The sequence below is a fragment of the Puma concolor genome, chromosome D1 (assembly GCF_028749965.1).
Source record: "Puma concolor isolate L17-30 chromosome D1, mPumCon1.1.hap2, whole genome shotgun sequence".
NCBI lineage: Eukaryota > Metazoa > Chordata > Mammalia > Carnivora > Felidae > Puma > Puma concolor.
This window is the reverse complement of record NC_141676.1, coordinates 99197786-99267225: the sequence shown is the minus strand read 5'-3', so window position 1 is coordinate 99267225 and position 69440 is coordinate 99197786. Positions and strand designations below refer to the sequence as shown.

At 54.2% G+C, this 69440-nt stretch overlaps 2 protein-coding genes and 1 long non-coding RNA gene across 4 annotated transcripts in view; 2 read left to right on the top strand and 1 right to left on the bottom strand.

The window, feature by feature from the left end:
* Positions 1-15096: 15096 nt before the first annotated feature.
* Positions 15097-32936, top strand: OAF (out at first homolog). The gene is made up of 4 exons (XM_086678859.1): positions 15097-15853; positions 29125-29259; positions 30156-30336; positions 31868-32936. The coding sequence occupies exons 1-4, from the start codon at positions 15584-15586 to the stop codon at positions 32131-32133; spliced, it is 852 nt and encodes a 283-aa protein (XP_086534985.1). The 5' UTR covers positions 15097-15583; the 3' UTR covers positions 32134-32936.
* On the bottom strand, positions 32914-37280 carry LOC147576917 (uncharacterized). Its single transcript, XR_015241291.1, has 2 exons — positions 37006-37280; positions 32914-36134 (listed from the first exon to the last, which is right to left on the bottom strand). It is a non-coding gene; the product is annotated as an uncharacterized LOC147576917 (long non-coding RNA).
* Positions 37281-43025: 5745 nt separating this feature from the next.
* POU2F3 (POU class 2 homeobox 3) overlaps positions 43026-69440 on the top strand; it is a 79350-nt gene continuing 52935 nt past the window's right edge. The window contains exons 1-2 of one of the 2 annotated variants that reach the window (XM_086678857.1): positions 43026-43166; positions 49465-49533. In XM_086678857.1, the coding sequence (XP_086534983.1) occupies positions 43139-43166; positions 49465-49533 (97 nt within the window). In that variant the 5' untranslated portion in view covers positions 43026-43138. Of the gene's footprint in view, positions 43167-49464; positions 49534-62867; positions 63031-69440 lie in introns of those variants that run through there. The other variant, XM_086678858.1, reaches the window with a different exon arrangement.

The window sequence follows — 69440 nt, the reverse complement described above, 5'->3', positions numbered from 1 at the left end:
CTGCGCCCCACCATCCACTATTACGGCCTCTCGTTTCTCTCCTCCTACCCCAAGCCTGATGCCAGTGACAAGAGGGAGTTAAATTCCCTGTAGCAGAGAGGCTGACTGGGAACGAGAGGCCTGCCCTTCCTGTTTGGGCCCAAACTCTTACTTAGATATGCTGCTTTGGACAAGTTCTTTCATTTCTTTCACCCTCATTTTTCTCATTTTTTAAAAAGTTTATTTATTGGAGTGCCTGGGTGGCTCAGTCAGTTAAGCATCCTACTCTTGATCTAGGCTCAGGTCATGATCTCACAGTTGGGATTCTGTCTCTCATTCTCTCTGCCTCTCTCTCTCTCTCTCTCTCTGAGAGGGGTGGTAGGGAGGGAGGGGCAGCGAGAGAGGGCCGGGTGGGGAGGGAGAGAGAGAATCCCAAGCAGGCTATGTGCTGTCATCACAGAGCCCAACGTGGGGCTCGATCCCACAAACCGTGAGATCCTGACTTGAGCCAAAACCGAGAGCTGGACCCTTAACCGACTGAGTCACCCAGGCGCCCCATTTTTCTCGTTTTTAAATAGGATCCAGTAACCTCTCTGCCCTCCTTTTGGAGTTGTGGGAGCACACGATGCCCTAAGTCCCCCCCACCCCCTGCTGGAGGCACAAAACGTGTCACTTGGTGAGGTGAGGAAACTCCATCGCCATTGCCGTGGCGCCCCCCCAGAGGGCCTGGAAGGCTCTGCTCCAAAGCCTGGTGGGAAAGCAGCTGCTTACAGGATCCGAAGTGGGTTTGGTGTGCAGACAGCGAGTCCCGAGCCCCTGGGCGCTGTCCTCGGAGGGGGGGTTCGGAAGCGGGCCTGGCTTTGTCAAGAGGTTGAAGGACAGGTGTGGGGGCGCCCGGGCAGCAAATGGCAGACGTGGTGCACTGGGGTGCTTCCTGTGAGTGCATTGTGTCCTGCTGGCGAAGCAGGCGGCCCCCCGGCCCACTCCCCCACCCCACCCCCACTCCTGACACTTCGGAAGCCTCAGCTGCCACATCCCTCCATCATCAGCCTCTCTCCCTGGAGGGAGATGCGCCCCAGAAGCGTCCTTTAAATCGGCAGGACTGCCTGTGCCCCTCCGTGTCTGTCTGGCCCTCCACAGACGTGAATCATCCTTCCTTCCCCAAGCCCCGCGTCATTTCTGGGCATTTCGGAAGGCTGCTGTCCAGACCACCGTGCCCAATGTAATCCCTGCTTTTTTCTCTCCTCACCCCCTTTCCCACTAACCCTTTTTGGTGGGAGGGAATGAGGGAGGCCCTCCAAGGAAACTGAACGTCCACACCGGTGCCCTCGATGGCCCGGGGAGCTCGTCGAAGGCACAGCACTGGTGTTCCACTATGGCCTCAGCCCAGCTCTCCGTGCACCTTGTGAACGCTGGTCCCCGAGGCTCCCGGGTGACTTGGAGGCGTGCGCACTGGCATCTGGGGGTTGACCTGAGCCTCCCGTTTGCCTGGGCTGCAATAACAGAGGAAAGGAAGCCTGAATTCTAGCAAGACCCCTCATATACCAGTAGTATCAGCCTCCTGAGAACTGCTTAGAAATGCACTTGTTGGGACCCACCTCAGACCTGCTGGAACAGAATTCTGGTGGTAGAATTCTCCCACCCCCTCTGCCATTTAATGGGCCCTCCAGGTGATTCTGATGCACAGGAAAGAAGAACATGCCCACTTTTCTCCAGCTCGCTCTTTCTCCTGCATTCAACCTTCAAGAGAGCATGGCGGCCTTGACCCTTCCTCAGAATAGAGCGGCCGCCAGCACCACTGCCCGCTGGTCTACGGAGCAAAGGCGAGTGTGGCCTCCCAGCAGAGGATCTTAGTGGAGGTGGTGAGGAGGGAATCCAGAGGAAGGTTCTGGAATGAAGCCCATTATTCATCGGGCCCTTGAGACCTGGGCTGTTCCACAGACCCCGACAAAGGGGTCATGCTTCTACTGTTTACACTACCACCCACCCCAGGGTCAACCTCCTGATCTCGAAGTGGCTTCATATGCTAGGGGGAAACACCCAAAGCCCTCGGGGGGGGGAAAAAAAAACAACCCAAAGTTAGCAACTCGCCCGAGGGGTCTCAACAAATCACCGGCTGAACCAGACTCAGGCAGAAGGGAATCGATCCGAAAGAAATCCCAGCCTCCGTGGTTACAGGGATTTGTCTATTCATTGAGTCATTGGCCAAACAGCGCCTTCAGACTGCCAGACCCTGCCATGCGCTCGCCTCCACCAAGCCTGTGTGGTACGGTGGCCGTTTGCATTTTCCATTCTTTCTCTCTTTTTTGTTAATGTTTAGTTTTGAGAGAGAGAGTGCAAGCAGGGGAGGGGCGGAGAGAGGGGGACAGAGGATCCAAAGCGGGCTCTGCAGTGACAGCAGTGAGCCCTATGTGGGGCTCGAACTCACGGACCTCGAGATCATGACCTGAGCTGGAGGTGGACGCTCAACCGACTGAGCCACCCAGGTGCCCCCCACCCCCCGTTTCCGTCCTTCTGATGAAAAGCATAGGCTTCCAAAGATGCCCTCACTCTCCCAAGATCTACACCAAGCAGCCGAGTCAGGATTTGAAACCCGGTGCCCAGCTCGAAGCCCAGAGGTTGACCCACAGCTTATTTCCCCCGTAAAATAATTCTAATGGCCTATGCCAGCTGCTCCTCTTACCCTTGAGAAGGCCCGTGAACAGTGAGATCTGTCCCCCGCGGTTCCCGCAGGGACGTAAGCCAACTCTGCTCCCAGCCCCAGGCCCAGCCCGAGACCGGGCAGAAAGGGCAGAGGAGAATCAACCAGAGGGAGGGCTTTGGCTGTGCCCTTACACTTCACTAGGCTCAGGGCCTGCCTCGAGACCTCCACCCCACTCCTTGAGCCTGGGGTACCTCCCCGCCCCCAGTTCGGAGGCCTTGGGCAGGGCCCTGTCATTAGTTGCAGACACCACGTCTCCTCTATTTGTGGGTTTTTTTTTTCTTTGCTTCTGTGGTTCTCCCTGGATGAATGCCCCCTTTCCCTGGATTTACAGCATCCTCCTGCGGTGGGGTTGATGTCACTTTAATGAGAGTTACAGCTGCCTTCAACTGTGACTGCTGCATTCCAATTTACTGCCTGGCCTCCAGGAGCCCAGCGGGACTTCTCTGGCTGGGAGGGGTGGCCGTGCTCCCTGGCCTGGGATTGAGGTGGAGGCTGGGGGACTGAAGTCCCTTTCTTGTGCCTGCAGACTGCCAGCTCCGGCTTTGAGCTAGCGCCCCAGGCGCCTCGGTGAACCCCGACCAACCGACCAACCGGGAATGGTAAGCGTCAGGACAACGGGGAGGGGCGGAGGCCTTGTACGGGTTTCACCCCAACACTAGAGGTTTGGGAAGAGAGATCTCTGGGCTTTCCCCGACCCCTTCTCCCCACATCCACCACCCCCCCCCCGCCCCACCCCCGCCCCGTGAGAACCAAAGTTCTGAACTAGAGGACGGCAGGGCAGGGGAAGGTGGAGGCATTCACAGAAAGCCTGTTGTTCCTAGTTGAATCCAGATGTGGACAGCACGGAGGAGGAGGGAGGGGGTGCTGGAAGCCGGCCTGAGGGAGGAGGGGAGAGGAGGAGGGGAGCTGGGAGAGCTGAAGTGCAAGCAGGAGTGCCAGAGATGCCCTGGGGTTCTTTCTGGATTTCGGTGCCTCTGACTGGGGTCTACAAGTGTCACCCCAAATTGCCCTCCGCTGTCCCTAATGAATACATACGAGGCGAGGTTGCCAACGGCTGACGCACCTACAGCAAGACTGCCACCCCTTGCATGGCTCTTATCCGACATCTCTGTGCAGCCAGGACCTCCCACTCTGTGGACTTTCCCCTCTGCCCAGGACCTCGGCTGCCAGCCCGACTGTGGAGGTGAACGCCCGGCCCTGACCAAGAGGCAGAGGTGTGCGTGGAAGTCAGGGGCATTGCACACGGAACTTCATTTAATCCTCACCTCAACCTGATGACATAGGAGTTATTAGGCCCCTTTTACTGACGAAGAACTGAGGCTCTAAGTCTTAGAGGTTGGTGCCTTATCCGAGGCCACACAGCTAGAAAGCGGTCGAGCCAGTGTAGACCACAGCCCACGCAGAACTACCCATTCCGGGGCTACAGCATTTGCCCACCTTTACATGAGCCAGAAATCTGGGGGGAGGCAGAGTGATACCACCAACGATCCAGAGACACTCCCTCTAGTTCCTAGAAATCTGAAGTCAGCTCAAAGTTGCCCCATAGTCATGCCGGAGACAGGCTCCCGAGGGCAAGACTTTGGCCATGTGGATAATGCCCCAGCCAGTTTAACCCGCCCCCCTCCTCCCCCGTGCTCTTCTGGGAGGTGGGAGTCATCTCCCTAATAGAGAGGCCAGTGCTGTCCAGGAGGGCACAGGGTGTTGATTCTCCTCTAGGCTCTTGACCCCGAAGAGGGGAAGGGCTTGTCCCTGCCCTACCTCACCCCCCTGTGGCCCGCCCTTTGCGGGAACAGGGAGCCCAAGATCAGGTCCAAAGTCACAGCTGGGAGAGAGGGATCTAAGCGCTGAGGCAGCATGGACATCTCCCTCTGCCCGCCCCTCTGTGGGACCCGGTAGAGAGTGAACGCCTGGCCCTGAGCAAGAGGCCGTGGCTGGGGTGGGGGCCCAGGCCTGTAAGTGCAGACGGCCCTGGAGAGCAGGAGCAGGTGCCTAGACTTTGGAGTCAGATGGCCCGGCTGCAGTCCTGCATCCTGCCACACTAGAGGTGGACCTTGGACAGAACCCCGGACCGATCTCAGGGTGCCCCTCTGTAAAGTTCCTGTCTCCTGGGGTGCAAGTGGGTATTAAGTGGGACGCCATATTTAAAGCATCTGGGCCAGTGTCTGCCGTGTAGTGAGTGTAGTAAATGTTAGCTGTTATTGTTCTAGATCCCACTTCCCATGCCACCGCCGATGCCAGCCCCAGTCTCCGTATTCATGCTGGGGAAGAAAGATCCTTCTGGATGAAACCAGTCGGTTTCTCCAGGACTCCCAAACCTCTCATTCCAGGGACCCAGGGGACCATAGAGGTATTAATTAGCAAAGCCTCAGGACAGGCCCAGGCGGCGAGGAAGCCTTGCTGACGTTAATTGGTACTATCAGATCTTTGCCCAGTGAGGACGGAGCCGTGCAGGCTGAGACAAGGTCTCTGCCCTTGGGGTTCACAATCTGCCCGAGACTACACCCCTGGTTCTGCGGCTGTGGTGGGCGGATAGGGCTGGCCGCTCTTCCCTCTCTCTCCCCTGCAGCAGGGGAAGAAGGGCAAGGGGAATGAAGGAAGAGGGAGGGTTGGGACCATGTTCTCAGGCCAACCAACACTCTTCGAGTGACTTTGTGGGGACCAATGCCAAGGGCTATGAAAGATGCCAGGTTCTAGCAATGGCTCTCAACTTGTTTAATGAGCCCAGGAAGCCTGTTTAAAATGCATAATCCCAGGCAATGCCCTCAGTGGTTGAGGTGCAAGGATCTGTATTTTTAACAAGCACCATGGGATTCTAATGAGGCGGGTCTGTAGGACCACACTTTAAATAACAGTGGTCTGATGTCTATGTGTCCAATATTAGGGCAAAGCCAAGCATATAATTGGTAACGGTAAATGCTAAGTGGTGGAATGAATGAATGAATCAATGAGTCAAATAGGAAGAGACTGTGAATGGTTCTGTAGGGTCAAAGCCAAAGGTCTGCCTTCCCCTAGGAATTCCCTCCCTCAAAGAGGTGGGCCCTTCATCCCTGGTTCACTCCCTTGCCCAGTGAGGACGGGGCCAGACTCTTACTACACAAGTTGCAAGTTGCTAAGAAAAGTTCTAGAACACGCAGAAGAAGCCCCAGAGTCCCTCTCCCACCCCAAATCGATCCAGAGAGTTCAGGGATCCCTGAGGATTCTAATTCCAGAAAAATACAAATACACACACACATTTGCTTCTAATTTCCAGAGTTCTGGACCCTGAAGCTACCTGTGGTTTAGGATCCCTACTGGGGTATCCTTTGATCTGTGAGCCATTGCTAATGGTGGGGAGCTGGACAAAGGGGAGGGGAGGAACAGGAGGAGGGTCCTGGCAGAGGCAGGGAGTGGCCAGGGCTCTGCCTCCTGGAACAGGAAGCCAGGGTTTGGCTTGGGTTTCTTGGCTCCCATCTCCTTCTCCAGGAGAACTCAGGAGCCCTAGGGTCACGGTGTTGGAGCTGGAGGTCTGAGGGACAGCAAGGGGACAGGAAGCAGCGGAGGTGACTTGAGAGTGTTACAAGGCGGCAAAGGAAGGGGAGAAAAAAGGAGTTGTACTGGACTCCATCTGGGGCAGGCACTGGGCTAGTTGCCCACCACATCACATCTCAATGACGATCCCCACTTGACACGGGAGGGAGCAGACTCTGTGTGCGGGCAGGGCTATCTCCAGCCCAGTTTCGCACAGCCAGTAGATGGGAGGGCCAAGATTTCAAATTCAGGCCCAACAAACACCAAAGCCAGGATCCCCCCACCCCCAATCTGGGAAACTGGGATGGGCTCAAACTGCAAACCCACTCACTACCAAGGGACAGTTCCTGCTTTCTGTCCTTGTCTGTTGCCACCACAAGCCCTTTGATGGGCTCCCTTCTGTTATTGGCAGGAATGATATGGGGGTTCTGAATGGGCTGTGGGAACCGGATTCCTGCCCCCCTGCCCTCACCCTGATGGCCCTGACCAGTTCCCCCCACTCCCACCTCACCCAAGGTCTAGGGTTTAAAAGCTGCTCTGGTCTCCTCTGACTGTTCAAGGCCATCAGGGCAACCACACACACACACACAGAGGCTTTTAGGCCTCCAACTTCCAAAAGGCAGCAAAAAGATTTTTTTTCAAAAAAAAAAAAAACAAACACTGTGTAGTTGATACAGATACTGGGACATTTAGGAAGGACAGGAGGTGGAGCCTAAAGCCCAAGACCTTGGATTTAGACGTGGATCCTAGGTCTAGCCCCACTCCTTTCTGGCGTGAACTTGGGCAAGTGTATTCTCTTCCCTGAGTTTCAATTTCATCACCTATTAAATGAGTAATAATAACTGCCTCCCAGAGATACTAGAAAAATTAAATTAGAAGATGAGTCCAAAGATCCCAGGTTCACGGTAAACAATCTGTGCAAAGCCTCACAGCTTGTTACCACTTACTTTTAATCAGTGGGGTATTTGATTTTTTTTTAATGTTTATTTATTTTTGAGAGACAGAGAGACAGAGGATGAGTGGGGAGGGGCAGAGAGAGAGGGAGACACAGGATGCAAAGCAGTCTCCAGGCTCCGAGCTGTCAGCACAGAGCCCAACGTGGGGCTCGAACCCATGAGCCGTGAGATCATGACCTGAGCTGAACGAAGTCGGATGCTTAACCGACTGAGCCACCCAGGCGCCCTTATCAGTGGGGAATCTGGGGGAAGTAATTTGAAATTCCAAATAGGAAACATAGATAATAAGAAATCATTTTTATTATTATTTTTTGAGGTGTATTTATTTATTTTGAGAGAGAGAGAGACAATGTGAGTGGGGGAGGGGCAGATAGAGTGAGAGAGAGAGAGAGAGAGAGAGAGAGAGAGAGAGAGAGAATCCCAAGCGGACTCCACACTGCCCAGCACAGAGCCCAATGAGGGGCTTGAATTCATGAAACCGCGAGATCATGACCTGAGCCAAAACCGAGAGTCAGACGCTTAATCGACTGAGCCACCCAGGCACCCCAATAATGAGAAATAATTTTTAAAAGCTGGGGTTAATTGAACGCTCTTCTCATCTGAAAAATGGAAACCATAGTACTGCCTACCTCAGAGGATTGTTTGGGATTTGATGACAATTCGCGAAAAGCCCATGACATTCTCTAGCAGAACGGTAGCACATGTAAATGATTCCTATCGTGGATCACACTCACCTGCTGTGCACAGGGACACCATATACAGGTGAAAAAACTGTCCACATGGAGAACAACGTGGAAAACTTAAATTCAAGGAGATTTGTGTTGTACATTGGGAAGAACTTTCTAGTTTCAACTTGCCTAGTAGTAATTAAGTCTCAGGACATTATGGGGTCCTCTCCCTTCACAGAGATTAAAAGGAAGATGAGGGGCACCTCGGTGGCTCAGTTGGTTAAGCATTCGACTTCGGTTTGGGTCATGATCTCATTGTCCATGAGTTCGAGCCTCGCATCCGGCTCTGTGCTGATGGCTCGGAGCCTGGAGCCTGCTTCAGATTCTGTGTCTCTGTCTCTCTCTGCCTCTCCCCTGCATGCTCTCTCTCTCTCTCTCTCTCTCTCTCTCTCTCAAAAATAAATAAACTTAAAAATTTTTTAAAAATAATAAATTGATAAAAGATAGATGAAACACTCTGTCTCTGGGGCTACTAGATATGGCCCTGGCTGAAGGCAGGACCGAAAGCCGATATGCAGAGAGCCAATCTTTGCAAAAAGCATTGTCATTATTCATACTATATTGATACATATTGGAATCATATTCTGATCTTCTTTTAAACCTTTTCTGCAAGAGCATATAGGGAAAAGATAATACCAAATGACCAGCATGAGCTTTCAATGATTTACACCATGTATTAGAAATTGATACCATGTTATTAGAAATGACACGTGAACGATGTCAATATACGGGAATACATGTATAAAATAACGCCGGAAAAAAAAAAAAAAAACACACAATAAGAAACAGAGAGCGTGAAGTGCTAAGTTTACAAAAGCCACAAAGCTCAGAAGGTCATTTGGAATCAATATCGATCGGGTTTTATTTTCTCTCAAGTAGCCCAAGGCCATCGTATGCATTTTAAATATATATATAATGGGATGAATAGGTGAGTTTAGGGCATTGAGAATACTCTGTATAATACCATAATGGTGGATACATGTCATTATACATTTGTCAAAACCCATGGGATGTCCAACACCAAGCATAAACCCTAATGTCAACTGTAGACTCTGGATGATAATGATGTGTCAGCCTTCTGTCATGATTGTAACAAAGGTACCACTCTGGTAGAAGATGTTGACCCTGTGGGAAGCTGTGTGTATCGGGGGGGGGGGGGGGGGCAAGGAGAATTTGGAAATGCGATACTTTCAACTCAACTTTGCTGTGAACCTAAAATTGCTCAAAAAACCAAAATCTATTAAAAATACGTAAAACTCTGTTGGGATATGAATTCATAACACACTCAACATATTATATTGTTTTCCCATCAATACCGTGGTATCTTTCCATTTGTTCAGAAAAATAAAAATAAATCTTTTTTTAAAGAAAGTCGTGATAGTGATTGTGGTTCTGAGATCCCGATTTGGGAGAGAGGGTGTCCCCTTTTTCCATGAGATAAGGAAGAGGTGTGATCCCCAATTTTGGCCTCCACTGGGACCTGACCCTCTGACGCTGGCCCTTCCTAGGTGATTCTGTCAGAGGCCCAGATGATGCCATCAGCCAGATGGGAGCCACAGAAAACGGAGATGCTAAAGGGCCCCAGCAGCAACTGTGACAGGAAAAGCTGATGGCTCTGGGCTGAAATGGACCCTGTCCAGGCCCAACTTGCTCATACTCAGCTTCCTGATGAGAAGGCGGGACTTCTCAACCCACGCCATAACGTGTTCGTGTACGGAGAACAAATCTGGGCTAAAAATCCAACTGATTTTTTTTTAGTAATAAATTTTCCTCAGAGCGTTGCATAAAGGAAGGCGTATTTCGCCACGAAAAATATAGTAAATACAAGGCACGCAACCCTGCCTGGCCCCCTCGTCTTGCTGCATGCAGACATACTAAGGTCTCCGTTGGAGCTGTGGGTGTGGTTCCATAGAGCAGAGGCCAGGCCCTTCCTCTCTAAGGTCTCTGGCTGTGCGACCTGGTGATGGAATTGTTGGGGTGTGAGGGGACCGGATGCTCTCAGAGACCCACACGTGTGTCTGCTGTGATCTGCACTATACTCTGTACCTTTTGGGTTTTCCCAAAGGGGGAAGAATTACCAGCATGTGCCAATGGCCTGAGGTCTTCCGTTTTGATGAGGTGGCCCAGCCTGCTACCTGGCAGGCCCTATTTTCCATGGACTGTGCCACTAATAAGATTCTTGACGGCAGGGACCCGTGCCCCACGTTCTCTTCCCTACGGCACAGTGCCAGGTACACGGGGCTACAGAAGACCTCAGTTTAGAGCATCCTCGGGGTACAAGGCGCAAGAGCTCAAGGTGGATACAAAGATGGGCCAGATCCAGTACGCTCTGTCCCCAGTAATGAAATGGAAACCCCATGCGGGGTCACGGAAGGAGGCTAGGCCTGGCTTCAGAATGCTAGACTTCTAATCTGAGCGGTGCCACTCGTCCGTGGCCCCAGTGCTCCTATCCTTCTCGTTCGAACACAAATACTGTGAAATCATTACAACAAAAGCCAGAGGATGCAGAACTGCCAAAAAAGTAATCCGAGGGCTTCTCCCCCAGCCTCCCAATCTCAGCTCACGGTGCCACCCAAGTGCCCAAGGCAAAACCAGGAAGCTGTCCTTGGCTCCTCCTCTCCCTCGCCCCCAAGTGCAATGAAATATCAAACCGTATTTCCAAATTCTACTTCCAAACCACAGCCGAAGTTTGACATGTCTTTACATTCCTGCTGCCGCTACCGTGGGGCCAGCGACCATTATCGCTCATCTGGACAGCTGCAATCCACTTCCAGAATGCTCTTTTTAAAATACACGTCTGATCATGTCACTGCCTTACATAATACGGTGACTGCCCACTGCTCTTAGGAAAACAAAGCCCACGTCCTACCTTGGCCTGCGTTACCCCGCCTCTGCCAAACTCTCCTGCATTACTTCGAGCTGCTCTCCGCCCTCACCACTCCTGGTACTTAGTGAAGTTTCTGGGAAGCCCACCAGACTCAAGCTCCACACACAAGCTGTTCCCTCTGCCTGGACCATCGTCCCTGCTCATCAATCCTGATTCATCTTATAAGTCAGCTTTCGATGTTGCTGCCTTCCCAGGCCTCCTGGTCTAGGCTCACATCCCCTCTAATTCTCCACGGTACCAGCTACAACAACTGCAATTTAAATATTTGCTTTTGCACGTCCTCTATTAACACCCACTCCCCTTACAGCTGTAGGCTCCGTCCCAGGACAAGGAACCGCTTCATCCGCCCTATCCCACTGCTGTAACTCTAGCACCTGGCACAGCGTCTGACTCTAGATGAATGAATGAATGAATGAATGTCCAGGTGGGGAGCAGGAAAGGCCTTCTGGAAGAACTAGCCCGGAGAAGAAGACAGGTACGTTCAGGACCTTCAAGAGTCGCGGGCTTGGAGTCTATGAGTGAGATGTACCTTCTCTCGCAGCTCTCACTCTTCAAGCTTCTTTTTCTTTTCCTGAAAGTCATCGATTCAGCCGGATTCCATCTAAGCTTCCCCTTCGCCGTTTTCGGCCCTGGAAAGGATGGCTGTCCCGGCCTTCTCTTCCCTTCCCGCTCTCTACCCCGGTCCGTTGCCTCTCCGGTCCACTTTCCCACCACACCCTTGGATTTATGTAACCGAGTAATTGTGTGATGCTGTAAGACTAACCTGAACTTCTGCTTGGGCAGCGAAGTGACGAGCTTGGAGGCCTGGAGAGGCAAAGGAGAGCAAGCACTCCTGCCCCAGCCCCAGCGCCTCCTCCAACTCACAGCGCAGGTGGCCAGCCCTGTGTGCCAGGGCCCAGCAACTGAGAGCCACACCACACCCCAAGCCAAGCGCCAGCCACAGAAAGAAATTGAAAGAAAAAAAATCTGTCCACTGTTGCAAAGACAAGCCCCTTATCACAGCCGTCCTCTCTCTGGATAGAGGGCATCCGTTCCGTTTCCCTTTCAGCCTTCGACGGGACTCTGTCGGCACCTGTTTTCCAAGTCACAGGTGGGGAGAGGGCCCGGCATTTCTCTTCCTACCAGATCGAGGCACGCTAAGACCAAAGAGCAAAGGGGAGACTCCTCCCGATGTTTGGCCGCCTACTCCCCGGTTTGAGAGGTCCCGAGCAAAAATAAAATGGAAGACCTAAAGAGAACACAGGGAAAAAGTGTTCCCGAAAAAGTGTGTAGTCGTACAGAGAGGGTGAGCCAAGGGAGGAGAGAGTCGTGTGCAGGTCACAGAGGGACTTCGTATTTGATACCCTGGGAGAGAATAAACAGCATTAAATAAAAATAGCCACCATTTAGTTGGTCTTTACTCTATGCCAAACATACTGTGAAGGGTTTTGTATCCGGGGGCTTGGATTTAATTTTCAAAACGACCCAGTGGGGTAAGCATTTATGTGCCCACTTTACAGATGAGGAAGCAGGCTCACTGAGTCACAGAGCTCGCGCGTGGCCCAGCTCCAGGATTGAGGTCCCGCCGCCCTTGCTTTGAACCACCACTTGCAACTGCTTTTCTAGGGCTCCAGATCAGAAAGGAAAGGAAATTGGTTTATGGTGGGGCAGAGGGCTTGAGATTTGACATAAAGAATGTTCTGACAATGAGGGCTGTTTGGTTGTAGTCAGGGTAATTAGGCTTGTTAGAGCTCTTCCTCTGAGGGCCTTTACATTTACGAAGAATGGATGTTTCTATGCCTGGCTGGTTTAAGGGACGCACTGTGTGTGCACTGTGTGTTCCCAGCACGGGGGCTGGCCTGTTTGAACTAACTGGGGCACAAGACAATCGCACATGAAACCGTTAGGTTACAGGAGAACATAGCACAGGCTGTGTGCCTGTGGTGGAAAGCAAGGGCTCCTGGCAAGCCCTGCTGTGGCTCCAAGCAAGGGCTGTGCGGTCAGACCTGCGTCTGAGTCCCCACTGGCTCCCCTACCTGTGTGACCTTGGGTGTGTTACTTAACCTCTGTAAGCCTCCGTTTCCTAGTCAGTGAAAAAGAGCCTAAGAATAGAACCTACTTTGGAGAGTTGCCATGAAAATGAACTAAGATGATACACGTAAAGCGCTTGGCACAGAACTTTGACGTAATAAGGATACAATGAATGGTAGGTGCTACGGTAATTGTCACTGTGGGAGTCCAGAGGCCAGAGAGAGAGGCGCTGGGCAGAGCTGTAGCTCGGTGGCTGAGAAAGTCTTCCTGGAAAACTCCAACTTGGTCCTGGATCTTGAAGAGTTTGGTCGGGTGAAACCAAAAGGCAGGACTAGGGACAAAGACAGGGCTGGGGGGGGGGAGGGGCGGGGGATGAGACATCAGCTCCCGTATCTCAAAAGAAAAATCTAAGTTGGTCTGTGGTTAAATTAACGGAGGAAGCTGATCGTGGCGAGGAAGTGATAGAGGAGACGAGGTCTTCTCTCTTCGTTTCCAAACCCAGGATTTGAATGGAGATAAAGACAGCCTCAGAGACTTAAAAAAGAAGCCAGACACACAGGGCTTCTTGGCTTAGGTCTCTCGGGATCTCACCGGGGTGACGGAAAGGGGCCTGGGAACACGGCTTGGGGCAGAGCTGATGATGCCTGGAATAGGGGAAGTTAGGAAATGCGGGTGAGGTCCCAGTGACTGTGTGGACTGATTCACGCGAGATCTAGCTCTAACGCCGGATTGGGATGTGTAGCCTATCAGGCAGGGGGCCAGTTTCGAGACCCTGGGCATCTCTCTTCTTCCGTCCTGCCAGCTCAGGGTGGGAGGGCCTCAGGAACAGCTTTTGCGCTAATCCATCATTCTTTGACAGCCTGCCTTATCTCCCTGATGTGAAGATAAACTCCTCAGGGGCCAGGACAGTTCCCCAGGAAAGATGTTGTTTGTTTTAGATCCCCTATGCTAAGCCCTCTGTTAAGTACCAGCTGTCAGACCCCTTACACCAAGCATCACCTGGGCCTTTGTGAAAAATGCAAATCCTTGGTTCTTTTCTCTAGGGAGTCTGCGTGGCTAGCTGTAGGGACTCGGGTGTTTGTTTTCTTAACAAGCACCCAGATGATTCTTTTGGTAAGGCCAACTTGGAAAACACTGAGCTAGATCATCTCTTGAACCCCTTTCAGTCCTGTAAATGTAGGCAGCAGGGTGTAGTAGGAAGATCCCTGGGCGGGTAGTAAGGAGACAGGTTCCAGGCCCAAACCTGCAGTTCACAGGGTCTGGGGCTGCTGTTGGTGCCCTCACAGTTCTTGGCTGCCTGGGTTCCTGCTGTCATCTCCGGTACTAATAAGAACCCTGTGCTGAGGAGAACCTAGAAGGGAAGGAGGCTTCAGAGGCGAGGGGAGTCGTCACCATCTGTGATCAAGATCTCAAAAGAAACAGGGGGACCTAGGATCCACAGAAGTGGAAAGGACCTCAGGGAAAAACAGGTTCTGAGCACCTCCCTGGGGCTTTCTCTTCCGTGGAATTGGCAGGATATCGCAGGTCTCGGCAACTCCCACCGCACACGGGGGAACGCTTAGGCCCAAAGAATTTTTCAAACGTTCCCAAAGCACACAGCTGATCAGAGGAAGCAGGCATCCAGATCTCCCTGCCCTCACTCAGGTCACTGTTGGGGTGCATGGCAGCGTATATCGTTTTGGGACTTGTGGGAGAACCCCTGTTGGTCGATTGCTGGTGTCCCGAGTCCCTAGTCATTCTCCTGAATTTCCCTGGATTTGCTCAGCCTATGAGAAAGGGGGGGCGGGGGGGGGGTCTTGGGAGGTGGGCAGGACCGAGGATAGGCCATGAATGGGGTAAGTGAGGGCGATGGGACTGAAAAGAAAAGCCGTCCCGGGGCTCACAAAATGTGCGCACAAGTCAAGGGGACGTATTCAGAGAGGTGGCCTGACTTATCAAGGCACCACACGGGAGGGATGTCAAATGAGGGCGAGAACCTCGGCTCACCTCTCCTGACCCAAGACAGTCGAAAGGCTGAAGGCGAGGTGAGATCTGATTTTGCAGAACCGTTTTTAGAAATTCGCTGTGTCAGAGAAACTAAAAGACCAAACAAAACCCCTAAAACACCAAGCCCGATTATTTCGTCCACGTGGCACAAGAGCAAGCCAAAGGGGCGGGGGCGGGGGCGGGGGCGGGGGCGGGGGCGCGGGGAGGTGGACGGGACGGGGGAAGAGTCACCCGTCCCGCCCCTGCTGGGAGGAAGGGATTTGCCCGTTGAGCCAACTCCTGACACGGCCGGGTCGCGCGGGGCGCGGCAGGGAGGGAGGGAGATTGAGAAAGCCCTTTTCCCACAAAGCCGCTGCGCCGCGGTCCCCTGTCCCCGCCCCCTGCCCCGGGCCGCCGCCGGAGCGCGGGGAGCCGCCGCGAGCCCTTTAAGGGCCGAGAGGTGCGCGGTCTCTTTAAGGCAGGTCCTGGTGGTTTCTGTTTTCCGAAGGAAGTGACGGGGGGTGGGATTGAATGAAAAGTGCAAAACAGAGTCTCGCCGCGCCGGAGTCGGGGGCCGCGGCAGTCGCGGCGCTGGGCCGGTGGGCGGGCGGGGGGGGGACCCCGGGAGGGCCGCATCCGCCTCGGAGCCGCCGGGGGGGCGCGCGGCGGAGCGCAGTCCACGTGCGTCCGCGCCACGTCGCGGGCCCCCAGCGCCTGAGCCCCCCGGGGAGCCGCTGCCCCGCGCGCGCCCCGAACTAGCCAGCAACTTCGCGCGAAGTTTGGCAGCGCCCCTCTCGGCTCGCACGCCGCGCGCCGGGCCCGCGGAGGGCGGCGGCGGCCCCCGGGGATGCGCCCACCCGGCCGCCGCGGGGTCCCCACGGCGCCCCCCGCGCTGCTGCTGCTGCTGCTGCCGCCGCTGCTCGTGCCGCTGCTGGGAGCGCCGCGCGGCGTGGGCGCGGGGCCGGGCGCGCCGGCCGAGCTGCGGGTCCGCGTGCGGCTGCCCGACGGCCAGGTCACCGAGGAGAGCCTGCAGGCGGACAGCGACGCCGACAGCATCAGCCTCGAGCTGCGCAAGCCCGACGGCACCCTCGTCTCCTTCACCGCCGACTTCAAGAAGGTGAGGCACCGTCGCTCGCCTGGAGGGACGTGGGAGCTCGGGCGCTCCGGGGTCCCCGGTCGCACTGAGGCCTGCAGGTGGAAGGCGGGCCAGGAGAGGGAGAGACTGAGCCGGGGTCGTCGGGGTCCCCAGCGCCCAGATCCGGCCCCTTCATTCTGCTGGAGGAAGTCCTCCGCCGGCCCTCCAGCCCTTCACCCCCTTGCTCTGGGTGCCCAGGCCCCTTCTCTCTCCCTGACTCCCAGCCTTCTGCCCACTTCTCTTCCAGCTCTCCCAGAGCCCTCCAGGTGCGGACTCTCCTTCAAAAGAGTTGACTCCCTTCTTGGAGTCATTTCCCTGTGCTCTAGAGGAGAAAGTCCTGGGCTGGCAGTCAGAGGTCCTGGGTTCTTGCTGTGTGATCTTGGGCAAGTCCCTTTCCTTCTCTGGGCCTCGTTTTTCACCTCTGCACAGGTCGGTGAGGTGGCTCCAGGCCCCTCAGCTCTGACATCTTGGAGTCTATGAACCAACTCTCGTGTTGCACCGTTCTAGGCCGGAGGCATGGCGGGAGGGAGGCTGGGAGGTAAGAGCTGATTGTCCCTTGTCCCTCCGGGACCGAGGAGAAGCTACCTCTGCTCCTGGGTCTGGAAGGCTGGGAAGCTTGAAGAAGGAGAACCTGGGGAGAGGCCCTACGTGAGGTCCCCGCACTCTGGGAGAGTTGCCACCCCTTACCGCGCCTGGCAGGACGGCTGGCCAACCTCCATGTTTTGACCCAGATTGCAGGAAGGGGGCAGAAACCAGCCCCTATTCAGTATGTGTAAGGAACCAGAAGGTGGACGTGGCCCCCAAGGTTGTTGGGGTTGGGGGGAGACTGGAGGAACTGGGGGGTTATCAGTAAATGGGCCCGGAAGGGCAGTGAGTGACTAACGGTGACCCAGCAGCAGGAATTCTGGAAGGAAAGAGGGTGGGTGAGGAGTAGGTACTTGAAAGGAGTCTCCTGATACACACACACACACACACACACACACACACGCACATGCACACACCAGCCCCTCTTCTGATAAAAGGAGGCCCTGTCTCTGGGGAAGTGGAGAGGTGAGGCCAGTTAGATAGCTGGGCAGCTGGAGAAGTTCAGGGCTATAGAGCCTCGCCCAAGCCATCTCTCTCTCCTCCCTCTTAGAGAGTGGGAGCTTGAGAGGAAAGGGGCAGAACTTGGGGAGGCAGCTAGGGACCCAGCAAAACTGCCATAGATAAGCATGGTGAGGGGATCCAGTGGACAGCGGAGATAGGGCTTGACTGCCGACCTGTCCCAAAACTACTGAGTTGTCACTGACATGGGACATAGGTGGACCATGGGGTGTGGGCGGTCATCCCAGCTGGGAAGACTTTGTGGCCCTTCCATACGCAGTAGGCCCAAGCTAGGTTCTCACATTCAGGTAGAGGCAGGTGGGTTTGTGTGTGGGGAGAAGGAAGCTGGCGGGGCCAGAATACCTCCTGCCTCCCCACACCTAAACTCCAGGGGAAATGTTGTCAAATGCTTTCTTTTCCTGGGAAATCCCAGAGTAGCCAGACCCCTCAGGGGGCGGTGGTCTCATCTTCCCCTCTAACCTTCCACTGAAGCCCTTTGTACTTGAGAGTGCCCCTCCGGCCAGGACAAGAGTCTCCTAACCTTCCTGCCCAATGCCGACTGTTTTATGGTAGCTGGAACCCTGGGGAGAGGCTTCCCTATTCCTGGGACCTCTCCAGCGGCTGAGGCTGTGGCTAGGACATCAGTGAGAGACACAACGGGTAGGGCTGAGCTTTTATAGCCTCTGGCTGCAGCATAAACTCTTTTATTACTCTACCCTGTGGGCCAGGAGAGGGGAGTGCCCCAGTGGCAGTGGGGTGCGGAACTGGGGTCTGGAGCTGAGAGTTTAGTAGGGGGCTGACTGCCCAGTTGAAGAAGCCCCTTGGAGCTGATGGCAAGGGCCCCATTTTAATCCCCACAGTGGTTCAAACCTCCACCCAGGTTTGACTCTAGTCCAGAGTCTGCTTTTCAGGTTAGCTTCTGACCCAGAACCCGGCATTTCACACCCGCCCTGGCATCTCCTAATTCACCAGCAAGGACTGGAATTGGGGGCGGAAGGCGCAGGAAGGGAACCCGCTCTCTAAGGGCTCTCCAGCTCCGGGTTTCTCATTTAGCCCGGGGCGGGGCATCATAGCCTTTCCCCCACCCAAGTTGCTGTCTACATTGGCCAGAGCAGCTTTTCTATGCGGATCCTTCTGTGGCCCTCTCAGTCCTCAAGGCCTTGTGCCCCATAGCCTTTGGCAGATTTACACAAGGTTCTATGTAGACGTAACAATTTTTCCCGTGGGAAGAAGTCTTGAACGTTGTGTTTCCTTTGTTTTGTGTACCAAACACCCCAGTCCACTTAGGAATGGCAATGTTTGCCATTTTCTCACCTTTAGGAGACAGTCCAGACTGAAATGAGATCGATACGGTTTAACCCTGGGCAGGGGACTTGATCTCTGCAGGCCTTCGTTTCTCCATCTGTAAAATGGGGGTGATAACGGCACCAATCCCGTGGCTATCATGAGAAGTAAACAGGTAATCCACGTGAAGTGCCCACTATGCGTCGGCTCCCGTGCTAAGCGCTCAAGAAATGGAAGCCGCTAGCTTTCGTGATCGTTGCCCACATCACAGTGCAGCATGGGCCCTCCGTGCTGAGCCTGGACCCAGAGAGGTTGAATGATGGACCCAGAGTCAGTGCTGAGCCTGGAGGTGCCTTGAGCCCCTCATCATAACCTTCTCCTCGAAGCACGGCGTGTGGGCGCTCTCCAGAGAAACAGAAACAATGGGACGTAGAGTGAGATACACGGAAAGAGATTTATTACACGAGATTGGCCCTCGTGATCGTGGAGGCTGAGAAGTCCTACGATCTGCCGTTGGCAAAAGCTGGAGGCCCAGGAAAGCTGGCAGTGCGGTTCCAGCCTGAGTCCCAAGGCCTGAGTGCCGATGTCTAAGGGCAGAAGACGGATGTCCCAGCCCGAGCAGAGAGAGCGCACTCACCCTTCCTCTGCTTTTTGTCCGATCCACAGCCTCCCCGGATTGGTTGGTGCCCACTCACACTGGCAAGAGCCATCTCTGCTACTCCTTCTGCCCATTCAAATGTTCATCTCTTCTGGAAACACCCTCACGGATACACCCGGCAGTAATGTTTGACCAGCCCTCTGGGCACCCCTTTCCCCCAGTCACACCGCAGCATTGCCGACCAGCCCCTCCGAGCACGGAGCGGTCGTTCTTGGCCCGCCAAAATACCCAGGGCTGCAGGGACTGCCCTTGTGCCGGATGCCCTTGGCCCAGCCTGTCCCCACCCCCAGCCCCCTCTCCCCAGCCCCTCCCACCCTCTCTGTTTGCCTCCACTGAAAGGCAGGGTTCTAGGACTGTCTGGCTCTCCCCACCCTGCCACGCTGGACCCGAAGGCGGTGAGGCAGTAACAGTAATCAGAGTAATCCGCTCGCTGTAGGACACAGAGCCTGGAGCCCAGGCAAGGATTGATGATAGACTCCGCAGGTCGCTTGGAGCTATCAAGCGGCCCTCCTCTGTCGCTGCATACCCTGCCCCAAGGCTGCTGACCGTCAGGCAGACTGAGCTCTGGCTTTGAAAAAAGTGCCATGGCTCAGTGGCTCCCAGACTTCATGTCCATTAGAATCACCTGGGTAGCTTTGGAGAATCCCGATGCCTGGGGTGCAGCCCAGAGCAATTAGATCTGATCTCTGAGGGCAACGGTATTTTTAAAGAGGCCCCACGATTTCCAGCAGGCAGAAGGTTCGGGAACCACTGGTATAGCTGTTCCAGGGAAGGGAGGGGACTTGGAGGCGGGGCCCAGGTTGGACTGTTAAATACAGGGAGAGCCCACACTCACTGAGCACTTGGCAACCCGTCATTCTACCCAGGGGAACCCTAATGTGCTTGAAGCAGCGTATAGGCGTTAGGCCTAATTCTACCTGCCCGCGGCACGCACACCGTCCTTCCTAATACACACCCAGTCGACGGTACTCTCCTTTATAATCCAAATCCCTTGGATGCAATTATACTCGTATGTGCGTACTCACCAGGCAATATGTAATACCGGCCACGTCCCCGCCCCCAGGCTCTAACCTGGCTTTTTGTCCCTCAGACCGCTTTGTCCCCCTCCCCCAGGTTGGTGTCCCTGTCCAAATTCTCTTTCCCCTTGGCTCCCTGGTCTGAGTGTCCAAAAGCTGAGGGAAGGGATGAGTCATGTTGCAGGCAGTGTGGTTTGGTGCTGACCGGAAGGGTAGGGTGGGCCTGAAAGATAGGAGAAAGTCATGTGCAACTGTTTCAGAGCAGTGGGTGCAATGGGAGGGGGGAGGAAGGAACCACAGCCTCCAGAAGCGTGGCAGGAGGGACCCTGAGGGGCTGTGCCGTGGAGCCAAGATAAGGGAAGCCATATGGTGGTGTGGGTCAGCTCAAGGTCACTCTGAAGGACCCAAGAAGAGTCCTTGAAACTTGAGCCCCGGCCTGAGCGCCGATGGGTGAGTGGGAGTCAGGAAGGAACAGTCCAAAGGGCACCAGAGCCCCCGCCTTAGGGGGCTCCTGCTTGGGGTGAGGGAGCAGCGTGGGAAGCTGCATGCTGTCAGATGTAGTCTGGAAGATGTGGAATGTGCAAATGACCGCGCGCTGCCGGAGGCTGTTTATTATAACAGGATGTCATGTCACACAGATGTCAGGCCGGAGAAGCTTTGAGAGACCAGTCTCCCCCTACCCTTTCTGTGTTAGGCCTCTGAAGTGTAGCAGCTGGGAGCACAGGGATGTGATGGACGGGCTGTCTTCTTGGGGAACGGAGGGCAGCAGAGATGCTTTCGGGAGAGGCCCAGGCTTTTCTGGAGTCCAGACCATTTCCTCATAGGAGTTTATGAGCAGTGACCGGATGGAACAACCTGGCTTGTGGCCGTGGGGCCCCCGGGGCTCACAGCAGTCCCTCTGCCGTGTCTGAGGAATTCTTCCATGGATCAGGGATCTAGAGCCCTGAGGGAAGGTTGAGATATGCTCCCTGAAGCTTGGCAAGCATCTCCCACCCCTGAATGCCAATGTCCAGGTGGAGTCCTAGCAAAAGATCCTGGGTCAGGCAGTGAAGACTGCCACCTGGAACCAGGGAGGAGTGGCCTGCTAGAAATAAGATGGGGAGAGGCAGGGTAGGGCTGTCTCTTTCACAGGAACGGTGCAGCCTCGTGATGAGAACCGCATGTCCCCGTATCTCACGTGCCAAGTGGTCCCTCGGGTCACACGCTGTTGGGTGCTTTCATGCACAGCCTCCTTTGATCCTCCCTACTGCCTCGTGAGGCAGGGGTTACCCCCATTTTGCAGATGTGCAAACTGAGGTTTCGAGCTCTGAAGTGACTGTGACAAGATCAAGTGGCTAATGACCCGGGATTAGGACCCAGGGATCTTTCCACTGTATCGCAGTTGACTATGTGCGCCATAACGTAAGTAGGCTTCTTCCAGAAGGCCGAAGATACCTGAATAGGGGAGGGGAAAGGGAAGAAGGAAGCTGACGGAAAACCTTCATGCAGAGGAACAGATCTACAGAGAAACCCTCCTCTACAGACCTGAGCTGGACCCCTACCCTCCTGAGCTCATAACCCCTGGTGGATTTGAGTATTGGCCCTTGGCAGCTTTGTGCCAAAAGGCTCTTCCTCTAGAGAGATGGGGATGCGGGGGGGGGGGGGGGGGGGGCGTCCAGGGACCGTTTGTAAAAGATCTTATGGAGACCACTGAACATTCACTGTGTACATCTTTCTGCCCTTCGCCAGTTGTGCGTCCTGACGAGCCACTTGACCTCTCGGAGCCCCAGGCCCAGACACGGCACAGGCATGGCCGAGACACTAGTGTGATGTTCACGGTCCGATGAGAAGTGAATCAGAGGCTGTGGCAAAGCAGAGGCCAGCGTAGGCTCGGGAGAAGTGAGGTAGCGGTGCCAGCCAGGGCCCCGGCAGGTCCCCCCTCCCCGGCTCTCCTTGCCCGCTGGCAAGCCCATTGTTCTGGCGCTTTCTTTCTGCTCTAGGGGCCAGCGCGTCATTAGGCTCTTCCGTCCCTTAGGTTGGCAAGTGTTTAAGCGGCTGCCGCTGTGGATTCCGATAAAGGGCAAGGAGCAAGAGAGGCATTTGGGGCTGGGAATCCGGGTGAGAGAGGAGTATGGAGCCCCATCTTAGGAGCCCTGAGTCAGCGGGACAGTGGGGCACAGTCGATCCACATAAAGCCTCACATTGTTCCCCGGGGCAGTTGGAACAGTAGTGACCTTTGGGATTTGGCTGACAGAGAACTGGGGGCTCGGGGGGGGGGGGGGGAGGGGGGGGGCTGGGAGGAGGGCAGAGGGCACTGTGCCTGACTGGTGGTGGTGCTAATGCCCCTTAACAAGAAGCTTTTGTCCCAGGACTGGCCCTGAGGGTATGCAGACACCCCTGTAATGGGGGCAGCGTAAGTCCCTGGGCATCCGCCTGGGAATGTGCCCCGCCTGGCTTTGGGTTGACCCCACCCACCCCTGTTCCTGCTCGAGTAGATGGGGCAGAGGGGCCAAGGCGCTCCCGTGTCTGCCCTAGGCAGCCAGTGTGGGTTATAGGAAGGTGCTGGTTCCGGGCTGCCTCTCCTCGCCGCCACGGTCCAACAAAACTGGCCCCTTCTCTAGCCATAAAGCGGCCCCAGCTAGGAGCAGAGGAATAAATATTTAGATTGGCTCAGCCCGGGCCTCAGAATCATGCGCTCTGGTGTGATGGGAAGGAGACAGAGATGGCCGAGGACACTCCCAGGAGACCGTGCCTGCTGTCCAAGAGCAAGGAGGGGTGGGGGGAGCAGGTGCTTCGCAAGGACCCTGGACAGAAGGGTGGGTGGCTGGGAGGGCACTGAGGGAGAGGGCACCTCCCCACCCTGGCCCCCTTAGTTTTCGGCTCCCCGTGGTGGAGTGCTGGGCTGGCGGGAGGTCTGAGATAGCAGAGGCCCTCTCCTCTCCCCAGGTAGGCTCTCTGGAGAAGGGGGCAGAGTGTGACAGTGGGGTGAGGACGTTGTTAGACCGTGGGTGAGGGAGTGCGTGAGGCTGCGTGAGAGACTCTGAGAGACATCACACTGACTCAGAGAAAGGGGTGAGGTGGAGACTCCACAGGTGGGGGGACACAGAGGGAGGCAGTGCTCCTGTGAGCAACCAGCATGCGAGGCAGGGGGATGGGGGGGGTGGCCGTGTGCAGCCGAGCCGATGGGAGCCCGGGAGAGACAGGAGCCACTGCATGTGAAAGAGATTGTTCTAGAAGCAGCAAGTACGCGTGAAAAACTCCAGACGCGTGGCCCGTGAACGGGGGGAGGCAGGCGGGCATCCCTGCGTATCACTTAGGATCTGACTTGGCTGAGACAGAAAACCGCAACAGTGGCTGAAGCAAAAGAGAAGTTTGTGTCCCTCTCCCCCGTCTTATCTGAGGCTGGGGGTCGGCGGTCCAGGGCGGTGTGACCACTCCTCTGTCATTGCAGCCGAACTCCTGTGTGCTCTGTCTGCAGCATCGCTCCCCTTCCTTGACATTAAGCTTCCCCTGGGGCCTCTCCCCAGGAAGGCTGCACCTGGGCCTGGCACAGGATGTCTGCCGTTCAAGTGCAGAGGGCTGCCCGCCCCCTGCCGCCCGTGTGCTTCCCGGAGTGGCCCTCCACTGTCTCATAGGTGTTCACCCGGAGCCCCAGCACAGCTGAGCCAGCACAGCCTTCCCTCTGCGAGCTGCAGTGGGTCTCAGAAGCACAGCCTGGTGGGAGTGAGTGTGGAGAAGGAGGAGATCTGGACAAGGGCGGACAGGGGAGCTTGGTGGGGGGCGTGAAGGTCACTGGACTGTGAGTCAGGAGACCCGGGCTTCTGGTCCTGGCTCTGCAGCTGTATGACTTGTGGAGGTCACATCCTCTGCTGGAACCTCACTGGATCGTGAGCTCAATGATCCCCTAAACCCTCTAAAAGCCACAATAGCGGCTGGAAGACTACCAGCCTTCTTGTTGGAGGCTAGGGAATTGATGGAGGCCCCGGAGCACGCGTGCACGCGTGCATTCGTTCACTCAGCTGACAAGTGGCGACCCAGCTCTGCGCCAGACCCTGAGGCTACGGCATAAGTAAGGCCTGGTCTCCGCCCTTGATCCAGGGGCAGGCCATGCAGGGCTTGGATGACTTACTGCCCAGGCAAAAGATGCCACATGAGGACGGGGTCCTTTGTCGATGTAGATCAGGTGCACGCGGGCCCGGCACAACTCAAGTTTCCGGTCCAGCTCGAAACCCGTGGCTTCCGGGGATCTGCTAGATGAAGCCCAGACTCCTTGGCTGGGCTCTCAGACCCGCTGCCCCTCCCCTCTCACCAGCCTCCTCCTTCGACCTCTCTCTCTGCCCTCCCTCACCCTGCCCTGCCCCTAGTGGTTTTCCCAGAATGCTTCCAGGCTCTTGTTTGTGGGCTCCTGCCAGGCACTTACTGAGCACCTACTGTGTTCTAGGGGGTGGAGATGGCTGCAAATAAGATACTGCCCCAGGCTCAAGGAGCTGAGTCTGGAAGGTACGGCAAGACAGGGTCGCAAACACAACAGGACTCGTGCTGTAGAGGTTAGGAGTTGGGGCCGGCTGAGTCTGCTGGAGGGTTGGTGAGGGCAGCATTGGGGGGGACGGGCCAGAGCAGGGGATGCATTGGAACCGAGTCCTGAGACACGGTAGGCAGAAGAGGACAGGGCATCCCCAGCAGAGGAATCAGCTCATGGAAAGTGACATGGCCTCATCGCTTCTTCTGGGAACTACCAGCTCTTTAGTTGAATGCTCAGGGAGTCCAAGAGGAGCTGTTGGTGAAGTGGATGCCAGCCTCTGGAGGGGTCTTTGAAGGGCATTAGGCATTAGGCAGATCAATAACAACATGGAGGGATAGATGGGTGTTAAGAGAGCCTCACATTTCCCTGTCTTCTGTAAACGCCTCTCTCTGCTAGAAAGCCCCCCAACATCCTTTGACTGCTAAGGAGCACTGAAATGTCCCTCACTCCAGGGAAGTCTTCCCTCCTTCCCTCCTCGCCTCCCTGCGCCATCGTTAAGGGGAAAACAAACGCCCCTCCGTCCATCCTTTGCCCCATAGCGCGAATCATAAACCTCAACCCTCGGCCGTTATTGGTGCACTGGCTTTGGTTGCAGGAGGCCAGCCTCTCCATGAGCCCCGTGAAGACAGGGGCCCCTGCCTTGGTTTTGGCCACTTCCCTGTCCAGCCTGGTGCCTGTGAAGGCCTTGCCCCAGGTCATGCTAACCAGTGCTCTCCCACGGATTTGCTGATTACCTGCCACTCCCAGAGGACTCCCCCGACCTCTCTGGGCCTCAGGTGCCTCTTGAGGAGAAAACCCTTTGCTCCTGCGTCTGCAGGCCTGGAATAGATCACAGTTGGAGCAAGGCCAGAGATGGCAACAATAATAGAGAGTTCAGCCCACTGTGTTCTGAGACCTTTTGCTCATTTTTCCCTCCCAATAATCCCTGGAGGTGTAGGTATTGTTAGTTTAACTCATTTAACAGATGTGGAAACTAAGGTACAGGGAGGTTAATTCGCCCAAGGCTACACGGCTAGTATGAGCAACGCCAGGATTTGAACGTAGATACTTGTGGCTACAGAGCTTTTGTCCTTAACTACTGTGCCATCCTACAACCTATCTACTCCTGATGCTTACTTAAAACCACAGGCCAAGGGGGCTGCGGGGGGGGGGGGGGGGCACGGCCTGGGTGGCTCAGTCCGCTAAGCATCAGACTTCAGTGCAGATCATGATCTCACAGTTCATGAGTTTGAGCCCCACCTCGGGCTCTGTGCTGTCAGCACGGAGCCTTCTTCGGATCCTCTGCCCCCGCTCTCTCTCTGCCCCTTCCCCACTCGTGCTCTCTAAATTAAACAAAGCCATAGGCAAAGGACTTCAGCAGACTCTGTCTCCACAGCCCACTCACCACACCGGCTGCACAGCTCAGGTCTCTGCCCCACTACTGACCTGCTCCCGCATCGGCCTGCTGGCCGGCTCCCATAGGGCTGGAGGGTCCTGGGAGCCCTATAGAAACTTCCTTGGCCTGGGCCTAGCATCCGGCCAGATGTTTGCTGAAGCAGGGGGACTTCTTCCCCTGCCCTTTCCACTGTGCTGGAGGGAAAGGGGACCCCGGGACCTTAGCGGTGAGTCTGAGGTGTAGAAGGTGGGTGGGAGGGACACTGGTCTATGGAGGTTCTGGGCAGGGCAGGCTGGCGGGCTAGGAGGGTGGTCCTGCCTCACATCACCCTCATATCTGTGTCAGACGCTGCTTTTTGGTAGTCACGCTGAACCGTGAGTGGGAGCTGCCATACTCCCAGGGCAGGTCTTGCGCAGGACCTCCAGGCATGGCTGGGCCAGGGAACCGAGTTCTAATCCTGGCTCTGCCACTTGCCAGCTGTGTGGCCAAGGGCGGACCACACTGCCTGTCTGGACCTGAGCTTCGGTTTCTCGAGCTGGGCGTCAAGGACACCTGGGAGGCACCGGTGCATTGTGGTTGAGAGAACACTGGCTTTGGAGTCAGACCGCCGGGGGTTAGAACTCTGGCCACGTTTCCTCCTGTCCCGTGACCTTGAGCAAGTAACCCGTTCCAAACTCAGTAATAATCATCCTCCCTACCTCCTGTTGTTGTGAGGATTTTAGACAGGACGATACATCCTCATAAGAACAGTGACTTATCCCTTCCAGTTATAAGCTTCAATAAATCTTTGCCCTCCACGAGTAAATCTTCTCTCTCAATGAGAAATCCTCGTTCCCTCTCTTCGCCCCCAGTCAGATTCCCAATACGGTGCCCCCATTTGCTGCCGTCACCAACATTGTTGTTTAATATAGAGGCAGGGGAGAAAAAAAAAAAAAACAACAACTCAAAGCAGTTTGTTTGTTTTGTTTTGTTTTTAACCCTCCTGTCTGGTCTGAGTTCAAATGCTTTCTCTGAACGGTGGGCAGGTGATATCCCCAAGCAAAGAGACCACTCTGCAGCTGCCAGACCGCAGGCATTTGGCTGGGGTCTTGGAGAAGATGCTCTGAATATTCCAGATAAGGTTCTTTTTTTTTTTTTTTTTTTTTTTTAAATTTTTTTTTTTCAATGTTTATTTATTTTTAGGACAGAGAGAGACAGAGCATGAACGGGCGAGGGGCAGAGAGAGAGGGAGACACAGAATCAGAAACAGGCTCCAGGCTCTGAGCCATCAGCCCAGAGCCCGACGCGGGGCTCGAACTCACGGACCGCGAGACCGTGACCTGGCTGAAGTCGGACGCTTAACCGACTGCGCCACCCAGGCGCCCCCCAGATAAGGTTCTTTTAAAGAGTCATTGCTGAAAATAATGTTGGATCCTGCCTCGGGGTCCTGCCGGGGACACCCGGCTGCCCGGAGCCCTGGGAGGGGAAGTTTCGTATCAGGTCTCACCTGGCAGGAAGTGAGCCCCCAGTGGAAAATACACGAGCGTACCGGCCTCCGGTCTCCCCTCAGCCAACCTGAGCCAACGGAAGGAAGATCGGATGGCCCAGCCTGGCAGGACGAGGAGATTCCAGCCTCGGGGCCCAAGAACGGATTTCCTGTTGAGAGGAAGCTGAGTTAACCCAAGCTCTGATTCACCTTCCTTGAGATCTGGCATCGGGAAGAGCCCCGTGGAACCTCTGTCGCCAGCTGAGCCTCAGTCTCTCCTTCTGCAATATTGGTGGAAAATCTCCCCGCACATGCCCACACCTCCCTGTGCCGGAGATCATTTGTAGGAGAGGAAAGTAAGAGACCCGTCCCTGTAGTCGAGGGACCTCGCAAGTGCACGGGGGTTATGGGATGGCAGCACACAGGCCACCTGTAACATTTGCTGATCACCGCCAGGACGAGACTCGAGATTCGCGACAGCTAGCACCTACTGAGTGCTTACTGTGGGCGGGCGTTCTCCTGTGGCCTCCACACTGTTTTCACACAAGCCTACCAGGGGAATGCCTTATCGTCCCCATCTTGCCAGTGAGGCTTACAGAGGCTGGAAGATATGCCTGGGCGCTGGCTAATACAAGACAGAGTTGGGGTACGACCTCCCCTCACTGCCTGTACAGGAGCCCAAGGGGAACCTTGGCCCCTGTTTCAGAGCACTTATACTCTAGTGGGCGTACCATACCCCCTGAGTCACCGCGGGCTCTCTCAGTGGGCGAGGCCAGGGCACGTACGTCGAAAGATGAACAACTACACAGGCCTGTATATGCTCAGTGCCAGTGCAGGGTCATTGGGGTTCTAGAGGAGAATGGTCCTTGTGGCCAGGGTACGTCCCTGGCAGGGAGCATCATGACAGATCCAGACCACTTCTGAGTGGGGCCTGCTAATTTCGCACTGGGAGCAGTTAGCCAAGGCACAGAGCTGAGTGAGAGCAGGGGGACACCTTGGGTGCAGCTGGGTCAGAGCACAGGGTTCCAGCAGCCAGATTGGCAGGGGAATCCCATCCTGCCCTGTGGCCCCTCTCCCTCCTCCCTCTGCTCCCCTCCAGCCTCCCCCACGCACGCAATGAGTGAGTAACAGGAAGGAGCCATTGGCCTGCTGGTAATGCCATTAGTAACCCCGAGGGGAAAGGGGAAGTGGAGGGGGGAAGGGAAAGGTGAGCCATCCCAGCTCCCCCAGGCCGGAAGTTGGCAACAGCTGCAGCCAGCTTGGGCTGCGTCTGCCCTTAACCCCGTCCCATGCCCACTACCTCAATCTGAGATGGGATGGCCAGGGGCCTGGCCGATTAGAAGCACTGGGGGGCATTTTGAGGAGCACCAGTTTCTGGGCACCGCCCCCCTCCCCCCACCCAACCTACTGACCAAGAATATGAGAAAGACTCTGGGATCTGTACTTGTAAAAAGTTCAACCCCTCCCCTATTATGGCCTGGTCAGGTAGTTCTAGAGGCTGTGACCCACCCTGATCAGGGTGATGCGGGTGCCACGGAGGGGCGGCACCAGCCTTGAAAGAGCCAGGCACCAAAAACAGGGTGCTGTTTCTTTCAAGGTGAAGTTCTGTACTTTTTAAACAGTTCTGGTTTGAAAAGACTTTTTAGTGGTTCACCATGTGAATTTTCCAGGGGGCTCTGGAACATCTGGGGTGCGCCCTTTCGAGTCACGGGTTTAAATGGGAAAGATAAAAATTCCTAGACCAGCAGGAGGGAAATGTCCGTCGCGGGGCAGTGTCCAGGCACGTGTCCTGTCCAAGGCCTGGGCTGAGCGCTGGGTGGGAGGCCCCGCCCACTCCAGCTGGTCCCCATGCTCCTGCCCTTCCCCGTTAGGACGTGAAGATCTTCCGAGCCCTGATCCTGGGGGAGCTGGAGAAGGGGCAGAGTCAGTTCCAGGCACTCTGCTTTGTCACCCGGCTGCACCACAATGAGATCATCCCCAGCGAGGCCATGGCCAAGCTTCGACAGGTGAGTGCTCACTTCGAGCCTTCCCTGGCCCAGCTCCTGCCCCAGAGCCCCCAGCCCTGCAGCCAGCCCCGAGCCTGAACCACACCCCGACCTCACTCTCCCACCCAGCCCCTGACCCACCCTCACCCCCGGCGCCCCACTCTCACCCCGTAGTCCGAACCCCTGATATTGCCCCAGGCCAGACCTAACCCCATCACCCTAGATCGCTAATCTGCACTGACCCCCAACTGCCAGATCCCTCCAGCCTCCAGATTTCAGCTCCTCCCCCTTTATGGGGGAGATTCTGGGCTTGGACTCCGAGGTCAGATATGCCTTCAGACCCAGCGCCCCCCCCCCGTATCCCGGGGACGTTGCACACGTTGCCTTCCAAGCCTCTACTTTCTATGGAGAAATGAGTTATACTGAGAATTAAATGAGAGCATGCATGGAAAGTGTTCAGCACAGTGTTCGGAACCCTTCAGCCCGTTGACCTGCTCCCTGTCCCTTCCTGGCCCCTGGGCCTCTCCTCCAGCCTCATCTGTGTTCCCTAAACGAGGCCCTCCCCTCCCTTCCCGGTCCCAGACTCTGTTCTCTGCCTGTTGCAAGGTGTGGGACCCCGGGGGCATCTGTCCTGGGCCAGCTCGCCTGGCTGCTACCTCCAATAACCAGCCCTGATGACTGTCAGAATTCTCCATCAGCCCCAGACGCCGGCCAGTGGCCAGCTGCAGAGGCTCGGCTGAGCCCTGGGGATTGGTGTCTCCGGAAGCTGGAGGAGAGGCCGGGTGCCCCTAGACTGCCAGCCTGCCCCAAGGTTCTGAAGGCAACCAGCCTTGGCCTGTCTGACTCTCAGCGATTAGGCAAAGCAGGGCAGGGAGCATTCAGAGGCCGGGTGGGAGTGGCTGTTCCTCTCCACACAGAAGAACCCACGGGCAGTGCGGCAGGCTGAGGAGGTGCGGGGCCTAGAGCACCTGCACATGGACATCGCCGTCAACTTCAGCCAGGGGGGCCTGCTGAGCCCCCATCTTCGCAACGTGTGTGCCGAGGCCGTGGATACCATCTACACCCGCCGGGAGGACGTCCGCTTCTGGCTGGAGCAAGGTCAGCTTGGGATCACATCACCCAGGCGAGAGCGCGGTAACGAGATGCGGGAGTTCAGAGGAGGGACCCCGAAACCGGGCTGGGATCGGTCAGGGCAGACTTCCTGGAGGAGGTGGTGCCCGTGTGGCTCTTCGGGGAGAGGAGTCAGCCAGATGAAAGCGACCGTTTCCAGGTAGGGACCCACAGACCTGTGACTTCCCAGGTCGTGCGGAGGGAGATACCCAGGCAGCACCCACCTCATTCCTTCCATTAGTGAGAACACAGGACCTCTGTCGGGGGAGGGGGCACAGGTATCAGGGTCGGCACCCACTCCTCCCTGCCCACCCCTGCTGCCCCCTCTCCTTTCCTTCATGCCTTCCCTGGTGCCAGCATCTCTCTCCCGTCTCTGGTGTGGTCCCTGCCTTTAGGCCTGTGTGGCTTTACTGCTGCCCCATTTCCTGATTCCGTTCCCAGGACTGTCCTCAGGTCCTCTGTGTAGAGGGGACAGGGAGATGCCAGGCCCCTGGTCCTCTGCCCAGCCAGCTGAGCAGTAGAGAAGTGCCTGCCCTTCCCAGGGCACCGCTGGATTTAGAAATGGCCAACAGGGGGAGCTGGGTGGCTCAGTCGGTTGAGCGGCTGACTTCGGCTCAGGTTACGATTTCACAGTTGGTGAGTTCCAGCCCCACGACAGGCTCTGCGCTGACATCCTGGAGCCTGCTTGGGATTCTCTCTCCCTCTCTGCCCCTCTCCCACTCCCATTCGCTCTCTTGTGCTCTCTCTCTCAAAATAAATAAACATTAAAAAAAAAGAAATAGCCAAGAGCTGTACTCATGCCCTCCACACACACCCCTCCCAGTAAGCTGCACTCCAAACTGAGGTTCAAGCTCAGTACTGTCCCCCCGAGAGGCTGGTCCGTCCCGTGGCCACTGAGCCAAGCCAGGGGCCAGTCACTGCTGTCTCCCCCAGCACCCCTGCCTGTACCCTGGCCACCCTGACTTCCCAGCATGTTTGTGCTGGTCCTTCCCTACCTGGCCCTCCTCAGATACCACCTCCTTTAAGATAAGCTCTCCTCGATTTTCTATTCCTTCTCCCTGCGTCTCTATTCCGTCACATCCTGGTATAGTGGTATTTTATTTTTAATTCTTTTTAACACTTATTTGTTTTTGAGAGAGACAGACATGAGCAGGGGAGGGGCAGAGAGAGAGGGAGACACAGAATCCAAATCTGAGCTATCAGCACAGAGCCCAACGGAGGGCTAGAACCCACGAACCATGAGATTATGACCTGAGCCGAAGTCGGACGCTCAACCGACTGAGCCACGTAGGTGCCCCTATAAGGAAGGCCTTGAAGTCAGAAAGACCTGGGCTCTATTCCCGCTCCTTACTGTGTGACCGCAGTGAGATCACTAAACCTCTCTGGGCCGGGTTTCTCCTCTATAAAGACAAGAATGGAAATGCTCAGCTCGCAGGGCTGATGGGATGCCCCAAGAGGCCGTGCGGGGCAGGCTCCCCCCTCCCTTTCCCCTCCGCTGATGCCTGCCTCTCTCCCGCAGGTGTGGACAGCTCCGTGTTTGAGGCTCTGCCGGAGGCCTCGGAGCAGGTGCACCTGTCCCGCTGCGGGCAGGTGGGGGATGGCGGGAAGCCCTGTGTCTGCCGCTACGGCCTGAGCCTGGCCTGGTACCCCTGCATGCTCAAGTACTGCCACAGCCGTGACCGGCCGGCCCCCTACAAGTGCGGCATCCGCAGCTGCCGGAAAAACTACAGCTTCGACTTCTCGGTGCCCCAGCGGCAGCTGTGTCTCTGGGATGAGGACCCCTAGCTGGGCTGGGGTGAAAGGGGGCCGTCTCTGAGTTCGATGCTCTGGGTCCACCGCCCTTCCCCCAGCCACTGGAGGGGGTGGCCGCCCCCCACTGAGGCCTTATCTCCCTTCTCTTCCCTTGATCCCGGAGCCTCTGGCCCCATCACTCAAGACTGTGAAAAGGGGTGTGGCATGGCAGGGGTTAACTCATGAAGGCAGCCCCCACTCCCACCCTGTGCCTCCCTTGGGGACAGAGAGAAGGGGGTTCTCCGGATGTGTCCCCCTCCCCTTCATCTCCCCTGAAGTGTTCTCTTTCAAGCAAACAAAATGTGATGGCCCGTGATTCTGTTGAACTCTTTGAAGGTTTAGACCCGAAAAGGTGTCTGTGCCTGTTACACCGACCTCCCCCCCGCCCCGCCCCCACACACACACGCACCCCCACTCCCCCATCTGGAAGGAGCTGGCTGGCCCCTCTGCACCATCAAATGCCCAACGAGGAGGGGACCACGTCTCAGCGAGGGGGCCGTCGGGGACCATTGCCATAGCCCCTCCACCAGATCACAGTGCATTCTGCTCAGTGCTGTCCTCCCAACACTGGGTCAGGTGAGGGCCTCCCAGCCCGGACACAAACCACACGTGCCTTTCCCCAGACCCAGACTCTGTTGGGAGAGCAGGCCCCAGCTTCCCTCCTCGAGACAGAAATATTTTTTGTAAAGTTCTGGGGCGGGGGAGAGCACGAAGTATGAGGAAAACTTGAATTCCAGATTTTTAATGCAAAGTATTTATCATTTGTACCAGAAATAAAAGTTTAAATTTTTATTTGACAGCTCGTCGCCGAGTTCTGAAAGAACTCTTGGCCAATGCTGCCACCTGGTGGCAGGAGGGGCGTTCGCTCTGCCGGGGACCAGTCTCGACACACCGCTAAGGCACCTGCTGTGTGCTCACTCGCTGTGCAGCAGGGAGTGGATGGACCCGGGACGTATTAGGGAAGGATAAGACAAAACTTCTGCACTTAAGAAGAAGAGACATAGATGAGCAAGTCAGACAGTAACAGTATAAATAGATTAAGGCAAGCAATAAGGCAAAAACTCCGGAACCAAACTGCCAGGGTCCAAATCCTGGCGTGGCTTATTTCCTGTGCAATCTTGGGTCAAGTCACTTTACCTTCCTGTGCCTCAGCGCTCTCCGCTATAAAATGGGCTTAATTGTGAGACTTACATGGGTGTTCATACATCTGAAGTGCCCGGCACAATAGTGTTCATTTTATTCGCTATTATTAATATCGTTACTGTTAGTGAAAAGAGCAGGTATTTCCTCACCTGTACACCTGAGACGGCTAAGCCAGACATCCTGAAGGTCTCTGTGCTTCCAAAGTACCTTCCAGTTTGAAGAGACTGTAACAGGAAGTGCCGAGCCGGGTGTTGGAGAACTTTCGGGAAGGAGGGATGGCGCAGGTTGAATTTATCGAGGGAGGTCTCCTGGACCAGATGGGATATGGCTTGAAGCTGGAGGATGGTAGGCATTTGGCAAGGTGGAGGAGACTGAGCACAGGGCAGAGACAGGAGTGCTCCAGGGGTCCCACAGGAGACCCGAATCCTTAGGAAGGAGGAGACGGGAGAGTCAAGTCCTTCCTTGTCCACCTTGGAAAGGGAAACAGGCTTTCAGGATGTCCCCGTCCCCTTGAAGCCTCCCCAGAACAGGCTGCTGCCGCCCCTTGAAGCTGTATAGACCAGAGGGTTGTGGTGGGAGCCAGGCTTGCTCGGCCAGGGTCAAGTCAGAGATAGGTGGTGAGACCTCCTTTTGAGGTAGGCATGCCTCTTTCTGAACCTGTTTTCGAGGACCAGCCTTAGCTGTCCTTTGGGGGGGGGGTGGCGGTTAGGGAGGGAGGTGTTCCTCCCCAGGCCCTTTCCTCCTTCCCCTGCTGCCCAATCCCAGCCCTCAGTCCTGAGCCCCAATCCCAGCTCTGGGTGGGGGAGGGGATTACTTGGAGAAGGCACCTCCCACTTCCCCACCCTGTCTGTGTGCCTTTTTTTACTGGAGGTGGGGTCCCAGGTCATATATGCCTTTTCACTCGCAAGTGGCCAAAAGAATGCTGTTTTTTTTAAAGAGTGCTTTTTTTAAAATGTAAGTTTGTTTTTAATGTTTATTTTTTCTGAGAGACAGAGCGCGAGCGAGCAGTGTAGGGGCAGAGGGAGGGAAACACAGAAGAGCAAGCAGGGGAGGGGCAGAGGGAGGGAGACACAGAATCCGAAGCAGGCTCCAGGCTCTGAACTGTCAGCACAGAGCCCGACGCGGGGCTCGAACTCACGAACCGCGAGATCATGACCTGAGCCGAAGTCGGGCGCTTAACTGAGCCACCCAGGTGTCCCTAAAGAGTGCTTTTCTGATCTTCCTTGGGAGTGACTCACACCTCCAAGCCTGCCTGTCCCAAGCAATGAGGGGGCGTCTGCACACATTACACTCCATTCTGCCTGGGGCCCCTTCTTTGGTCTTGGGGCATGGGGATGAAAATTAAGATTCCCTGAGACTTTGGGCTGACCCCACACTCAGGCCAAGTCCATGCTACCCCTCATTCCAAACGATCCTCCCAGCCTCCCAGCCCAGCTCTGTCAGGTGCATCCACTGCCTGCCACCTGTGTGGCATCAGAATCCCTTGGGAGCTCAGCCCATTACCAGGGTCAGCTATTTGAGAAACACGCAGATCAGGCCTTATTTTCCTCAGGAGGCCTTTGTGCACGTGTAAAAACGTAACACACCTACAACGAGCGCTCCTTTCTCTGGCCCGTTAGAGTTTACAAAGTGACTTCATATAAATGAGCTCACTGGCTCCTTGTAGCAGTTCTGTGACACTTTGTGGACGCGGCTCACCAATACAATTATGTGACTTGACCAGGTCAGACAGCCAGTTGGGCCTCCTTGCCCCTCAGCCTTCTTGCCCCAGGCATACCTACTAACCTAAATGGGTTACCAGATTGGCCAGCTGGAACCTCGGGGCAGCGGGGAGGGGAGAGGCACGAGGTACTCAGCACCCACTGGGGCCAGTCCTGCAGCAGCAATCACCGAATACATGGGGGTGGGGGGGGGGGGAGGGGGCGGTGCCCACAGGTCCCCTACAACTAGAGCTGGCGGGAACAGGCCTCCTGATGGGTCCCTTTTGTCAAGGTAAGCAAGGCCCTGGGTGGGAGGCCAGGAGCCTAGGCCTTGGTGGAGCCTCTTCAAGCCAGAGACGAGGAACACTGTGTCAGGTTCCCCCTGGCAGGGTGACCCCAGCCTGGACTGGGTCTTGCTGGGTTTTCTGTGGGTTTACTTCGGGTTCCTCTCCCTGCAGTCTTAGTCAAGGGAAGTCTTGTCTTCGCCGAACCTTAGATGTGGTGGGTGGAGCCACGGAGAAGTCTGGCAAAAAGCGGGGGCCAGGACCGCTCCCGAGAAGCAAAGGTTGAGGGTGACCACGCCTACCTGGGGGGAAGGTGGGTACCGGCCTAGTCCCAGCTCTGTGCATTCTGGGGTGGGTCACCCCCATTGCAAGCCCCCAGCTCCTCATCTGCTAGGAGGTGGCCCTCTCTAAGGGCTTCCTGACCCACGGCAATCAGTGGGTAACTGCTGGCTGGCGTTCTACCTCGGATCGTTAGGTGTTGGGCGACTGGTGGACAATTGAATTGTCCACGACTTGCTCTTACAAGCCATGCTGTACAGAAATGGTAAAAATGGAGCACCACAAAGCCCAGTGTTTGGTCGAGGCTGCCAGATGGCCCTCCAGATGCAGTTGTCCAAATTTGCACCCTCACCAGCAGGTGTATGAAAGGCCCTTTTCCCCACATTCCTGCTGCATCGGGCGGGGTTCTTCAGAGAAAGAGAGCCAATGGGATACAGAGAGAGAGAGAGAGAGAGAGAGAGAGCGATTTCTAGTAAGGAATGAGCTCATGTGATTGTGGGGTCCGGCAAAATCCAAAATGCTGGCGGCAGGCAGCTTAGGCAAAAGATGATGTTGCAGTCTCGAGTCTGAAATCTGTACGGCGAGTCACCTGTCCGGAAATTCAGACGGGATTTCTGTTACAGTCTTGAAGCAGAATTGCTTCTTCTGGAAACCTCAGTGTTTGCTCTTAAGACCTGCACCTGATTGGATGAGGCCCACCCACATTATCAAGGGTAATCTCTAAAGCCAGTTGATTGTAGAGGTTAATCACATCTACAATAATACCATCACAGCAGCATCTGGCCTAGTGTTAGACCAGGCACCGTAACACCTAGCCGACCTGACACATAAAATTAACCATCGCACCTGCTGTCGCTGGATATCATGATATGGTGTTTGCCATTTTGACCTTGAGAAACAGTAAAGCATTCTAGGGATTACTCTCAGACATCAACTGGTGACTGTAGCCAGGTAACGGCTGGTTGTTCCTGTTTCCCTCCCCTGCCCCCACCCCATTTCCTCTCTACCCTCCTCTGCCCTGCTCTGTGCCCCAGGATACCAACCTGTGGATCGGCCTCGCCTGGGTTCCTTCACCTCTGGCTCGGCCAGTGAGGAGCACCAGAGATCAGAGGGCAGGATGAGAGAGAATTCCAGGCATCTATCCCCACCCCTTGTTGCTTCCAGACCACACCTCTGCATTGGCTTCCTTTCTCCAAGCACCAGACCTCCTCGGGCCCCTAGACCACTATTTCCTCTTCCTGCCACTTCCGCCCTAGCCTCTTGGTGTCACTGGCCCTCTGGTTCCCTTAATCCCGCTCCCACCTCTGTAAATAAGCCATACTTTCATTAAAGGCACTCCGTGTTGAGTCGATTCTGTTTTCCTGCCCCTGCTGGGGCCCCAGAGGAATGGAGAGTGGGAAGGAAGAAGGCAAAAGTGGGCTGGAAAACACAGGCTCGCACGACAGGGACTCCATGCGCACCTTCTCCTTGGAGAATATCCCGACCTCACAAGGGGGCTTCAAGTCCAGAGAGGGAAAGAAGGCGGGTCACAAGCTACCTCGGTGTGGTATCCACATCCCCTGTGGTGGCCATCTCACCGCCTGGGCCCGGGGTTCCGGCTGTGTGTCCTGCTGAGGCAGCGTCCTGACTCTTCAGCAGTGACAGGCAGGATGAAGTGACACTACGCTCATGGCACCCCCCTCCCCTACACCAGGGGAAGCAGAAACAGATGCCACGTGTCTACCCGGCCCACACGCCCACATGCCTCTCCGGATCCCCTCCTGCCTTGATGGTGGGGGAGGTGCCCCCGCCCGACCAACCCCAGGGCTCTGAATCCCGGCCCTTCCCCCTTCTCTTAGGAGACACTATCCCCTCGCTCTCTTCAGCTTCTCTCTCCTGCCTTCTTCCCATCAGCCCTGAGAGTATTTTTTTTTTAATTTTTTTAATGTTTATTTTTGAGAGTGAGCAAGCATGAGCAGGAGAGGGACAGGGGTCGGGGGGGGGGGTGCGGTGGGGACAGAGGATCCAAAGCGGGCTCTGTGCTGACAGCAGTGAACCCGATGTGGGACTCAAACCCATGACCTGCAAGATCATGACCGGAGCAGATGTCCAACGGTCAACCAACTGAGCCACCCAGGTGCCCCCCTCACTTGTGTTTCTCTACCTCTTATGCTCTGTGATCTGGCCAGCCTGTTCTGCTTGAGGGACTCCAATGTCCCATGCACCCTCCTGGGGACTCCAACGTCCCATGCACCCTCCTGGGGACTGCAACGTCCCATGCACCCTCCTGGGGAATGCTACTGTTTCCTCTCCGTGTACTGCTTCCTCCTGTTCCCACTTCCTTCCTCTTTGCTGGAGGTCCCAGCTCCGATCTCTGTTCCTCCAAGAAGCTTTTCCTGGTGCCCAGCCCCCAGAGTCCGGTAGGTCATGCCCCGCAGCAGACCCCCGTCGCACCCTCCATTTTTCTGTGAGAGCATGTGCTCCGGTAGGAGGGACTTGCCTGTTCCCTGCTCCACACGCATCACCAGGCTGAGCTTCCTGAGGACGGGGACAGTGTCTGGTCTCCATTACATTTCCAGCTCCTAGCTTAACCCACAGCTCCAGTGTGTACTCAATACGTACTCTGAACGGATGAATGGGCGAATGGCCACTGACCTTCTATGCGTCGGCGCGTAGGATTACACATAGCTCAGCAGCTCCAGAGGGCAGTATGGGAGGTAGGACATTTTAGCCAGCAGAGCTGCCCAGAAACAGGACGGCCACCGGACGAGACCAGGGACTCCTGTCACTACAACTGATTGGGCTAAGGCCGGCTGACTCCAACTGGGGTTCCACGGGAAAGTCCGGCCTTTGGTGGGGAGCACGGACCAAAGCCCCAACATCACATTGAAACCAAATTCAGTATCTCCACCTTGTCTGGAATGGGGGCAATTCACCTGAAATTGCCCCAGCCACGGATGGGCACTCTCCTCGGGACCGCGGGGGAAATCTCTCCAGTCTTGGTGGTAGCAGGGCTCAGGTTAAAGTCACACGCACCCCCCCCATCACCACAAGAGGGCGCGCTGGCCTTAGACTTGCCCTGAGCGCGCAGGTGGACCCGGAGGCTTACCTGCTCTGGGTCAGGAAAGGACTGAGGCAGGAAAGGACTGAGGCAGGGTTCTTTTGAAGGTGTGATCAGAGTGGCCAGACCCAGGCCCAGTGTGGTCCCCAAGATCGAAAAGAAGGCCGAGTTTTGTTTTCAAATCAAATCCATATTATAATTGTCTGGTTTTTGGAACCTTCAAGTGCAACGTGGGCCCTGAGCTTGTGTGTGCTCCCTCTAGAGGTGAGCCAAGGCTGGGTACAGGGTGAAGCGGGTGTCCAGGGCTGGCGAATCTGCATTAGGAATATCAGAGGCAGGGAATAGCTCGGTGTCCTGACTCCCGTGTCCTCTCTGGCCCACTCTGCTTTATCCCGGTTCCCAGAGCACCTCTCTCACTCTGTCACCTTACCCCCTCCACCCCCATTCTTGGCAATGGTGCCATCAGGTTGCCTCGGAGGTGTGAGTTTAAGAGGCCTGCAAGTTCTTCCTGGCCTCTCCGTTCCTTCCATCTGCTCTTTGGGGAAGCCTGAACTTGGATCCATTCCCTGTGGTTGCCCCAAGGCAGGGAGCTGACCCCCACCCTGCACCCCCACGCTCTGGGCCCTACAGCCCATCTGGCAGACAGAAGGAGCTAGAAGGGACTTGTTGTTTGGTGGCCTTCCAGGACGCCTCGCTCTCCACCCTTCTCCCAGCCCTGACAACTCAATCCAGCTGACATGACAGGAAATGAGAGGGAGCAACAGAGCCCACAGCCAGAAAAGGCCACTTCTCTTGGCTGAGGTGGAGAACAGGGGCGGGGGGCCCACCTCCCTCCCCCCAGGCACCTTCTCTACACGGGTGACGGCAATGTGTCTGAAAGGGGAGGCCGGACTCCCCTTTCTGTCCTTGAAGCACAAGAAGCTGAGGGCATGCTCCACTAGAAATGGGGCCTAGGGAGCTGGTGTGACTTCCCAGAGGTGCAGCCGAGGGGATCAGATGTCACCTCAGGAAGACCAGGAGGATCTGGGGTGGGGGTCAGAGTTGATCAGAGTTTGGGAACTACAGTATGCTGGACTCAGGTTTTGGCCTGTCGCTGAAAAAGCCCTCTAGCTATTGAGAAAGAGGGGGGAGGTAAGGGAAGCCGGGAGTGCTCATTTGTATTTAATTTGCATCTCGTTTGCATACGACTCTTTTGATGTCCAAAGGCAATGAAATTTCCTGCCCTTGCTTCTTTTTCCCTTTCTTTCCTCTGTTCCTTTCTAACCTCCAGGCAACCTCCAATCCCTCTTCCCTTCCCCACAGCTTTTCCTCTCCCAGGCCAAACAGAGCCGTGGAGGATTAGGCCCAGGCGGCTGGCACCTTCCCCATCATCTCCCATCTGCCCAGAACCCAAAAAGTTGGTTTCGTGGAGGAGATTCTGAGTTCTGGGAAAAGAGGGAGGGACACGGTTTTCCGTTGGTTTGTTTCGTTTTGTTTTCTTTCTGCATTCGCATTCAGCTCATCTAATTGAAACGATCATCAAGCAAGTCAGAGAGGGAAGGAATAGAGATTGTCCGACTCTGGCCTTTGCCCCCTCCTCTCATGCCCCAGACCCACCCAACCTTCTAAGACCCAGGAAGACCACATGAAGGAGGAACAGGGAGAATGGAAGGGTCTCTGCTGTGCTGACTTGCCCACTTGCTGTGTGACCTTGAGCAAGTCCTTCCCCCGGTTGGACCTGGCTTCCTCATATGCATGAGAATCGAGACTCCTCCCACCTCAAGTGACAGGATCGAAGAGGAGGGGAGACCTGCGCAGACATTGGAGGGTAGGACTAAAAGCGCCAGCACTGCAGTCAGGCAGATCCGTTCTAAATCCCAACTCTGCCACCTACTAGCTGCATTAGCCTCCCTGAACCTCATCTATAAAAGGAGCCTAAAAATCGTATCTTCCTTCTGAAGCTGTACTTGGTAAATAAGAAAGGACGTGCCTAGCATGTCACACCTTTCCTGGCAGATAGGAAGCACTCGGTCAATATTTATTGAATGAATGAAGGTGAGGTAACGTCTGTCACCCTCTCCCCAGGTCTCCTCCTCCTTTCCTCCCACTCCAGGTCTGCAATCCCAAGCTGTGCTTCCAACTGCGAACCTCCAAGGTCCCGCCTCTGCCCCAGTGGGCCCCCGTCCCCAAGAGCTCCACCCCCATCTCAACCCCAGGGCCCCAGAATCCTGGCCTGCTGGAGCTAGAAGGCCCTCGGAAATCATCAGACACATGCCCCCTCTGGCTTCTGGAACACCAAAGCCCAGAAAAGAAAGGTAACTGCCCAGGAAAAGAGAAACAGGTCCCAGACGCGGTGGTCAGAGAATCAGACCCGCCGTGCGCCCAGCCACACAAATGCTATGCAAACTGACAAATGGAAATCTCAGGCACACAGGGTGGGGGGGATATAAACCATGTGCAGGCATTTTTCTAGCATGATGGCAGGTGAAAAACTGTTGTAGATAAGAAGCGGCCATCAGGTGAAGGAGCCACACCTGAGGTGGAGGGGGGACGGGAAAGGAGGGAGAAGGGAAGGAAGGGACAGGTCAGAGGTGTCCTAAGGGGGCGGTCCCTGGGCTCAGGAGGACTCCAAGAAGCCTGTACCGATCTCTTACCCCAGCCAGAGGAAACAGGAAGACGGTCCTCTTCCCTCTTACCAAGGGTGGGAAGAAGAGAAGACGATGTGACTGGGGGAGGGTGGTTTGTGTGAACCTCAACAGGCACTAATTGGGACTTCCTGTTTCTCCCGGGGCCACTGTGGCAGCCACTGGGCTCTCCCCGAAGCCCGTGTGTAACGGGCGCTGTGCTCAGTGCCGTGGGGGCAGCCGGTCAGTTAACAACCGGGAGGTAGAATAGGAAAAGCCCCCCAGAACCCGCCGCAAGGGCTATGAAGAACATTGAAGCGTTATGCTAATTTAGTAAAAGATCAGATCACTTCCACCATCAGAAAAAGGAGGCGGCATCTGAACTGTGCAGAGGGGGTAGCATACAGTGCTCAGAACAGGAGCCCTGCTACTTACTGGCTGTGCAACACTGGGCAGGTTCTACTCTCTCAGCCTCACTTTACCCACCTGCTAAATGGAAATAATAACAGCCCCATTTATGAGCTGTTATGAGGACGAGACAAGATTGGAGGCCTTTAAAGTGTTGGTTAGCTCAGGGCCTGGCACCTAGTCAAAGCTCAATAAATGCTGGATATTGTAATAGGGATCATTGGGGTTGGTGGTGGGTAACATACCATCTGGAAAGAACACCTTAAACAAGGCAGAGAGGCAGAAAAGCTCTGGACGTGTTCTGCGAGCAGGAAATAGTCCTTGAGACTAGGGTCAAGGTAGGTTGGTAGGGACACCAGTCTGGAAAGGAAGGCAAGGTCCTGTGCTCGTGGCTTTCTAGGTTTATAGGCACATGGTTCCTTGGCCTTGGTGCCACCTCCTGGGGCCTAAAGAACGGAGGATAAATATGGGGGGACCTCAGATGGTAAGTCCATGATGGGTGCTTACAAAGAGCATTGGAACGGGAGTCCAGAGACCTGACTGAGCCAGGCTCCATCACTAGGGATGTGTATGCCTTTGACAAGTCACTTCCCAGCTCTGTAGATGAGGCAGGTGGCTGTCCCCATACCCCTGACGCTGGTAAATAATTTTCTCATCATCTTCTTCGAGAACCTCACGACCACCGCGGGCCTGGAGGGCAAGGCAAGGGGCGGTGTCTGCGCCGGAAAACGGACTAAGAGGCTGGGCCCCATCTAGCTCCCAGGATGTTGTGAGGATGTACTGGGGGGCTAGGTGCGCTCGGCCACCTGTGAAACTCCAACTAGATAGCTGCGAGCTCTGATAGGCACCCGCCGGGGGTTTACAGATGAGTGAAAGAGTGCAGGAAGGGAAAGAGCCCGGTCTCTTGTCACACAGCTGGTGAGCGCTTGAGAGGAGTCCAAAGCCAGCTTCTTTCCAGAACGTCCCCCACGGTTTTTCTAAAGGCTCTCGACTCCTTGCAGCGCTTACCCTTGGGGAGTGCGTCCAGACGGAAGCTCCAGCTCCGGCCCCGGCCGGACAATCCCTCAGGGGTTCCTAAAAAGGGCCAGCGGGACCAGGAGTCTGGGTCGCTGCGGGCGCGGTAGGGAGAGGCTGCCAGGCCGGGTTAGGGCAGACAGGTGTTCCGCAGGGTCGGGACCCGCCCCGCCAGCAGCCCCCGGCCGCCTCCCCCGGGCCCCCCCGGCTCCTCGGATGCAAATCACCGGTTTGCATGGGCCCGGGGCCAGGCGCGGGGGCCCTGCCAGGGGGGGGCGTGGCCGGCGGCCCCCGCCCCGCGCCGCGCCGCGTGCTCACCTGGGGCGTGTGGCGATCCCGGCCGTGTCGAGCGCTGCCCGGGCGGGAGCAGCGGAGCGCGCGACAGCGGCGGCGACGGCCCCGGCAGCGGCTTCCACCGCGGCGGCGGCCGGGGGCGGGAGGAAGGAGACCCTGGCTTCCCAGTGGGCCCGGCCGGGGCAGACGCGAGGGGCCTGGGGGGGCGCTGGCTTTGGCCCCGCCTGGGGCAGGATGGTGAATCTGGAACCCATGCACCCAGGTGAGGGGCGGAGGGAGTGAACGCTGACAGGTGTCCGCGAAGGGCAGCGGGGGCGAAGGAGAGGGGCACCGTTCTCGGGGGTCTTACTCCCCAGCGACCAGGAGAGGGCAGTGTGGATAGCGGGTCAGCCAGGGGCCGGTGCGGGTATTTGGATGGGGTGGGGAGGTGGGGTGGGGTGGGGGAGCCCCTGGAAAAGAAGAGAGGTGGGGAATGGGGAGGGGGGGAGGTAAGGGCCGGGAGGGCTTCTGAGGCCTCCAGTCTGGAGACTGGCAGATGTGTGGGACTTGTGTGTGCTGAGCTGTTACAGTCTGGCTGAAGTTGCCCTGCTCACTGATTGCAGAAGGATGGCTCACTCAGTCAGCCAGGGGTGTGGGCCTGGGAGTGCGTAAGTGAGGAAAGTACTTGTATCCACACGTTACGTGTTTTGTGTCTCGGGCGTTTATGGGAAGTGGAGGCAAAGTGGGCATTTGGAAGGTCTGGGGGGGAGAGGGGGGTCGCTAGGAGAGGTGAGGGGGGCCTGGCACTTACAGAGGCACACCTGGGGCGGGTGCCATGCCACACATGTATCGATTAGGGCTTGTGGAAGCCTGTGTCCCCGTGTATCAGAGGTGAGTCTGCTGTCCTCAGGGGTGTGGGGGCAGGAGGTGGAGCAGACCCCATGTGTGAAGGCGTGCCCACCCACTCGCTCTGTGGCTCTTGGCAGTACTATAGGCCCAGTGCATGGTGGTGCTGGGGAATCTGGGTGCAGGGGCTGGTTAGGAGCTCTGCGGCACCCCGGAGGAAGAGCAGCCAGCCACACGGACCTGTTGGATGGGTGCTTCCAAGCCCCCCTTTGCTCCGGGCAGGGAACCTAGGAGGTGCAGATGCTTCTCCAGGAGTCAGTTTCCCCTACGTGTATGGCATGGGGGCATGGCGTGAGGCAGGGCCTCTCCGTTCACCCTGCTGCTCCGGCCTTCCACAGACAGGCTAGGGCAGGAGCTGCTTCATCCTGAGCCGCTGGGCTTGGCGTTGGGGTGGGCTCTCTGGAGGTCGGAGGGTTTGAGTGGAAGACCAGACTCAAGGTGAAGAAGGCCAAACCTGATTTGGTCATTTCAAGTCGCCGATTTGCCTCTCAGAGAGGGCAGCACCACGTGACCTTGACTTAGGCTTTCCGGCCTGCTGATGGGAATTTTGTACCGCTCCTCCTTTCTAGAGGAGTAGAGAGGAAGAGTGAGGACAGGTACATTTCCTGACCTACCCCAAGGAGCAGAGCAGTCGGGAGGCTTTGGCCCTTCCTGGGGCCTACCAGTCCTAAAAACAGGCAGCAGCAGGTACGTGAGGAGACCCAGGGTCCGCAGTTCCCCAGACTTGGTCTTGGCGGGGCTGAATGAAAAAGGTAGGCTGCCGGAGAGATGTGACTCCGAGTGGATCCCCAGGTGCTAGGACATGTCAGGAAGGGCCAGGTGAGGCCAAAGGAAGCATCCAACTGGGTGTCATCCAATATCTGGAGGAAGTCAGTTTCCAGACCCCGTGGCACGGAACGTGGAGCTGGGGACCCCTGGGGGGCAGATCCTCTGTCCTCCCCGCTTTACTTCCTACCAAGAAGCCTCAGGCTGGAATGGGAGCAAGACCTCAGAAAGGTGGGCCCTCAGCCGGAAGTTCTGTAGGGCCAAGATCAGAGACTTCCTAGGGGTTTTCCACCTCATTGTCTCCCGGAGGTTCCTGCTCTGGGGGAAGGGCGAGGAAGTGGGACAGCTAGGACCCAGCAGGGATCTGGTGGAGAGAGGAGAGCTGTGTGGCTGACCGGGAGAGGGCCAAGCACCCCCACACCTTGGCCTTGGAGGAAGCTCCAGGCTGACCCTTCCCTCACTCACCTCCTGGAGGCAGGGGTTCCAAACACAAAAGGGGAGATTGAGCTAAACCCAAGGTGGGGTCCCCATCTACCATGGGTGGGTTACCTGATTCACCTGTCCACACTTACCCCTCCCCAGCCCACTTCTTTAGTCTGTCTGCACTGCCCTGTGAGCTTTCTCAGTCTTGGCCACTCAGCGGTATCTGGTTCCCCTTTAGTGGCACCCCAAAGGGATCTCTCAGTTTGGGACTTCCTGTGGATCTCTCCGACTGGGTCTCCATTCGAGGGTTCTCCTTGCTGGGTCTTCTTGGGCTTTTCAGTCTGAGGTCAGCCTTGTGGGGTCTTTCAGTGTGGGCTCTGCCACAGGGTCTGTGAGGGAGGGTCCCTCTCTAGGGTCTCTCGGTTCAGGATCCTCTGGGTGGAAATTTGGTCTCTCCCGAGTTTTATTTTATTCCCTCCCAGTAATTCTGTGTCCTGCTGCTTCTTCACATACAGCGCTTCCCCTGAGAATTTCCAGTCCTGGGCCCTCAGAGACTCCTCCTCAATTGATTTACTGGAGCGATTTGGGTGGGGAAAGGAGGGAGAACAAGACCATAAAAAGTAGGGTCCCGCATTCAGGTCCACGGGCAATGTGGCCCCCGACCCGGCCCAGCTTGCCACTCCTGTGACCCAGGTGTAAGCCATGATTCGGGTCGGCCTGGGTCTCAGCTCTTTGTACTTTCTAGAGCCATCTCTCTCCAGGAACATGAACGCTTGAGTAGGCATGAGGTCACCAGAGCTGGGGACACCCCAGCCAAGGGGGGTCCTCCCACTCCTGGGTCAAACACAGGCAGAGGGGTAGATCAGAGTCAGGCAGACAGCTGGGGAGGGACAGAAGAAACAGAGGAAAACAGTGGGAATGGAGGGGGGACACTGGGTTGGCCCCGGGGCGTCTCTTTCTCTGTCTCCTCACTGTGAGCTGTTTCCTGTCAGGTTTGGGGTAAGTCTCACAGGCTGATACCAGTTACAGCTCGGGAATACCGTTTGGATTTGGAAGATCTCACTGTGAGGGGAAGTGGCTTTCTCTTGAAGAGGAAGTGAGAGAAGTCTACTCCAGGAAAAGAGTTCGAGCCATGAGTAGTTCAGAAGTAGGACGGGTGGGCCCCCTGCTTTCCCTCTGGTAGATGTGCCCCCTTCAGCGAGTGTGTGAGGAAGAAGTCAGGAGGGACCTCCTTCACAGAGATGGATATGGACAGTAGAAGACAGAAGGGTGGGCTCTCTGCTTTCCCGGCATAGCCTGGAACTGGGGGTTCAGGACACTATGGACACTCGGCCTGTAGCCTGGGAGAAATACCGTCCCTTGGACTTGGCTCCTTCAGGCTCACGTGCACACCCCGATTCACAAATGTGTGAAGAGGGGCCATAGGTCATGCCAAGGCACAGGGAGGGCAAGGCCGACGTCTTGCCCCAGCTTCAGGGTGTGGTGGTGCCGGTGAGGCAGATGAGGGTCTTGTGTCTGGTAACTGGGATCCACACGGATCCACGTACAGAGCAGCCGAGCCTCCCCCCAGGGAAGGGAGTGATGGCCAGGAGCCTACTCAGTCGCCTGCCTGCAGAGATAAGAACAGCCGAGAAGGCTAGCCCCACCCCACACCTCTCTCACTCAACCCCCGGCTAGTGCTGTCAGACAGGCATTCGGCTATGGTGGCTTGGGGAGTTTCGGTGTTGGCCCATTTTTAGGCTGAGACCCAAGAGTTCGTCCCACCCATCAGCCTCCTACCCACAAGAACTGGTTCTCAGTATCTTAGCATCCTGTGGGACTTCTGAAGGGCTTCTGTAGATCATCTCAGTCTGCCCCTCCATTCAGGCTCCAATCCCTGTCCAATCCCAAAGCGTCACCATGTCGCTCCCTTGTGGGTACATCAAACGAGAAGATGTCCTGGCAGAGTACGGCCCTTTGCTTCCTTCAAAAGTCATTTTTAGACATGATTAGAACTACCTTTTAAGCTAATTTAAAGGATATGTGAGATGACTCTTGGCTATATTTAAAGGCGATGCAGGGAAAGGGTGTCAGAAGGGAGTCTGGGTTACGGGCATGAAATTATGGTTTAGCTCAACAGTTACCCTGCTTAAATGTCAGGAATTGGAAACAGGTTGATTTGAGAATCTGGTCATCAATCCCAGCCTTACTGCCTCTTAAACTCTTACTGTCCCCGTGAGCTCCTTCCCTGTGAAGTCAGCATTTGGAGGACGCCTAAGGCTTTCCAGGTAAAGGACAAATTACAATAGCGCCGAGACAGAAAACCAAAGCTATTTCTTGTTATGGGAGAAGGGGGCTAACATAAAGCTGAGGTATCTGTTTAGTTCATTCATTTATCCCATGCTTACTTTGCACCAGGAACTGAGCCAGGCAGTTTTCATTCAGCATTTGGTTTGCTCCTTGAAAGAATTCTAGGAAGGAGCATTATTCCCCCCCCCCTTTTTTTTTACTTGAGAAAACTGAGGTTCAAATAGGTAGCCCGGGTCCCCCAGCTAGTTAACTATAGCACTGGGATTTTAATCCAGGTCTGTCTGCCACCAAAACCAGTGCCCTGAATTCCGTGTGCTACGGAAGCAGGTTAAAAAAAAAAACTCCTGAAAGGGAGGACTTGCCCCCTCCCCTACCTTCCGGGCAGTCTCAGACCTCTTCCTCAGCACCCCTGAAGAACCCCATGGGGGAGTGTGAGCTGAGCAGATCTGTGTTTGGTAATGCCCAGCTCCAGGGGTGGAACGAAGCAAAGCCCACTTCTTTATTGGAGCAGAAGGTGAGCCGCAGCTGAAGCCCTTTGCAGATGCATCCAGGTGACCCACGCTAGTTATTCTGCATATTCACGCACGACAGACCGTACAGAAAGTTTCAAACTGCAGCCGGAAGGACTTACGTTAGGCTCAAGAAATGGCTGTCTAGAGAGGGCCGCGTGGGGCTCCGGGCATTTACCTGGGAGTCATCGCTTTGGCGGGTCTCAAAATATTCCTCAAGTCACGGTGGCTCCTAAAGTTGCTTATTCCAGCCTCTGCTTCTGGGTTGTTCTAAGGGTTGGAGAGCCTCTGTCTGAATCTGCCCCCCACCACATGCCCCCCACCCCCACCCCACTCCGTCTCTGTCTTGCTTGGCATGGCAGTCACCCCTCCTGCACTATAGTCACTACACCCCCAGGGGCCACAGTGGAAATCTCTGCCAGAGCCACACACATCATTGCCCTAAAAAAAAAAAAAAAAAAAAAAGTAGTTTTTTTCCCCCGCTTTTCCTGGGGCAGAGGTCCGCCCTTTTTCCTCATCCTGATCATCTCCAGACCTCCGGGGTCCACACTGCCAACTGCCTGATTACCTGATGCAAATTAAGACTGCCTGCTTCACCGGGATTGGCGGGGGAGCCGGGTATGCAAATTGCCTCACCAAGACTTTATCTGGTTTGAAAGAGTTAAAGTGCTGCCCCAGAGAAGAGGGTGGGGGTGGTGTGTGTGTGTGGGGGGGGGGGGGGTCAACACGATTTGAATAAAATATTCTTCTGTCTTTAACGGCTTCAGTATTTGGGTGGTTTAATAAGGAGAGGAGCTGAGAAGAGTGAGTTAGTTCAAAGTTGCCTCTTTGCTTCTCTCTGCTGATCCTGGAGGAGACTTAGGGGCCTCTTAGGTGGTGGCAGCTGTCTGTTAAGGGTAAATGTTTAATTTATTGAAATGAAGCAGGGCAGAGAGGCCGGACCAGCAGCACTAGGGGGCTGAGATCAGGCCTGGTGTAGGTATTCTCTCTCTGTGGGGCACTGACCCACCCACCATCCCTTTCTCACTGAGCACGTTGAAGGAGTAGGAAAGAAGGTAAGGATCCCCAGAAGAGAGGATCTCCAGAGGGGCCACACAGGGGCTAGGATTTCATCCCCAGACGGTGGGCAGACCTCCGAGAGCCAGATAGAGAACAGGGGCAGGAGTTGGGCAAGAAAGGTGAGAAAGGCAAGCCTTGGCTCAAGGGTACTCTTAACCCCCAGGGTAGGGTTATGACAGGGCAGGGGTGAGGGAGAGACAGATATTTCTGACGCTACTTACAAAAATAAAATAAAATAAATCCCCCCAATCCCAAAGGAAACGAGGATTGAAAATGGGAAGCCTTCTCCCCCACCCCCCACCTCGCTGTACCCCTCCCCTTGTTAAATTTTTACCAACTGAGACTGGTGATTGAAGGAAGTGGCCATGAAGGATGCAAAAGGTGAGAGGTCCCACAGTAGCTGTGGGGAGGGGGAAGAAAGGCCAGGGAAAGGAGGCAAGCCTGGGAGGAGGGGATTTGTGCCCTGAGCTCATGAATATTCTAATGGTTGTATGTTCGGGGAATCAGGAATTTGAAAGTCTGATGGTTGTTGTAATTACACATTCATCTTTGCTGTTTAGCTAAAGCCACATATGTCATAGCCAGAAAAATTGTGACCTGTTATTAAAATCAGTTGTGTTTTCCCTGCAGATATCAAGATGAGTGGGGATGTAGCGGATTCCACGGATGCTCGAAGTGCCCTCAGCCAGGTGGAGACAGGTAAGGGTCTTCTCTTCTGGGGACTGCAACAAGAAAGCCCGGGCAGGAGAGAGTTGTTGAAAATCATCGAACAATGCGGTATTTTTTCTCACTCAGTCTTTCGGCCAATCAGACCCCAAAGCTGAGAGTCTTAGGAAATGAAGGAATTCCTTAGAGACCTGGGATATGCCCCTGGAGTCTTTCAACACTAGATGTTGGTCTAGGGTGGAACACAATCTCTGGGACTAGTCCAGGAAAGGGCCAGATCCTCAAAAACAAAATGGAAACAGAAAAGTTAGGGAAGACACTGACATATTTTATTTTATTTTATTTTATTTTATTTTATTTTATTTTATTTTATTTTATTTTATTTTATTATTGTTATTTTTTTTTAACATTTATTCACTTTTTGAGAGACAGAGACAGACGTGAGGAGGGCAAGGGGCAGAGAGAGAGAGGGAGACACCGAATCGGAAGCAGGCTCCAGGCTCTGTGCTGACAGCTCAGAGCCCGACGCGGGGCTCAAACTCACAAACTGCGAGATCATGACCTGAGCCAAAGTCGGGCGCTTAACCGACTGAGCCACCCAGGCGCCCCGAGACTGACTTTTTGATATGCCATTCCAACACCCTTAGAAGCACCAGGCTGTGTTTCTAGCTGCTGCTGACTGATAGAAAGCATGACCTGCCTTCAGTAGATGGGGATTAAGGCCTTTTAACCCCAGATTTCTCAATAGGCCTAGGCAAGGAACAAGCCAAGAGGCCAAATTATGTGCATGTGGGTGGTAAATAGACCCAGAAAGAAAGGCTTGGTGCCTGGAGATGACTTTGCTTTGTGAAGAAGAGAAAGAAGACAGGAAAGAATTGAGAAGAAAGTTTCGTAGCACTCTGCTTTTAACTCCACCGTCCAAGCTTTGCTTTGAAAGCTCCATATAATTAAAAAGAACTTAGAGAAACATGAGTATAAATTGTAACACCACCAAATAACTTTAATAGCCTTCCAACAAGACCTCAATTAGTCTTTCATCTGGATCATTAGAGACATAGAAATTAGAAGTGGAAGAGAATCAATGTCCCCCAGAGCTAAACTCTTTTCCCAAGTCTTCAGGTGCAGTCTAGTTCCATTCTAGAAGCTTGGGTCGAGGACAAGATAATTGGGGGTCTTGTCGGGGGCATCTGGAGGATATGTTTACCATAAGCTTTTCTGCCACCCTATTTAATATCGAAACAATGCCTATCGCATGGGTAGCAATACGCATTGGAGCTGTAGCTTTTATATTTTGCTTTGTGAGCACGGACAGCTGGGCTAGGAGAATACGGGCCAGTTCCACTCAATTTTCAATTGATTTAACCGCTGAGTATGTTTTACTGAGGGTCTGTGGAAGGGGGCACATTTTCTCCCCAGTTGAGAAGAAAATTCCCTCCAACCTGAAGAACTGGAGCAAGGCTTTAAAATCAGTTCAGCTGGAGAGTGGTAGGCGCAGCCTTTTCCCTGGACAAGAATCAGACTCCAGAAGCCACTATTCAGGAGAAGTTGGGCGGCCCTTTCCTGGTTAGCAGGCTGGCGGGAGCCACCTCTGCTCACCTGGGCCAGCTGTACTGCCCCGGTGTGTGGGGCCACAACTAAGAGAGTGCCAGTGCGGGAAGACCACACTTAGCAGGCTGGCACGGGTGTTCTGTTACCAGTGACGCAACCAAGTTCAGGGTTAACAGTGTTGGGAGTGGGAAGGAGCTACGTGGGACCCTAGGAGGTGAGCCAGGGGAGAAATGGAGTTCAGATCCCTGGTGGGGGTTAGGAAGGTTAAGGCGTTAGAGATAAACCGAGCGCTTTCTAGCCTCCTCTCTGGGACCGCGGGAGCTAGGTGCAGACTAAGTTGAAGGAGAAAGAATCCGAACATTAGCTGGGACTTTGGGAATCTGATTGTCCTCCGGTTTCGTACGTGACCTACCATCCACTTTGCCTCCTTAGGAGGCAGGAATAGAAGACCTTTGAAGGGTATGGATTTAGAATCACACAGACCTAGGGTAAAAATCACAGCTTAGCTGCTCACCACTTGTATGATCTGATAAGTTAATTTAGCCTCGTCATTTCTGTACGGGGGGGGGCAATTAATGCCCAACTTAGAGCGTGGGTTGAGAGCTCACTGCAATGATGTTTAGCACGGTGCTTGACACATGGCCACTGTGATCATTACCTCTGATGGCATCATCAAGATTCTGTGATTCTGTAGTTTACAGAATGCACATCAGGGCTAAGCACTTTGGGGCTCCCGGTAGCTGGGGTGCCCTTCTCGTCAGGCCAAGTGGGTCAGCCCTGGAGGCTGGTTTTTGTCATTTCACATTCAGCAAAGGATTCTGTGTGGGTCTTCTTCTACTCCATGGAGACCAAGAAGTTTGTGCTGTCTGGAACTTCACCCCCTAGATTCTTTACTTCTAGGGACTCAGCGCCGTGGCTGGTAGCACCCGTACTTAGGTGATCATCAAATTACTGTAGGTTTTTAAGGGCAAGAAAAAAGAGCTAGCTAATTAAAGTAACCAAACTTCCTGGAAAGTCATTCTGACTCATTTTTTACAGAGAAAAGCTTATTATGAGTCACAATGGTTACCAACTTGGTTAAATGGCTTCCTTTGGATTTTTAAAAGGCAGATTCCCCTTCCCAGCAGTGCATGAATTAGGGGGTGGTTTGTCTCTGAGTTTTAAAGGAACTACAAACAAAGGTGACCTAGAAACCCCCAGCTCCCTGAGAGCACCTTCTGTGTTGTGTGAAATCCCCAAGGGGCACGAGGGTTGGGAACTGGGAAAGGGAAGGCATTTCCCCATCCACACAGGCTAGGACTGCAAAGGAGAGCATTCTCAGGTCCAGACACAGACCTCCTGGCTGGCAGGGACCTGGCAGGCAGCTCATTCTGCCCTTTCCTCCTGCTTACGAGGAGCCGAAGCGCGGACAGAGGATCAACTAACTGCCGAAGACCTCAGAGTATCTCTATGGCAGCGCTAGGGACCAGAGAAGCTTCCTATCCCGTTCGGTCCTCTTCCTACACCACCTCCCCCCGCCACCAACAGAGGACTGAAGCCAAGTTTCTAGATTTCTGAATCATTAGCTTTTCTATCCTTTCTTTTATTTCCCTGACTGTTGTTTTCCCTTCATTCCTGAGACTGACAACACTTTTTTTTCTGTTCTCAATTGGGTATTGAGTGGTCGATAAAAATACACAGGCTTACCCACATTTCACAAGCCCCCAGGTCTGTAACTGACAACGCCTAAGCATCCAAACGGCTAACCTTAGGACTTTAGACCACACTGGTCACCATGTAGCCTCAAACACAGGCAAGGACAAATACGGTGGGCACGGAAAAAAGGAGAGAAAGTCCAGCCACATTCACAGAGCCTCTTCCCCACACCTGGGCACCTGTATGTGTATTCACACTCACCATCTCATTTCACTCTTACCATCCCTGTTTTTATCAATGAGGGAACTGTGGCTGAAGAATGAGAAACTAGGGGCACCCGGGTGGTCCAGTCAGTTAAGCATCTGATTCTTGACTTTGGCTCAGGTCATGATCTCAGGGTTCACGAGTTCGAGGCCCATGCCAGGCTCCGAACTGCTTGGGATTCTCTTTCTCCCTCTCTCGCTGCCCCTCCCCTGCTTGCGCATGCGTGTGTGCTCTCTCTCTTTCAAAATAAAGAGATTAATTTAACAAAAAAAAATAAAGAAGGAATGGAAAACTAATTTGCCCAGGATCATACAGCTTCTAGCCAGGAATCAAACTCAGGCCTGTCTGACTCCATTAGATTCTTATCTTGGCTCTGCCATTAACTCCCTGAAGATTATTGGGCAAACATTTCCCCACCGGGACCTTTATTTTCCTCCCATAAAAGAGGGATTTGGGCTGGATGATGTCTAAGAGCTGAATCTTGAAAACAGTGCACACGTTCTGCTTTTCCAAATTCTCTGCCATCACTTTCCACGTCCTGTATTCATGGGAAGGCTTCCTTTGTGTGGAGCCCTCCCTCTCTACCCATGGCCCTCTGCCCCTCCCCCACTCATGCTCTGACTCTCTCTCTCTCTCTTAAAAATAAATAAACCTTAAAAATTTTTTTAAATAAAAGAGCTCACTCGAGCACCTAATGTATTTGGCCTTTACAACAATTTGATGCAGGTAGATATCATCATCCCACTTTGAAGAGGAAACTGAGGCTGGTGATGGGAAAGAATGTTCACTGCTTTTCCCAAGATCCCACACCTAGCAAATGGCAGAATCAAACCTGGGTCTTCCTGGTGACTTTCTACCCCAAGATGGTGGTGGGAAGACTGGGCACCAACACAGGAACCAGGGATAGAGGACACAAGAAAGTGGTAACATCAGGAGAGACGCCAAGATTGTGGAGGGTGGCACTGGTCGGAGGGGCTGGAGGGAAGCCAAGCCTCTGGAAGATGGGTTGGTCTAGTCCAAGAGGCAGAAGCCCTGTCTGGGGCCAAAACACGCTTGCCAGGAAAGAGCAGGAACTCTGGTGAACTGGAGGCAGGGGTGAGAATCTGGCCACAGAGAGAATTTCTCCTTCCCTTCTCTCCTCCTGAGCCGGCCTCACCAATGCACCAGTCTCCCCCGACCCAACCCTTTGAGCGGGCGGTGAGGCGGGCTTGCAAACCCAAACAAGAGGGGAGCAAATTCCTTGGCCCCCTTGTCCTGCTCGGAGATATGGGAAGGAAGAATCCTGTGAGGGGGGCCAGGGGAAGCCAGGGAGCTAGAGACGAGGGAGGGGCTGAGCTGAGTCACTTGTCCATTCCTGCTGCCCTTCTCCACCCTCAGTTGTCCTGTCTGTGAAGTGGCAGGACTAATCCCTGCCCCACCTTCCAGAAGGACCGCCAAGGCATCTTAGCTGTTTGGGGACCCTTTGCGCGTCACCCTGAGAACCTCCAACATGGTTTTAGGAAGGAATGGGCATGATCACATGGGGGGGGGGGTGCATACAGGCTAGTGACTCTCGTGAGACCCCACAGGAAGAATAAGTAACTGACCCAAGACTACAAAGTCCCTCTGAACCAATTCATTCCTCGCCGCCTCCAGCCTACTGAGTCCCCAAGAAAAGAAGCTGAGGGTAAAGAAACTGTCTCAAGACAACCAAGAAGCAAGGTTCCAGGCAGAAACAGGCAGAAGCCTTTTAGAGATGTCTGTGGCTTTCGATCCAAATATTTATGGAACACAAATATCCTTTCAATGACCGAGAGGACAGCAGGCATCTACGAAGTAACTTGAGGGGAAGGTGAAGAATCGTCTCCCATTGACAGCCCGTTGTAAACGAGGTACACGTGCACACACACACCCGTCCTTTTGGTGATTAAATGGGAGTGGGTATGAGCGTGCTTTGCAAAGTGTGTGCCAGTGCACCAATACAATCCATCATTTCGGTTGATAATTATCAGAAACGTTCAGGAGACAAGACAAAGCTCTGTCACTGAGGAATGTGGGACAAGTCAACTTGTGCCCTAGACTTGAGTTTCCTCGCTGTAAAGGGAGGGGGGAGCTGGAAGAGGAAGAGGAAGAGAATGGATTCGTGGGCTCTAGGATTTGCCCCGGGTGGCGCTGGTCCTGTGGCCCAGTCTGCACCTGCTCTGTCCTCACCTCTCTTGAAGAGAAAATTGAAACCCCACAGTCCTTCCAAGTGGCCAGGGGGGACTGATACGAATTCTTGAGGATGTAAGGATTCTGGGGATGTAGGGATTCTTGTCCATGCCTCTCTGTTCCCTTGGAGACATTTCAAAACCATCCTTGGAGAATGAAGGAATCTACTGTTAGGTTTTCTTTCCTCATCTGCCCTCCATCCTTAAGAAAAGCTAACCCCGGGGCTCCTGGGTGGCTCGTCGGTTGAGTGTCCGACTTCAGTTCAGGTCATGATCTCACCGTCTGTGGGTTCGAGCCCCGCATTGGGCTCTGTGCTGACAGCTCAGAGCCTGGAGCCTGCTTCCGATTCTGTGTCTCCCTCTCTCTCTGGCCCTCCCCTGCTCATGTTCTGTCTCTCTCTGTCGCAAAAATAAATAAAAACATTAAAAAAATTTTTTTGAAAAAGAAAAAAAGAAAAAAAAAAGAAAAGCTAACCCCCGGGCGCCTGGTTGGCTCAGTCAGGCAAGCGTCTGACTTCGGCTCAGCTCATGATCTCGTGGTTTGTGAGTTCAAGCCCCACGTTGGGCTCTGTGCTGACAGCTCACAGCCTTGGGCCTGTTTGGGGTTCCAGGTCTCCCTTTGCCCCTGCCCTGCTCACACTCTGTCTCTCTCTCTCTCTCTCAAAAATAAACTTTAAAAAAAATCTTAAAAAAAAAAAAAAGGGGGGGGCACCTGGGTGGCTCAGTCAGTTGAGCGTCCGACTTCGGCTCAGGTCATGATCTCACGGCTCGTGAGTTCGAGCCCCGCGTCGGGCTCTGTGTGGACAGCTCAGAGCCTGGAGCCTGCTTCGGATTCTGTGTCTCCCTCTCTCTCTGCCCCTCCCCCACTCATTCTCTCTCTCTCTCTCTCTCTCTCTCTCTCTCAAAAATAAATATTCAAAAAAATCAAAAACAAAAAAAAAGAAACTTAAAAAAAAATCTTAAAAAAAAAAAGGAAGCCAAGAAAAGCTAACCCCATAATTTCGCTCGGCCGCTTGTTCTTGTGGGATACAATCCTCAGCGCCTAGAAGTCCTTTCTCCTCTCTTGCGTGAGCCCTTCTACACTGCGGCGTAAGCCTGTTGCCTCTTGTTACAGCCTTCTAAACCAGAGTGTTTCTAGCTTCTGGGACAGGGAGTTGAGTACTAACTTACCACCCACACTTCATACTGTGGCTCCGACTGCCAGAAATCTCAGGAGAGCAGTCTGTATCCGGAGTTGCCTGTCTGCCTGTAGCCGTCAGAGAACCTCAGCGAACAAAACAACTACAGCAGCTATCCTTTTCACTCACTGTTGTCCATCCTCGATTCCCAAACCCGAGTCCCCAGGGCAAACAAGGCAGGCTCGTGCTGCCCAGATGAGCCACGGGTGACCGGGCCGGCCCTACCTGGCACCAGCCCTTGTCATTCTGGGGGGGGGGGGTGGGTCTCTTGAAGGAAGTGGCTCCCCACCACACTTGCCTACGTCTTTGCCACCCCCCCCCCCGGAAGCTCGTGGACTTCCTTTCTCTTCAGCCTTAGAGGGGACAAAGAAAGAGAGCGCAGAGCGGAGCCCCCACGTGACATCTCTTACCACCCCCGTGGTTTTATTAGTGGTCATTCCTTACAGCATGGCCTCTCAAAGGATCTGGGGGTACAGGGCCAGGTGTTTTTGCTTCTAGTCTGTCACCGACTGGCACACGGTCCTACCGTGCGGGACCACAGATCACACCCACCACACACGTCCGACGGGGCCCCAACTAGTCTATACCTGCCATCAACGGCAGGAACCCACTCATCCCAAGCTTGGGTTGCTGTGAACATTTCTAAACTCGCTCCCTATGTTTGTATGTATCTGGCCTCGGACCTTCACAAACAGTTCACGGAGCGGCCCGGGCTGTTGGAGCACATTTTGGGGTGCTCTGACTTAGAGGAGTTTGCACTGTGTCTCAGAACGTCCCTGCCCCTTGACATGCCATGAGCGGTGGGTACGTCCGACCTTGGGTATATCTTATGATCTTCTCCACACTCCGCCCCTCCCGCTGTGGGTGTCCTGGGTGCGATGAGGAGGAGATCTAGCAGGAGAGGCTGGTCCCCGGCTGTCCTTTGCTGGCAGGGGTGGATGACACCCCACCCTCCGCATGCACAGTGGGAGACTCGGGCCACCTCTACTTGCTGGGCCTCACCCTTCATTAAAGTGCCCAAAACTTACAGCCCACCCTCACCCTCCCAAGTGTGAGTAAATGCTTTTGGTCTCTTGCGTCCACCCTCTTCCTCAAGAAACAATTAGGGCAAAGAACACCTGGTGTGGAGAAGCGCTGACGGAATGGGGAAAAAAGAATTTAAGGAGAAATGAGCTCCCCAATTGGGATGGGTTTTAGGGGCTTGAAGAGCAGCCCAGGTCCAGGCAACTGAAACGCCCCTCCATCCCGCTGGCTCACAGACAGACCCGCTTACACATCCGTGCTCACAAAATCTCCACCTCGAAGCCCTCTGTCCCAGGGGGGTGCACCCACTGGCAATCTTCCCTGTTGGCAGAGGCTGCGCTTTCAAAGGCAGGCTGGGGTTCCTGGTTGGGGGGGCGGGGTGTGAACCTGCCGGAGGTACTGGGGAGACAGGATGGCAGAGTCTCAGGCCAGCACTTGCTAGTGAGTGCTCCCCACCACCCCGTGTTGGAACCACCTCCCCTGGGAAGGGCGTTGTCTGCGATCACCCATCCTTAGGAAGAGTCGCTGAGAGGGAGAAGCAGCTTTGGGAGGAGAGGGAGGGGATCGGAGCTGAGCATCCTTAAAAAGGAAGCTGGATGAGGTCACCCCAGCTAGGGCTAGGTCCCCCTCACTGGAGCCCGAGGGTTTGGCTGGGCAGGGCAGGCTCAGAGAAGGAGCTGAGCCCTCGGGCTGCGGCATTTCATTTCTAGAGACTTCAGCCACTGACTTCTCAGTCCCCTCCTGCCTCTTCCGTGGGCTGGTGCTCACTGGGGAGCTCTTCTGGGGTAACAGTAGGGCACTGGGAGGCTCAGGGAGGGCAGGCCTTTGTGCTACGCCAGGAGCATGGGAAACTGAGCTGCGGGCATCTCCCAAAAAGCACCAATGCTGTTGACTCAAAAAATAATAGGTGTTCATTTGCATGACGTTTTACATATAGGTTCCACGCTGGGCTTTTCATCTCCTACCACTGGTACCTTGGCTAGGTCTCCCCTCTCCCGCCGCCCCCTTTGGGGGCCCTTCTCTGTCCTCCAGACTCCAGAACTTCCCCACCAACACCTAGCCCATCCTTGGATTAGCCCAGCCCAGGAAAAAACACAGCGGTTGACCCTCGCTTGGGTGAGCTGGGTCCAGATTTGAGAGAAACGCAGGCAGCCTGGCAGGTCTGGGCCCCGCCGGGCACCTTAGTCAGGGGTGCCCCACCTGCTTGCCCTGGGCCCCAGCGAGGACCCTAGCAGGGGGCTTGTTCCCTCCCCCGCCCCCTAACCTGGTCGGGCTGGGAAGAGGAACAAAAAATCTAAACCTGAGAGCCCAGAGAGGTGCCGAAAGGAGAGGAAACCCAGTGGTTGCTATGACGATGGGGTCTTGGCGCCCGATTTGCATAGGGCGATGATTTCCATACTGCAGGGTGAATTTCCATATCCCTGCCTCAAAGCCTGTTGGGGCGGGGAGGGGGAGAGGGGAGAGGTCATTTGAAATTCAAATGAGGATGATTAAGGTTTTCTTGAGGAGGGAAGCTCGGACAAAGGGGGTGAAGCTGGCTGGCAAATGTCTGCCCCAGGCTCAAAGTTATCAAAGGAAGGCGGCAGTCGGCTGACTCCCTCCCGCCCCGCCTCTGCAGGCCTCTGGAGAGCTGACGGTGGTCAGGCTGGGCTGGGTGCTACTGGCCTCTGCCTCCTGGAAGAACCAGCGAGGTCCCCCTCCTGCCCTTGGACTCCGCTTACCGCTTACCCCTCCATGTGCTGAGGATGCCTGAGCTCAGAGCACCCCTGGCGTGTGTTCTAGTTCTGGGCTCAGGCCCACCTCCCTCTGGTGACCACAGACTGGCCACCTCGGTTTTTCTAGCTGTGAAATTGGAAAAAACAATTTGCCCTCTCTTGTTTGGCCGAGGAGATGTGAGGACGGATGGATTCTGACCTCCATCACCAACCTGCTCTCTTAGACAAGCACTTCCCATGTTTGGGCCTGGAGGTCGTGCATTGGATGACAGGTGTGAACTTGAGGGTCTCTAAAAATCACCTCTGGCTCTAAGATGCTGTGATCTGAGAGCACTCTGATCCTTTGCACACACCAGTTATTATTTGTAAGATGCTTTGAATGAGGTGAATTGCACCAAGGTACAGTCATTAAGAGTGTAGGCTTTGGAGCCAGAGTCTATATGTGAATCCTAGCTTCTCTCCTTACTAGTTTTATGACCTTGGGCCAGTTCCTTGATGGTTCTCTGCTCAGTTGCCTAGTCTGTAAAATGGGGTAGTAACTGTACCTACCTTATGAGGGTGCTGTGAGGATTAAATGGGTCAGCATTAAACTGCAACACGTACATCACTGCCTGCCGTAGAGTAATGCTGTTCGCTAGGATCAATGTCAGAAACGTGAAGTGTCCACAGAGCGGAGCAGGGACTCGACAGCCAGTCCAGGGAACCTCCATGAGGACTATGAGTAGACCTGCCCATGAATCCATCCGCTTTGGCCAACACACTGTTGTGGCCGTTGCCATTTGGGAGCGGGGAGAACACTTCAGGGAAGGGCCCCAGGAGCAGCTCTCAAAGCTAGGTTGGCCTCCCCACTGAGCACCTGCCCAGCTTAACCCATGTGGGCTCCTCGTACTGATCCTGACTCTCAAGTCTGTCTTTATTTCTCAGGAGATACAGAAATGACAGAAAGAAGGGAAGGTAGCTGGTAGAGAGATGGGCCCTCCCCGCCCCCCCCCTCCCCCCCCCCCCCCCCAGGATCCAGTGCCAAGAGACAGGCCAGATTCAATGCGATTAGGTGACGCTGATAGTTCTGGAAAATCCAAAAGTCTTTTATTTCTTGCCAGCTTCTGCGGCAACTGCGTATGAGGCTTCGTTTGCGAATGGCGTGAGGCAGCATGGACAGCCTTTGCCTGGTAGATGGACTTGGGTTTGAGTTTCTGCTCGGTGATTTACTAATCAGGAACCTTGGGCAAGTTGATTAACCTCTCTGAGCCCCCAGTTCCCCCATCTGTACAATGGGGTAATAAAAGCACCTACTCACTGGGCGGTTTTGAGGGTTGAATGGTGCATGTGTGTAAAACGTTTATTACCGAGCTTGGTGCGTAGTAAATGCTCAATAAATGTCAGCTAGTAATTATTCCTTATTATTTGAAAACAGTGTGTTGATGCCAAATTGTTTGAAAATTCTCTGATCCAGTCCTATTCTCCTGTTTTATGGGGAAGGAGACTGGGGTCAGAAAAGGGGAATGACTTTCCCAAGGTCACAGTGGGGGTTTGAGACCAGACATTTCTTTTGGAACGCCTTCCCCACCCCGGGGGCTGTATCCTCTGTCCTTTTTTGGTTTTGTTTTGTCGTTTCACTGGACTAAGCCTCCTCCCTCTCCCCAGCGCCCTTCCCTCAGAGGCGGCTCCTCCAGCCCCAGAGAAGAGAGGAAGACCTTATCCTGCAAGAAGGAAAGGAGAGGGAAAGGTCATGGGGTCCGGGCTCAGCAGCCAGCTGTGTGACCTATAACAAGCCCCACGCTGTCCGAGCCTCTACTCACTGATAAAACAGGAGCCCTGTAGCTCCGGCCGGCCCGATAGACCCCACAGGCAGGTGAAGGTCAAACGCAAACTGGATATAGAAGGTGCACAGCACAGCCAAGGCACAAACCCAATGCCTCTCACCGTAGCCTCTGCGTGTCGGCAAGGCCACTGGCCCTGGAGCCAGCTTTGAGGTCCAAGTTGCTTCCCCCTCCCGCCTTCCGTGACCCCCAGGGCTGGCAGTGGGGCCCAGCCTCGGTTTCCTTGTCTGTAGAACAACTCGTGAGGAAGGAATGAAACCAGAGTGTGTCCTTGGCAGCTTTTGGAAGTGTGAGTTGTTCTACAAGTGTGAGATAGCATCTCCCGCCTCAGCTTTCTTCCTGCACACGTGCCCCTCGGAGCTGTACAAGGACATCTGTGCCCACGGGAGAGCCGGAGCCCCACCGAGTGGCCCACTTGGGCAGCTCCTTCTGTCCTTATCCCCCACTGCTTCTCACCCGCCTTCACTCTGGCCCCGGGGAAGAGGGCTAGGATGGAGCCGCTCCGTCTCTGGCTGACCTTAAACCTCTTTCAACCTCTTCCCTGCTAAGGCTGGGCCAGGGGCACAGTGGTGCCGGTCTGGACTTGACCTTTAAAGAACCCTCCGGCTGTCGTGCAGACTGGAGTCTGGGCCCTGGAACTCTGGCGATTTGTTCCTGCTGTGTCGTTCGTGGCCTGTGTGACCTTTAGCTCATCACTTGTCCTGTCTGGGACTCAGTTTCCTTACCTGTCAATGGCGGGCATAGCACTAGGAGTCCGTAGTCCCCCAGAGCCGGAGAAATTTCTGGTAGCAAAATAGCAGCTGAAGTGCTTCTGAGATGTCCTTAGTGCAGCCAGAACCAGGCTTATTTAACAGAGCTCTTCCCCTGGAGTTGGATTTTTGTATTGTTTTCCAGGCTCAGGGGACTAAGGAGTGGAGACTTTGGTGGGGACCTGGCTCTTCTGGCCACATTCCTTGCCGCAGGGACCTGAGTCCCTGGCCTGTCTTTCTGGAACTTGGCGCATCCGCCCAGATGCTCCTTCAGCGTCGCCTCTGATGGTGCTGCCCACTTTGGGCCTCCTTGGAGATGTGTGTGGCATCCCGTGTCCTGCCAGCAGGAGACGAGGGGGCAAAGTAGGGAAGCCCCAGGGAGTCCCATCTATGGCTCAGGCTGAGAAGTAATGCGATTGCATTTCCTAACCAAAAAAAAAAAAAAAAAAAAAAAAAAAATAGAGAGAGAGAGAGAGAGAGAGAGAGAGAGAGCAGACTGTGCACGTGAGGAGGCTTTCATTTGTACAGAATGACCTGGACCTGACCGATCGCAGAGGGAGCCGGGAGGATGCTGGACTTCTCCCCCAGAAAAGGGGTGCAGTGGGGCCCCTGTTCCCACTGTGGCTCGGCCCCAGGCTCCTGATCTGAGCGAAGGGGCGGGAGAGCTAGGCTTCGGGGTTCCTTCTCCCAGCCGTGCATGTGGCGAAAAGGCATCAGGTGGCTCACTCACATAGGCCACGTCCTGAGGAATCCCTGAGGTTACCTGCTCTGCTATTCTACCTCGGGGCAGGGAGGAAGAAGCTTTAAGTTCTGACAATTCCCAACTGCACAGATGGCCGGAGGTCAAGGGAAGCTGAGAGGTCACCCTGTCCTGGGGTTAGCAAATGGGCTTCTTCAGGACAGCTGATCCTGACCATCAGTAGTGGTCGCTGAGCAGGGACTTTAGGAAAAAGAAGAGGGTGCAACGATCCACCAGTGGTACGGCCCTGGGCATGGCTTGCACCCACACGGCATGCCTGTGCTTGCTGTCCACACCCTTAGAGGCAAGGTGACTGAGGACACTCAGCTAGTGGGCAGCTGGGAGCCACATCTCCCCGACCCCTAAGCTAGAGCCCTTTCTAGGTCCTGTATCCCATTCCTCAGGGGTCTTCTGGGGTCCTCCTCAGGTTCCTCCTGGGCATTTCTTTGCCCCTACGAAGGAGGTGGCAGGAATGCGGACAGAAACTTTTTTGTTTTAATATTTAAGGGAAATTGAAGGCTACGGAGATTAAGCCACTTGCCCAAAGTCCGGCGTAAAACAGCCTTTGAAGTAACCCTCGAGCTCAGGTTCCCGAGTGTTCTCTGTACAGAACGCTGACCATTAGGCAACACCTTCCAGTGCCTTGGAGGAATCTCAAGTAACAAAAAAGGTAGGCATGTTGTCTGTGGGGTCCTGGAAAAAAAAAAAAAAAACTGCTTTGACTGGTTTCAATGGGAAGTCTCCTGGCTGGCTCTGGTGGCTGGCTGCCCAGGAGCGTCTCCAAGGTCCTGGTGGCTTTAATAATTGCTCTCCCAGGAAGTGCCAGCCAGCTGCCAAGTGGTTCTAAAGTGGCGCTGGGAGTCTTACTGGGTTATACTGGGTGCGGAGCTGGAGAGCGGAGGAGCCGTCCAGAACTGGGAGAGGTTCAGCCTCGTTGCCGAGCACTCTGCCTTGTTTGCCGGGCAGAAGTGAAAAATCCTGCTGGGACAGTTCTCCATTCCTGTGCTTCTCCCTCCCTCCCCCAGAGAATTGCTCCCCAGGCAAACTCACATCCCAGTGCTTGCCAAAGCTATGCAAATCAGCAGGCTCTGCGGGCTCAGAGGTGGGAAGGCAGGGGGGCTGGGGCGGGCTCCTCCTGTCCACTGTGGGCCGGGGGTCCCACAGGTGGTACGCATCCCTTAACCTGGCGAGACTCAGTTTCCTCCTCTGTAAAATGGGGTGTGTAGTAATGTTTCATCTTCCCAAAGGCAGGGAACTTGCCCTGATGATCTCCTGAGGTCTCTTCCCAGGCCCCTGAGCCAGGGTTTCAGGTGTTTGCTCTCTTCCTGCTTTCATGCTGGAAGCCTCATGGCCCAAATGTTGCCAGGGGACAACGAGAACCCAAAGAAGCCTGGAGAGACTCCAGGTGGTGGCTCTTCCAGCTTGGCACGGATCTGACCCGTTTGCCCCCCAACACCTCCAAATGGGGGATTCTGAAGCTTCCTTCTTGAGCCCTTTCTGCCTTTCCTCTCCGTTCTGTGTCCTTATCTTTTATATGTGTGCAGAACAAACAGGATAGAGGGAAATGGTGAGTAGAGCTCTCTGGGCCTCTGCACGGGCTGCAGACAGGGACCCGCTTCTGAGAGGGGAGGAAAGGTCGGGGTACATTTCAATCAGCTGCATTGAAGGGAAAGACTTCCAAGGTGGAAGGAATTTTAGAGGTTCCCTGAAATCCTCCTGCCATCAAATTGTCCCTCCATTCAAAAACCACTTCGGTCACATCCCTGAAACGAGCAGGCTCTGCTTGAATATTCCTAGCGATGGGGAGCTCTGTTGACGTGAAACTGTGGTTTGCACGGCTGAACAAATTCACTTTTTACAAAAGCCTTTCTCATACTGAGATGAAACCTGCTTCCTAGCAGCTTCGCCATTGACCCCGTTCTGTTCTTTGCTGCTGTAGGCTAAGCCTGGTTCACTTCCATGCCAATATTTGGAGAGGAAGGAAAAGTCCGCTGATATTGATTTAAGCACTTACTATGCACGAGGCCCTGTGCCAAGTGCTTTCCAATGTTCCCTCATTGGATTGTCTTACAAAATTTTTATTTTGAAAAACTTCAGACATAGAGAAAAGAGAGAAAACAGCTAATGAACAGCCATACACCCATCACATGGATGTAACCGTTGTTAACTGCTTGCTATATTTGTTTCATCCACTTGTTTCTGAGGCATTTTTTTTTTCTTTTTCCATTTTCGAACGATGTTTATTGTGGACATTTTCAAACACACACGACGATAGAGATGAATACACAGCGAACCCCCGTCTACTCACTGCCTACTCTCAACAACCATCACATTTCTGCCCTTTAAAAATTGTTTTCTTAATGTTTATTTTTTGAGACAGAGAGACGGAATGTGAGCAGGGGAGGGGGAGAGAGAGAGGGAGACACAGAATCCCAAGCAGGCTCCAGGCTCTGAGCTGTCAGCACAGAGCCTGACGCGGGGCTTGAACTTATGAACCATGAGATCGTGACCTGAGCCCAAGTCAGATGCTTAACTGACTGCTGAGCCACCCAGGGGCCCCAAATTTCTGCCTTTCTTGCTGCTGGAATATTTTCTTGTAAATTATAGACATTATAGCAGTTCCACCCTAGATGTGGCAAGGATGCATCTGTAAAACAGGACATTTTCCTTCTTACTTACAATACCATTATTACACTCAAAATGAATCTCATAGTTAATTCTCATGGCAATGCTACAAAGAAGGCTTCACCTAAAGGCAAGTGTTCCCGGCACCCCTGGACTTCATCCTCTTATAGCCGAAAGTTTGTACCCTTTTACCAACCTCTCCCGATCCTCCCCACCCCCCTACTTTTCTACTCTCACGCTCTGTTTCTGTAGGTTTGACTCTTTAAAAACATTGTTTTGAGGTTCCACATATAAGTGATACCACGCAGTATTTGTATTTCTCTTTTTTTCACTTAGCATAATGTCTACAGGTTCCATCCATGTTTTTACAAATGGCAGGATTTCCTCTTTTCTCATGGCTGAGTAATATTCCTCTGTGTGTGTGTGCATGTGTGTGTGTGTGTGTAAATAATATCTTTATCTATTCATCCATTGATGGACTCTTAGGTTGTGTCCATACCGTAGCTATTGTGAATAATGTTGCAGTAAACATGGGAGTGCAGATATCTCCTTGATAGCATGTTTTCATTTTCTTTGGATAAATACCCAGAAGTGGGATTGCTAGATCATATGTAGTAAATAGTCTCATAGTTGGGTATAACTTTGTGCAATTTGTCGACTTTAGTGGACTGCCCATGTGAAGTAGAAAAGTAGATTTCTGGGCTAAAGTATTTTATTTTATTTATTTATTTTTTTATTTTTTTTAACCTTTATTTATTTTTGAGACAGAGAGAGACAGAGCATGAACGGGGGAGGGTCAGAGAGAGAGGGAGACACAGAATCTGAAACAGGCTCCAGGCTCCGAGCGGTCAGCACAGAGCCCGACGCGGGGCTCGAACTCACGGACCGCGAGATCTTGACCTGAGCGGAAGTCGGCCGCTCAACCGACTGAGCCACCCAGGCACCCCTGGGCTAAAGTATTTTAAACAGAATTCCTGATTTAAAAACATTTTTAGTTTTTTCTTTTTCATTTTTATTGAGGTAATAAAACATATAAAACTTAAAACTAAAATTTAAAGATAAAATGTACCATCTTAACCATTTCTAAGAGTACAATTCAATCTCCCCTGTCTTTTATATATACAGTTGATTTTCTTTAATCATTTTTTAAGTTTATTTATTTTGAGAGAGAGAGAGAGAGAGAGAGTACAAGCGGGGCAGGGGTGGAGGGAGAGGGAGAGAGAATCCCAGGCAGGCTCTGCACTGTCAGAACAGAGCCCGATGCAGGGCTCGAATTCACGAACCGTGAGCTGACGTCAAGAGTTGGACGCTTAGGGGCGCCTGGGTGGCTCAGTCGGTTAAGCGGCCCACTTCGGCTCAGGTCATGATCTCGCGGTCCGTGAGTTCGAGCCCCGCGTCGGGCTCTGTGCTGACGGCTCAGAGCCTGGAGCCTGTTTCAGATTCTGTGTCTCCCTCTCTCTCTGCCCCTCCCCCGTTCATGCTCTGTCTCTCCCTGTCTCAAAAATAAATAAAGCGTTAAAAAAAAATTAAAAAAAAAAAAAGAGTTGGACACTTAACCGACTGAGCCACGCAGGCCCCCCTACACTTGATTTTTTCAAACCTAAGTGCAGGGCTTTGCATTTATTCCTGTTACATTTTACCTTTTGGTTTCGGCTTCTTCTTAGAAAGTGCCAAAATATTTTCCAATCCTGATTCTATCATCCAGTTTTCTGTATTTAGTCTCCCACTCTGCCTTGAATCACTTCCAAACTCAATCAGCATCCAACCTATTTATTTGCCTAAGCCATTGATCAAAGGCAAATGCTTGGTTTGTCTGTGTTGGACACTGGATGCAGCGTATTTTTTTTTTGATGTAAGCTCTACACCTAACGTGGGGCTGAACTCATGACCCCAAGATCAAGAGTCCTATGCTGTACTGACTGAGCCAGCCAGGCATCCCATACAGTGCCTTTACCGGGAACACTGTACGAGTCTAGGAGTTGAGAAATCAAGCTTTGGTCTTGATTCAAGTTCTCCGGGGCTGTGTGTCCTCTGTAAGGTGCTTCCCCTCTGAGTTTGGACATCAGTGTCCTTCCTTCCAACTCTTCCTTCTGTGTGTCTGTCCCTCTTTGTTTTTTTGGGGTTTGTTTTTTGTTTCTTGGTTTTTGTTTTTTTTTTGCAAGTAGCTGCCACCTTCCAAAGAGGGAGCCAGGGCTTGGAAATAAGATGCATTGAGGTTTCAGCAGGTGGTGGCACCTATGATTTTCTCAGGTCAGAATCAAAGATTTCTTTTGGGAGCAGTTTCTTGGCAATCTGGATCAAACACATGGTCGTTCGGCACCTACCTTGTGTTGGACACTTTTAGGCACTTGAACTGTAGTAATGCTGGCCTCTGGGAGCTCATGATCTCATGAGGGAAACAGACACAGGAACCACCGGGTCTAAAAATGTGATATGTGCGATAAGAGGTATGAATAAGCGATGCAGAAATACAGACAAAATCCCTTATTTTGCTTCGGGTAAGTTTCACGGAGGATGTGACATTGGAGTGTGGTCTCGGAGGACAAGAGTATATTTTCTAGGGAGAGCAGGGCACAGCATGTGCAAAGTCCCTAACATAGGACCAGGCTCAGCCTGATCGAGGAATGGCCCAGGATGTCTGGAGCCCAGGTCTACACCTGGGTAGCGCCTCCCAGGTCACCGGGCACGGTCACCAGCTTTATCTCACTTGAGTTTTACTATATTCCCGGAAAACGGGTGGAGAGGGGATTATGACCTGATTTTGCCATCGAGAAGGCGGAGGCTGTGGGGCTGCCTGCCTCGACCAAACTCACACAGCTCAGGAGTGATGTAGCCAAGGCTTGAACCTTAGTTTTCTGACTTCAAGTCCGGGACTGTTTTCCAAGTACGCCCTCCTGCTCCTCCACAGGGCATCACAAAGGGGTATCAGATAAGTTCCTGGTGACTGTGGACCACTCTCTCACATAATATGGTAATTACATCCCCTCCTTTCTCTGTGAAAGAGCAGCAGCTTCCTCACTGTGTCAAAAATGAATAAACTGAGTCCTGGGAATGGCTCACCGTCATCTCTCAATCTACAACATTAGCAATGGGCTCAGAATCAGAACAGGAATCGCTTTGGGGAGCTAGCCCTTACTACATATGGCTCAGCTCAGACACTCTGCTCTGCTGGAGTGTCATGGGGCCCGTCTCCTGGGAGGGCCTGGCCAGCCCAGGGACCTCACTCAGTTGACCTGGGATTCAAAGAAGATGAGGCAGAGATACTGATGCAGGTAAGAATGAATTTGATGAGAAGGAGAAATGTTCTCGCCAGGCTCCAAGGGCAGCAGAGGCATCCTCATGAGAAGAGGCCTCTTGAGAAGGCCATGGCAAACCTTCCGGGCAAGAGCAGTTGTTAATTTTGTTGGCTGGTGGGTTTTAAAATTAATCTCTGAATTCTGCTTGCTCATCTTTTGCATTTTGTGGATCTCATAAACAACACGATAATTGCATTCGCAGAAATCGGAAGCAAAGAACTTTTTTTTTAATTTTTTTTTTTTTTTTTTTTTACTATTTATTTTTTATTTTTGAGACAGAGAGAGACAGAGCATGAGCAGGGGAGGGGCAGAGAGAGGGAGACACAGAATCCGAAGACAGGCTCCAGGCTCTGAGCTGTCAGCACAGAGCCTGATGCGGGGCTCGAACCCCTGAACTGTGAGATCGTGACCTGAGCCGAAGTCAGACGCTCAACCGACTGAGCCACCTAGGCGCCCCAAAGGCCTTTTTTAATTGTCCCCAAAACTGATGACCTCCTCCAAGCCAACTGTCTTGGCCCTCCACCGTTTCTCTCATTTTGGTATTACCTCCTTCTGGAAACATCTTCCCCTCTTGTCTTCCAGACACCATACTTGCCCGGGGTTCCTCCTACTCGAGTGCTCACTTTTTCTCAGTCTCCTTTGCTGGCTTCCCCTCTTCATGCCGACCTTGACCACTTTATTATTCTTCATCTGGACTCAGTTCCTTTGTAACCTCACTGAGTCCTATGGCTTTAAGTACCACCTTTATGCTGATAACTACCCAATTTATACTTCTGACCCCACACCTCTCCTGAGTCCAAACTCACTTCCCCCCCCCCTCTCCTGGGATACCTAGTTGGCATCTCAAACTTAACACGTTCAAAAATGTAGCTTTTGATTCCCTACCACTGACCTCCCCTTCCCTGATTACCCCCATCTCAGGTAATGGCACCACCACTGATCCCGTCAAGAAAGCCCAAACCCTAGGAATCATCTTTGATTCTTCTCCGTTCCTTGAACCACACCTCCCATCCATCTGCCGGTCCTGTCAGCCATCAGTTCAAAATGCTTTCTAAATCCAGGCCTTTCTCACCACCTCCACTGCTACTGTCCCACGCACCCTGCCGCCCTCTCTCCCCTGGGCCACTGCAATAACACTCAATTGGTCTTCCTCCCTGCT

What these genes read in the sequence shown, in the direction of transcription:
- OAF (XM_086678859.1), top strand. Translation starts at nt 15,584, where the DNA reads ATGCGCCCACCCGGCCGCCGCGGGGTCCCCACGGCGCCCCCCGCGCTG. An exon ending in CCATGGCCAAGCTTCGACAG is followed by an intron (nt 29,260 to 30,155) that starts GTGAGTGCTCAC and finishes CTCTCCACACAG; the next exon opens with AAGAACCCACGGGCAGTGCG. An exon ending in CCGCTTCTGGCTGGAGCAAG is followed by an intron (nt 30,337 to 31,867) that starts GTCAGCTTGGGA and finishes TCTCTCCCGCAG; the next exon opens with GTGTGGACAGCTCCGTGTTT.